At 48.8% G+C, this 71,166-nt stretch overlaps 1 protein-coding gene and 1 long non-coding RNA gene across 4 annotated transcripts; both read right to left on the bottom strand.

Annotated features, from left to right (window-relative positions):
- Positions 1 to 17,540: 17,540 nt before the first annotated feature.
- JAM3 (junctional adhesion molecule 3) lies at positions 17,541 to 49,870 on the bottom strand. 3 transcript variants are annotated; one of them, XM_068976141.1, is made up of 9 exons: positions 49,784 to 49,870; positions 24,258 to 24,323; positions 23,690 to 23,803; positions 22,656 to 22,808; positions 22,119 to 22,321; positions 21,619 to 21,718; positions 20,416 to 20,545; positions 20,278 to 20,332; positions 17,541 to 20,023 (listed from the first exon to the last, which is right to left on the bottom strand). In XM_068976141.1, exons 1-9 carry the CDS (start codon positions 49,833 to 49,835, stop codon positions 19,988 to 19,990), a joined length of 909 nt encoding a protein of 302 aa, XP_068832242.1. In that variant the 5' UTR covers positions 49,836 to 49,870; the 3' UTR covers positions 17,541 to 19,987. The 3 variants fall into 3 exon arrangements, with proteins under 3 accessions (XP_068832242.1, XP_068832244.1, XP_068832243.1); XM_068976143.1 differs by having other exon boundaries at positions 17,541 to 19,834; XM_068976142.1 differs by having other exon boundaries at positions 17,541 to 18,448.
- An 8,001-nt stretch (positions 49,871 to 57,871) lies between these two features.
- Positions 57,872 to 62,350, bottom strand: LOC138084190 (uncharacterized). Its single transcript, XR_011145200.1, has 3 exons — positions 62,252 to 62,350; positions 61,447 to 61,764; positions 57,872 to 58,493 (listed from the first exon to the last, which is right to left on the bottom strand). It is a non-coding gene; the product is annotated as an uncharacterized lncRNA (long non-coding RNA).
- Positions 62,351 to 71,166: the final 8,816 nt, after the last annotated feature.

Raw genomic sequence — 71,166 nt, 5'->3', positions numbered from 1 at the left:
CACATGAATGGGCAAACAAGACTGGGTACACAGAGCAGTATTACTCAGCCACTAAGAGGGTGACATCATGCCCTGTCAGCAACAAGGAAGGAAGTAGAGAGGGTCATAATAAGTGAAGTGAGACAAAGAAAGACAAGTATCATATGATATGACTAGAGGTGAATTCTAAAAATGGATACACAGGAACTTCTTTCCAAACAGAAACGGCCTCACAACACAGCAAAGCAACCTCATGGTTGCTGAAGGGGAAAGGTGATGGGCAGTGAGAAATGAGCAGGTGGAGATGAACATACAAGAATAATCAACAAGGACCCCTAATCAATACTGCATAATAAACTATATGGGAAGGGAACCCAAAAAAGGACACGTCCACATCTATGCAAAGGGAATCATGTCGCTGTAGAAAACACACCCTATGACATTATAAGTCACCTATTCACAAATACTAATTATGAAAAGTGAATGCCAACTCCATTCCCCTCAGGTCCTGGTGCCCTGGGCTGCTGGCACATCCCTGAAGCCTGGGCAGGCTTGGTTCCCAAGGATGGACTGTCATGGGGCTGACAGAGATGGGGAGGATATGCCAGCCAATGAGCCCATGGACCTGGTGTGCCTGCTCCCCTTTGCAGGGGCCCACAACCTCCAGATCCAGGAGGTCCTCCTGCAGTGAAACTATGCCTACTGCACCTGAAGGATGTGGGGCCTCTGGGCTGGAAGAGCTTTGAAAAGCCCCAAGGGCTCCATGTCTCCTGGTGTTGGGGTTCCCACCTCCAGCCTCCTTCCTTGGGGTCGCCCCACCTATGGATGAAACCACCCTCCACAGAGTGGGTGTTAAAGCAACTGGGATTTGTCTAGGGGATGGGGGAAGGAAGAATGAATGGATCACAGGCCTTGGGTGTTTCTCCTGGCACTTTCCCCTCCGACAATCCAGGAACAGGACTTTCCCCGAGGCTCTGGCTCCCCCAGTAAGCAGGGTTGGGCATCATGGCATGCTGCCCTGTGAGCTGTAAATAAAACACACCTGCCCTCAAGAACTGTCCTAGGGGAGGTCTTCAGAAAAATATTCAAAACAGGGCAGGTGTTCAAAAAGCCAATTTGAATAAGTACGTTAATTCACATTGTTTATAAAAACATCACCATGTAAAGATATCAACATCACTAAATGTGAGAGAAACATAAATCAAAACTTGAGTGAGGTATCATCTCACACCGTCAGAATGGCCATAGGCAGAAACTCTACAAACAACAAGTGTTGGAGAGGGTGTAGAGAAAAGGAACCTTCCTACACTGATGCTGTAAATGGAACTGAGGATAGCCACTATGGAGGACATCGGGCAGGTTTCTTAGCAATGAAAATGAGTGGAGTTAGAATACTTTCTAACACCATACTCAAAAAGAAACTCCAAATAGATTAAAGATCTAAATGAAAGGACAGCCACTATGAAACTCTTGAGGAAAAAAGCAGAACACGCTTTGACATAAAATCCAACATTTGCGATCCACCTCTTAGATTCATGAAAAGTAAAACAAACGTAAACAAATGGGATCTAACAAACATTAAAAGCATTTGCACAGCAAAGGAAACCATCACTGAAAGAAAAAGACAACCCTCAGAATGGGAAGTATTTTTGCAACCAAAGACACTCATAGGGAATTTATCTCCAACACATACAAAACACTCCTACAGCTCCACAGCAAAACAAAGCAAAACAAAAAAACACCTAATAAAAAATTGTCCAAATATCTAAATGCACATTTTCCCAAAGAAGTCATAGAGACGGCCATAAAGCACATGAAAAGATGCTCAGCATCACTACTTCTTAGAGAAAGGCAAATCAGGTATCCAATGAGGTATCACCTCACATTGATCAGAATGACCATCTCAGAAAACCTACAAGTATAAATTCTAAAGAGGGTGTGGAGAGAATTGAACCCTCCTACACTGTTGGTGGGAATGTAAACCGGTGCACCTACTGGGGAGAACATTATGGAAGTTTGAAAAAACAAGTAGAAGTACCATCTGACACAGCAATTTCATACCTGGGGTAGATCCAGAGAAAACCAAAATTTATAAACAACACCTGCACCCAAAGATCATGGCACCACTGGGTACAATAGTCAAGAAGTGGGAGCAACTTAAGTATTCATGGGTGGATGAATGGATACATAAGATGGGATATATACACACAATCAATATTACTCAGACATAAAGAAGGATGAAATAATGCCATTTCTAGTTACAGAGAGGAAACTAGAGGTGATCATAGTAAGTGAAGTTGAGACAGGGAATGACAGGTGTCATATGATGCCACTTCTGGTGGAATCTAAAAATGGATACCAATGAACTTCATTATAAACAGAAACAGATTCACAGACTTAGAAAAGAAACTTACGGTTACCCAAAAAGAAATACAGCAGAGGGCAGGGAGGAATTAGCTGGTTCTGATCAACATGTATACCTCAAAACAGGTGCTGCTGTTGTTCAGCCACTCAGTTGTGTCTGACTCTTGGCATCCCATGCGCTGTAGCCCCACCAGGCTCCTCTGTCCGTGGAATTTCCCAGGCAGGAATATTGGAGTGAGTTGCCATTTCCGTCTCTGGGTGATCTTCCCAACCCAAGGATCAAACCCGCATCTCCTGCAAGTCTCTTGCAAGGCAGGCAGTTTCTTTACCACTGAGCCAGCAGGGAGGCCATCAAACAGATGCTGAAGGGCTTCTAATAGTCACTAGTCCAACAGGGCTTTAAATGACACCTGCCCTCAAGAAATGTCCCCGAGTAAATCATTGCAAAAGAATTCCAAACAGGGCCAAGTTTCAAGAAGTAAATTGCACTCACAAGGTGAAAAAGAATAAAAGCACATGGAAACATGGAAAGACACTCCACATCAATAATTATTAAATCAACATCAATCAAAACTACAATAAGGTATACCTCACACTGGTTACAATGACCATCATCAAAAAGATCTACAGAGAATAAATACTGCAGAGGATGCACAGAAAAGGGAATCCCCCTGCAATCTTGGTGGGAATGCAAAAGGTGAAGCCACTGTGGAAAACAGCACGGAGGCTCCTTGAAACGCTAAGCATAGAGATAGCGTATGACCCTGCAATCCCGTTCCTGGGCTTGGATACAGAGAAAATCACCATTCAGAATGACATGTGCACCTCGAGTTTTAGGGCAGCACTATTTACAATAACCAAGACATAGAATCCACCAAAAAGTCCATTGACAGAAAAATGAAGACTAAGTGGTACGTCTGTACACTCGAATACTGTGCGTGCGTGCGCAGTGACTTCAGTCGTGTCCGACTCTTCGCAGCCCTACGGATTGCTGCCCACCAGGCTCCTCGGTCCACGGGATTCTCCAGGCAAGAATACTGAAGTGGGTTGCCGTGCCCTCCTCCAGGATCTTCCTGACCCAGGGATAGAACCCACGTTTCCTTCATTGTAGGCGGATTCTTACTGATAAGCCACAAGGGAAGCCTTACACTGGAATAATACTCAGCCATAAACCAAAACGAAATAATGATACTGGCAGCACCATTGATGGACTGAGACATTTTCATACTAAGTGAAGTAAGTCAGAGAGGAAAAGACAAATATCCTAAGATATCACATACTGGTGGAATCTATAAAGTCATACTAATGAACTAATTTACAAAACAAAAACAGGCTCACAGCCTGAGAAAACCAAATATGATTATCAAAAGAAAGTTAGCGGGAGGAATAAATTACGATTTCAGGATGAAAAATGCACACTAATATATATCAAATTGATCATGAAAAAGGACCTACTGAATAGAACAGGGAGCTCCATGGGAAAAAAAAGAAAAAACTGTAGCATCCTATATAAGGAAAAAAACAGAAGAATAGATATACTTCTGTGTATACCTGGATCAAGTTCATGTACACCTAAAACAGACAAAACATTGGAATTGGAAATCAACTCTATTCCAATATAAAATAACAATAAATTACAAATTAAATTACATGAACTCAGTCTAGAGGAAACCAGACCATGCCGACGCTATGAATTAGATATGTGATATGCTATGCTATGATATGAGGTTTTCACTCAGCAGAACAGAGCAGCAACTCACTCAAAAGTGCCTGACCTCAAATGAATGCGATAGGATGACGAGAAGAAAAAGGACCACAGGTCAATCAGGGCAACAGCCTCAATTCAGACGCTGGGAATCTCAGAGGGCATAAGACACACTGCAGGTAGAGAGCAGACGTGGGGTCTCCAGGTTCCTGACCCATGCAGCTGGGATGAGACCCACACAATCCCCAGACCTGGCACCTGGGGACACGTGTCCACAGTCTCCAAGGTGACACCTCCTCCCCAGGCCCTGCACCTAGGGTGGCATGACCCTTGGATAGGACACCAGTTTCTGCTGGTTGGGTCCTTAAGATAGAAATGAGTGGGTTGCAGTAACCTTCTGGGATGGTAGAAAGAAGTGCAGGGTCGGTCCCCTCTCCCCACACTTTTCCAGAGAAGTCCTCCTCTTTTCCCTTTGGTTCTGTGTGATATTAACTGCTTTTACAGCTGTCATGATAATGTTGAACACACTACTTACTTCTGGCAAGCTTGGTCCTCTCTTTTCCCACTGAAATGCTGAGAAAACACAACATATGCAAGGCAGGAAGACGAGGGGCAGGTCTAGTTTCTGCTGAGTAGAAATAGTCAGTCTGATGAAGGTCACAGCAGCAACCTCATCTGCTGCCCGTTGACTTCTTGCCCGATCCATGTGCCCTGCAATCAATTCATCAGGTGAACCTGCCTCCCTACTAAATGTGAAGGTGCTGGAGAATTGGAATAATTACCAGGTAGCCCATCTGAGGAGTCTCCTTGAGCCCCAGGGAGGGGGAAGCTAGCAGGGGGAGAGACTCAGAGCCCACCACAGCCCTGACCCTGGGAGGGCCACAGAGTCCCCTTGGAGAAGAGCACGCTGCCCAGAGCAGCCACCTCAGCTCCAGACCCCAGACATCTGAGCGCTGACATTCAGACGCAGGCGTGGAGTTTTCCAGGACAGAGGCAGGCCAGCGCACAAACAGGGGCAGGTGTAAATGTTCTCATTGTAGAAAGCCCATGGTCTCATCCACACATCGTCAGTGTAGACAGGACTTAGGGGTGTAAACCCACCATGTGGACTGAACTTGGTCAGGTTTTAACTAGCTTAAAGCTGCTCTCCCAGGAGGCACAGGTCACACACAGGCAGAATCACTCATTGTTGGAGGGGGTTCACCTTCATGTGGGAAATAGGATGTACATTTCTTGAAGAAGGAATCGTCACTGGGCTCCACACTTCACCTACACCAGGGAACTGAAAGAATCCGTGTCATTGCAACAGGCAAAAGAAAAATGTCACCAATTCCTCTGACCATGTGATGGTCAGGATCCAGGGGAGAGCCAGGAACGTCTTACACTGCAGCCCAATGTCCTGTAAAGACAGGAAGTGGCCTGATGCCAACATTCCAGGCTTCCAGCAAGAGGCAACCACACTGGAAGCCTTCTGGATATTCTTTATCAGAATTAAGATATATTGTTGAGATTACAGGTATACTAGCTATCATTTGCAAACCTAAAATATTCTTAAAAGCTTGCCACCCTGATCTTTGTGGTTCCCATTGGTTCCTTGGTATTCAGATTTTCTAGGTAGAAGCAAGCCATCATTTCAAATTAGTTTCTTCTATTTATGTTATTTCTTATCAATAGAAAGTCACACGTGAAAAAGAAATAAGAAAATTCCTGGAAACAATTAGTGATTCGAAGAGTCTGTAAGCTGTGTATACTTCATCTTCTAACAGTTTCATTTTTCTCCCGGAAGAAACCTGAAAAAATTGGCCCTCCTATTTTTTGTTTCTCTATTCAAACTGAGATAAAATGAAACATAGTCATATTAACAGGTAAGAGTTTCTGAGGTTTGAGATGTCATACCAGGGTAACAGTGCCTGGAGAAAAGGGAATGCTCCTACGCTATTGGTAGGCAAGCCACATCCTAAAAATAAAGCTTTTGGGTGCAATGTGATTCCTTTAGGATCTGTTATGGGCTGAACTATGTCCCCCTGCAACCCAAATTCTTATCTTGAAGCCCTCACCCTCAGCACTTCAAAATGTGACAATATGTGGAGATAGGGTCTGTAAAGAGGTAAGTTAAAATGAGGCCAATCTGACTGGTGTTCTTAAGAACACAAGGGATGATGTGTGTGCAGAGGAAATATCATGCAAAGACACAGTAAGAAGGTGGTCATATGCAAGCCACGGAGAAGCCTCAGAAGAAATCAACTCTGCCAACATCTTGGTCTTGAACAGCTACCCTCCACAACTGTGAGAAAAACATTTCTGTTGTTTAAGCCACTTAGCCTGATGCTGCAAGAACACTGGAGTGGGGTGCCATTGCCTTCTCCAATGCATGAAAGTGAAAAGTGAAAGTGAAGTTGCTCAGTCGTGTCCGACTCAGCCACCCCATGGACTGAAGCCTACCAGGCTCCTCTGTCCATGGGATTTTCCAGTAAGTGGGACTGACAAGTGTTTTCAACCCAGAAGAACTATGTGATCTGTCCAGGACAGAGGACTGGTCAGTCTTGGGCTTAAAAGTTTCATTTTCAAATCTCTTCCATATGCCAAAGCTATACACTAACAAGAAATCTGGGCACTATTTTTAATATTCCTACTGGGTCTCTGTGTGATTTTGTAGCCCTCACTTTTTCCAACTGTAAAATATTGTCAGAATATTTCACCAATTGTTATTACTGTTTAGTCACTAAATCATGTCTAACTCTTTTGCAACCCCATGGACTGTGCCCACCAGGCTCCACTGTCTATGGGATTTCCCAGACAAGAATACTGGAAGTGGGGGGCCATTTCCTTCTCCAAGGGATCTTCTCGACCCAGGGATTGAATCTGACTCTCCTGCTGGCAGGCAGATTTTTACTTCTGAGCCACCTGGAAAGCCCATCTCACCAATAATTGATGATAAATAATCACGTAGAAGAGGAGTCATTTATTATCATCGTTATCATTATATTTTCTTTATAGGGACAAACATCCTTTTAGTGGCCCAAGAACATTAAGTTTCCAATTTAATGGCTCTAACCCTGAGATCGGAAATTATATTAACCCTGGATACCATGAATGGAATAGTATGAATGAGAATCCTAAGAAAATTCAATGTCTGAGAAAGGAGGATGTGAGGCAGGCTAAAAAAGGAAAAGGAAGGGAAGAAGGGGAGCAAGAGGAACTGAAAAGGAGAGGTCTGAGAGGCAGCAAAAAAAAGAAAGCATCAAAGTGATGATTCCTGACTTTACACCAAATGCAGAAATTCTAAACTTTTGAGCATCAACATATGCTCACACTCAGCTGGCAAAGGCTGTTGGTCTTCTGGCTCAGTGGTGTTTACACCCAGCTGGAGGTCAGATCAGTTCTGAAGATGCACACACGGAGTCCACTCCTGGGTGGCCCGTCTCTGAAAGTGAGCAGAGACGACAAAGGATTTAGGAAACCCTACAGAATGGCATTTCCAACTATGTTAAGGAGAAAACCTGACCTCAAAGTGGTCTGTTCTCCAGCTGATAATAATTACAAAAATACATCAGCTTGGTGCTGAGCCAAAGCTAAAACCCAGGAGGGATATCTTTTTTTTTCCCCTTTCTTCTTTCTTTTCCTGTAAATAACACCCAAAAGGCTCTGATTTTATTTTTACAAGCAAAGAACACCACCACTTGGCTCACTGTGAGAGTCAATATGTGCCTTCTGCCTGGAGGAAGCTCATACTAACCTACCAGCCACGCTGCCCACACACCAAGGCGGGAGGGCCAGGTTAGGAGCTGAGGGCCCAGGCCAGCATCACAGGCCTACCTTCCTGTTCTTGTCCTCTGTGACCTTCTTCATATTATTCTAGGAGCAGCAGTGGTCATTCCATTCTCCACGGGGCCTAATTGCTCAAAAAATATTTAATTCATATCTCCAGAGGCATCATGCTTTGAATTGGCTTATTACAATGGCATTCTTTCTCATTCTTGAAACCAAGTCCATCAGAGGTGGCACAGGCCAGGGCTGGGGACAGAGGTGAGGATGACTCTGACCCCTTCCTCAGTTCACCCTTCAAGACGGTGATGGTGAGTGGTGTCTCCAGGCTATGGAGCAGCAGCGAGGGACTGGCCTTCGCGAGGATGAAGCTTGTCCTGAGACTGCGAGTCCAGCACTCTTTCCACCTCACTGTATTTCTACAGTTTCTTCTTGTCCCCACGACTCCGTCAAAGAATATTTAAAATGTGGCTGGTTTTATATGTGGTGCACGTGCGACAGGAAATGTGGCAGATGATGGAAAGTCTCAGAATTCTTCCTCTATAATCTAACCACTTATTTCCCTGCTGCTGCTGCTACTGCTGCTAAGTCACTTCAGTCGTGTCCGACTCTGTGCGACCCCATAGACGGCAGCCCACCAGGCTCCCCCGTCCCTGGGATTCTCCAGGCAAGAACACTGGAGTGGGGTGCCATTTCCTTCTCCAATGCATAAAAGTGAAAGTGAAGTTGCTCAGTCGTATCCGACTCTTAGCGACCCCATGGACGGCAGCCCACCAGGCTCCTCCATCCATGGGATTTTCCAGGCAAGAGTACTGGAGTGGGGTGCCATCCCCTTCTCCTTCCCTGATGCTAAAGGACACTAAAATGGTCCCCTAAAGGCAAGGCTATTCCATGACGTGTCAGGGGCAGGCTCCATGGTGCTGACCACAGCATGTTACTAGAGCACCACAGGCACCCACCTCTTCTCTGTAAGGCTGACAAAGTATAAGCAGCAGGACTTGGGGAGAAAGAGGCAAAGCCAAAACTCAGACAGGTGACACATGGACACGCCCAGCCACGAGCAGCGGTGTCTGGCACAGGTCTTCCCATAGGGAGAACTGACCAAGGCTGACTGAGCCACCTCCACCGCATGTCTCAGACCACGTGGCAGTGCCCTTGATGAGTCTGGGTGCAGAGTCAGGGAGTCAAGGTGCTACTGTGAGGGAGGGGGCCAGCTTGGGATCCCACCTGGAGAGTTCAGACAGGCCCCCAGCCAGGAGGTCTGCACGCAGACACAGAGGACAGAATCCTACACACAGGGATCTGTGGGGCCCGAGAGCCCAGCCTTAGCCGGAAGCCGACAGAGAGATGGCGGTGGGGCGAGCATGGAGGCATTTCACTGCAGGAGTCACCCCTTGGACACCCTCCTTTGCACCTTGGCTCGGGCGCCAGCTCAGCAGACGCAGAGTAGGAGCCAGAGGGCCAGGTCAGTGTCTAAGTCCCAGTGTCATCTGGCTAGGAGACCAAGCTCCAGAAGGACGAGGACCCCACCCATCTAGACAGTGGTCTGCAAGGGAAATGGGTACTCTTCCTAAGAGACTGGGGTGGGTGGCGGTAAGGCTGCCAGTTGGAGAATGCGTGTCAGGGTCAGCAAGGGGAGGAGCAAGGCCTGGACACGCACCAGCAGCAAGCGTGGGGTCGGGGCTGCTTGTGGCTCAACCATCCCCTGCTGAGGAGGAGAACTGAACTGCTGGCGTTTTTCTCAGAACATCACTGACGCCCAGCCTGCTGAGGAAAGAGCCAAGCAGAGGGGTGGGAAGGCCCGGGTGCTGCTGGGGTTTTACCCTGTGGGTTGGCTCCAGCACCTTCTGAACGCACTGCCCCCTCCCAGATCCCGTCGGGGGTGGGGTGACCATGCGCCCAGCTGGTTCACATCTACAGCTGTGTTTATGTCCAAGAGGTACAGCCCCTGGACTTGACAGGCCTCCTGGTTCCAGGAGAGGGTGCCGCCCACATGGGGGCCGGTGGGTAAGGGGAATTGGGGCTGCGCAGGCCCAAGTCCCTACCAGGCTGCCCCACAGGGCAAATCCCGATGCCCACACTTGAACCAGCATCACTGCGCACACAGGACTCAGAGCATTCTGAGGTTAATCTCATCAGTAGAAGGAAACAGCTGTACCTGGAATCCAAAACGAATACCTTAAAGGCAGTTTTGCTGACTTAGAAAGGCCTCACAGAATGTTTAAGTGGATTTAGCCCAGCTGAAGACTCAAGAGATCTAGGGCAAAGAGATGAAGTCTCAGGGGACGCAGAGCCCCCTGCCGACCCCCGGGGAGACAGCAAATCAACAGAAAACTAGAACACATGCAGAGTGCTCAACCAGAGGCAGCAATCCAGTGCTGCAGCAGAGAGGCCTTGAGGAAGAGCCGGCCTCAGAAGTAAAGCAACCGAGGAAGGAGAGGCCCCCAGTCTGAACCAGGACGGTGTCCGGCTGAGCCTAGGGGCCCGGGTCACGTGAGAAAGAGGCAGAGACACAGCCCTGAAGGGTGATGAGCCTCACCTGACCGCTGGCCAGCCCTGCGGTGAGGCCTCCCCAGCACCCCACAGGTCCCTTGACATAAGTCAGTGTGGCCTCTCACTAAGCTGGATGGTAGGCCTTCCTGGAGACTCGTGGCTCTATCCTCTGCCGCACTCTCTGCTCCCTGGCCGGCCTCCCTCCCTCATCTATGCAGCCCCACTAAGCTCAGGCCCTCAAGTCCCCACCTCCGTCTCCCCCACCCCTCCACCATGGACACATGACCTCAGGGCAGGTGTCGGAGGTGGAGGTCTCCAACAACCCTGGGCCTCCTCTGCTTCCTCCCAAGGCTCGAGTCTCCTGCTCCCGCATCTGGAGGCACACAGGACTCACCCCCGGCACAATCTGATGTGAAACTGCTCTAGAGAAAGACACGGGGACCTACATTTTTTATAATCCCCCCTGTCCCTGAGTGCCCATTGTCAATGAAGGGCAGTGGGTGCCCCCAGCCCCTGCAGCTGCTGGTGACCACTCTCCCACAGCTGTGTTCCCACCCGCGTCCTCTCCGGGGCTGGCCTCAGCACTGGGGGTGCCTCCTGCCCCTTCTGGTGCCGGCCCTTCTGGCCGCACGCCCCTTCCAGGACCACTTTGACAAGGCCGGCAACCCACCAGGTCTTTGAACCTTCAGTGGTTCCCCTTGGCTTCCGAAGAGTGGTGGTCTTTTCCAAAAGCTGAGCTCTGCAGTCACATGTGGGACCGGTGTCTCAGTTCACCACCGAGAGTCTAAGTATCATGGGCCAGTTGGTTAACCTTGTAAAGCCTCAGTTGCTTAGGTCAAATGGGGGTTCTAAACTCTCCTTCCCTGGCATTTGTGAAGATTAATTTAGTACCTGCATCAGCTGTTACCAAACCAAACTTGGGTCTGCTGGGGTAGGGGTGGGGGTGGGGGAATCAATAAAGCCATGTTGGGAGCTCAACTCGGTACTCTGTGACAACCTAGAGGGGTGGGATAGGGGTTCAAGAGGGATGGGACGTAGGTATACTTGTGGTTGATTTATGTTGCTGTATTGCAGAAACCAATACAACACTGTAAAGCAATTATTCTCTAATTTTAAAAAAAGCCAACCTATTGATGCCAGGTTGTTGGAAGAAAAGTTCAGCATTTATTGTAGGACCTGGCCAGAAGTTCAGGCAGCTTGTGCTTAAAGGACTCAGAGGCCCCAAAGCCTTTTTTTTTTTCTGATTTTTTTTTAATTGAAGGATAATTGCTTTACAGATTTTAGTTGTTTTCTGCCAAATGTTCCCCAAAGGCTTTTAGTTCAGTTCAGTCGCTCAGTCGTTTCTGGCTCGTTACCCGATGGACTGCAGCACACCAGGCTTCCCTGTCCATTACCAACTCCCAGAGCTTACTCAAACTCATGTCCATGGAGTCGGTGATGCCATCCAACCGTCTCATCCTCTGTCGTCCCCTTCTCCTCCTGCCCTCAATCTTTCCCAGCATCAGGGTTTTTTCAAATGAGTCAGTTCTTCACATCAGGTGGCCAAAGTATTGGAGTTTCAGCTTCAGCATCAGTCCTTCCAATGAATATTCTGGACTGATTTTCTTTAGGATGGACTGGTTGGATCTCCTTGCAGTCCAAGGGACTCTCAAGTCTTCTCCAACACCACAGTTCAAAAGTATCAATTCTTTGGTGCTCAGCTTTCTTTATAGTCCAGCTCTTACATTCATACATGACTACTGGAAAAGCCATAGCTTTGACTAGATGGCCCTGTGTTGGCAAAGTAATGTCTCTGCTTTTTAATATGCTGTCTAGGTTGGTCATAACTTTTCTTCCAGGGAACAAGTGTCTTTTAATTTCATGGCTGCAGTCACCATCTGCAGTGATTTTGGAGCCCCCCAAAATAAAATTATGTGCACAGTACATCAGGAGAAACACTGGGCTGGAGGAACCACAAGCTGGAATCAAGATTGTCAGGAGAAATATCAATAACCTCAGATATGCAGATGACACCACCCTTATGGCAGAAAGTGAAGAGGAACTTTCATCACTCTTGATGAAAGTGAAAGAGAAGAGTGAAAAAGTTGGCTTAAAGCTCACCATTCAGAAAACTAAGATCATAGCATCTGGACCCATCACTTCATGGCAAATAGATGAGGAAACAGTGGAAACAGTGGCTGACTTTATTTTTTGGGGCTCCAAAATCACAGCAGATGGTGATTGCAGCCATGAAATTAAAAGATGCTTACTCCTTGGAAGGAAAGTTATGACCAACCTAGATAGCCTATTAAAAAGCAGAGACATTACTTTGCCAACAAAGGTCCATCTAGTCAAGGTTATGGTTTTTCCAGTGGTCATGTATGGATGTGACAGTTGGGACTGTGAAGAAAGCTAAGCACTGAAGAATTGATGCTTTTGAACTGTGGTGTTGGAGAAGACTCTTGAGAGTCCCTTGGACTGCAAGGAGATCCAACCAGTCCATCCTAAAGGAGATCAGTCCTGGGTGTTCATTGGAAGGACTGATGCTAAAGCGGAAACTCCAGTACTTTGGCCACTTCATGCGAAGTGTTGGCTCACTGGAGAAGACTCTGATGCTGCGAGGGATTGGGGGCAGGAGGAAAAGAGGACAACAGAGGATGAGATGGCTGGATGGCATCACTGACTCGATGGACATGAGGTTCGGTAAACTCCAGGAGTTGGTGATGGACAGGGAGGCCTGGCGTGCTGCAGTTCACGGGGTTGCAAAGAGTCAGACACGACTGAGAGACTGAACAGAAATGAAAATAAAGTCTGTCACTGTTTCCCCATCTATATGCCATGAAGTGATGGGACCGGATGCCATGATCTTAGTTTTCTGAATGTTGAACTTTTAGCCAACTTTTTCACTTCTTTCCACCAAATATTCCCCAAAGGCTTTCAGGGGACATTTTAAAGACCAGGTGATGGAAGGGGGTCAAGAGGCATGTGGAACCAGGTTGCAGACATTCTTCTGACTGGTGAAGTAATCAGGAACCAATATCCTCAACCTGGTTCCAACCCACCCAGGTGCTTGTGAGCAGTATACAGTTAACTTCTTCCGCTTGGTGGGGGTTCGGTCTCTGAAAAACAGCTCAAAGGACATGGCTCAGGGTATTATCTGTAGCACCTGAGGAGGAGCTAAAGTCCTTGACTTTGTTTAATGGTTAAACTGTGATTTTGTTTTGGTTGACTTTCTGCATTTTCTCACCTCATTACATTTATCCTTTGACTAAAGTTTTCTACGGACGAAAGACAGGCGGAGGGTATGGAGCAGGGGTGCGTTCTGGGAAGGCCCTGTAGGGTCCTGATGTTACACTAACTGCTAGATAAACGCTAACGGCTCACCCTTCACTGGTGAGCTCAGTGCTGTCACTGTTGCGTTGGTTTCTAAGCAGACAACGCCCTGTTTTCTCCCTAGACCCCATCGGTCACAGTTCAGGGGGCGCATGGAGCCTGGCCGTCTGGTGGGCGTGGTGACAGAGGTAGTGGGACGAGGTGGGGGCATCCAGGGGCACTGGTACCCGCTCTCAGGTGGAGCCCAGGTGGAGCCCAGGTGGAGGGGCGAGCCCTCTGAGCACAAGTGGATTTGGACACAGATGCCTTTGGTGATGAGGGAGCCCCACCAGCACATGGCAGTCGTGGCTCTGCGTCCTCAGCACTCACCTTGTGCTGACCGAGCACCGAGTGAGGACTTAACCCAAATGATCTCATTTAAACCCTGCAACTCCCCTGACGGAGGTGCCTGTCTCCTTCCCAGAGACAAAGGTTCTCAGAGTAGCTTGCACAGCTGCTGGGGTGAAAAGCCCAAGTCGGACCACAGTGGGAGGGTGAGTGGCAGTGAAAGGAGCAGGCAGCAGGCAGGGCAGCATCTTCAGGGGTCGGGGGAGGGATGGCAGAGAGAGGGTGGGATTCGGGGGCTCTGAGCTGTGAGAGGGGGCCCTCGGGCACAACAGGTGGCTGGGGAGGAGCTGAGGCTGTGAGCGCTGGTGTTTGGAAGGCAGTCAGGGCAGCCGTTGGGTCCTACAGGGGAGCTCGAGGAGGGAGGCCAGGCTCTGGCACCGCCCTGGGCCTGGTGGACCTGCAGCTGGACATGCACCCACCGTTGCTCAGCTTCTCTACTTGAAGGCCTTTGCTAGTCTTCTGCAAACCATTCTCCTGACCAGGGACCAGCAGTAATACATCCAGAGAGGAGAGGAAGTCAGAAGCCAGTCCCTCCAGACCAGGACACACACCCCAGGGAAGTTGGATGGCATCGAAAGCCCCAGACCAGGGGAACAAAGTAGGCCCTGGTGGTTACCAGAGCTGTTCCCTCCTGGGCAGGGCGGGGCGGGGGGGGGGGGGTCCCACCTGAGGTCCCATTCCTAATATTTCCAGGCCCTCAAAGGATTTCCAACCCACACAGGTACTTCCCTGCAAGGGAATGCAACATCTCCCACATGAGGCAAGTGCCACAGGGCCCCTGGGATGTTCAGCTCCTAGAGCTGGAAAAGAAAACCAAACTGAGTCTGTTAAGTTCTCAGAGGGTGCATGGCCATCCACCCACACTTTAAATGCTCACCCATGGCAAGGGGCTATGATGAATAAAACTGTTGTATCCATTTGTGTGCAGACTTTTGTATGAACATCAGTTTCCTTTGCTCTGGGCCAAATGGCCAAGAGCACAAAATCTTGTTGTATGTTGTGGCACGGGGAGAAACTAGCTGTTTTCCAGAGTTGGGCTGGACCAAAAATTCATTGTAGGAAAGTTTTCTTTCTAAAGTTTTGTTTTTAGACTTAGTGGGGGTACCATGGACCACTCTGTATTACCTGTGCAACTTCCTGTGAATCTATAATTATTCCAACAATAAATTGGAGAACATGTCTCTATTTCTAAAATGATGATCCTCAAATCAGTATGGCATTTGGAATCTACTGGGGATGCAAGAAAGTGATGTAACAGTTTTAAAAGTGTTGATATTTACACCAGCATAGCAGACAGATTCTTTACCATTTGAGCCACCAGGGAAGCCCACACACCAGAAATCATATACCTAATAACTAAACTTACTTAACGATTTTTACTTAAGGCCTCCAGAATTCTTTCAGTGAATATGTCAGGTAAAACATCAACTGGTGTAACTGCATTCGTGACCACAGGGTATGAAGGCGATGCTTGTGTGGTCACAGATAAACCGCAGTGCATGTCACTCAGCAATCCTGTCTGAGGTCTGGTTTTTGGACTCTTGAACCATGAGCATCAGGGAGTCTGCTCTGCTACCTGACTGAAGGTTAGTGAAGACAGAAAGTCAGTCAGGGTGACGTCAAGATTTCCCCTTTACCAAATGTAGCATTTTTATCTCGGGAGATTCCTACAACTGAATATGACACGAGGGCCCTGCGTTTGTATTCCCACTGTTTTTCATTTTTCCCACATCCTCACCATCATCACTATTTAAAAATATTGCTTATCCTGGTACAACATATACAGCATAAAATTTGCCGTTTTAATTGCCTTCACATGTATAACCCCAGTGGCAATCCATTCACGTGTGCAGTCAACACCACCATCTATGTCCACAACTTGTTCACTGTCTCAGACAAATCTGTCCCCAGCAAACGGCAGCCTCTACTTCTCCAGAACCCGGCCCCCGGCAACCTCCAGGCCACTGTCTCTGGATTTGCCTACTCGAGGGACCTCACTAAGTGGGACCCTACAGTGTTCGTTCTTCTATGTCTGACATTTCTTGCGGGGGTGGGGGAGGGCGGGTGCGGTTTCCAAGGTACATCCATGTAACAAGCAGCATCATTCCACTTTTAAGGCTGAAAGATATTCCACTGAACATGTACAATCATCCCTTGGTGATGAACCAATGCCTTGGTGAACCTCAAGAGCAAAATCCATGGGTGCTTAAGTCCCTCATATAAAGTGGCCTAGTGTTTGCATATAACCCACACCACCTCTCAAGTACTTTAACTCGTCTCTAGGTTACTTATAATGCCTAATATAATGTCAGTGCTATGTAAAAAGTTGCTGAGGCTGTGAGCGCTGGTGCTCAGAAGGTGGTCAGGGGAGCCTTCCAGTCTTGCAGGGGAGCTGGAGGAGGGAGGCCAGGCTCTGGCACTGCTGTGGGATCCGTAGCTGGACACACACCTGCTCATGCTCCCCCCGCCCCAGCTTCTCTCCCTGAAGGCCTCTGCCAACCTTCTGCCAACCATTCCCCTCACCAAGGACCATCACATTCAGCTCGGAAATCAGCTACATGGTCTCACCTGGGCCGATGCTTCCCCTCACAGGCCAGTCCCTTCTGACCCAGTCCAGAGATCGTGCCGCCAAGCTTGTTAGAAGCCCAACTGACTGCCTCTCCCCGGGAGCTGCCACTGTGAGCAGTTCCTTATAGTCAGTACATAGCTTCCTATGTCTGATGTCAAAATCCTGACTATAATATTTTCTGTTATTTGTAAATTTCAAACTTTATAATAAAGATTCTTCAAATGCATAAAGGTTAAGCATGAGTACAGCCTCCCAGTACTTTTACCACAGGGCTTTTATCAGTAGTCATTTAACAGACAGAATGTCTGAGAAGAACACAACAAAATATTTTCCCTTAGAAAAAAGGGACCCAAGCTTTGTTTCAGGTCTTCATCTCCCCCACAGCAGATGTCTTAGCATAGACTGCGGTCCCTGCTTAGAGAAAACCCGTGTGATTTTACCAGAGCAACGGGAGCACTGCTTTATGTCTAACCCACTGAGGCTGTCCCTGCGGTGGAGGGGGCCTTAGGTCCCTCTGCACCACCAGTCTCCTTAAAACACTGGTGGGTGTGTGCTCTGTCCAAGAATGAGTAGAAAGAAACTGGGCTGGCTCAGGTTTCATGCCAGTTCTGTGGGAGCAAAAGCACAGGGTTTCTGTGTGTGTGTGCCGCACGTGGAGTGGCAGTAGCATGCGAGAGTGGATGCTGTCCTGACCCCCGGCTTCCCGTGTGTGAGTGGACATGTGTGCACATCTGCCCAGCACACTCCACACGTCTGCTCAGCACACTCCGCACGTCTGCTCAGCACACTCCGCATGTATGCACAGCGGGCTCAGAGGGTGGCCCCTAGGGAACGCCCTCACCTCCGTCTAGCACTTCGAACCCAGGGCATGCCTGACCCAACGCAGGAAGAAGGGAAATGAAGAAGCCGAGCTGCTGCCTTTTTTTTTTTTTAGAAGCTTTTATAAATGACGTTTAACAAACACCAACGTACAGGTGTGTTAGTAGCACAAGTCTGTGGCACCGGGCGCAGCTGCAGCCACGCCAAGGCCACAGCGGCAGGTACGGCCTCCAGGCTCCATGTTTACACCTTAAAATCTCCCGAGGCTCCTTTTCTGTCTGCATGTCTGCAGTGATGGGCAGCGACCTTCCAGACCCACACTCATACCCCTCTCCTCTGTCAGAGCCATGGCATGGGGCAGCGGGGTGGAGGTTTTAGGGTCCAAGAAGGCCACCCAGTCACCAGAGCTGCCCTCAGGACAGAGGGTGCCTCCCTCTCCAATGAGAGGAATTGAGAAGGAAGGATCCTCTCAGGTCTGTGCTTTCAAGTCACAAACTCAGAGAAGATGCTACCCCAGCAAGATGAGGGGCTGCCTTCTGCTGCTGCCAGTTCTCATGGCAGAGTGTCCACACCACTTAGAAAAGAAAGGTCAACACAGTCTTGAGTGTTCAATTAAAAAACCCAAAGTATAAAAAATTATGACACTAAACATTTAACCCCACGATGACTATGTTCTTCTACGTGAAAACCATCCGGTGACAGATGAGCGGGCACAACCTTCTGTGAAGCTCCTGCTCCAAAGGGCTTCACGTCGGGAGTGAATGCAGTGCGTGTCTGAGGCTAGGAACGCCAGTTCACAAGGAACAAAGGCCTCTGGGTGGTGTTCCTGACGCCCCCTGAAGCAGGCAGCGGGTCGGGTGGACAAAGACTTCATCACCATCAGGAAACTGTCTTGGATCCAGGCTCATGCTTTGCCCACTGTCAGCTGGGCCGTCGCCTGGCTACCCTTCCTGCCATCATCAGGGGCTGGCTTCACGACCCTGAACAACAGCCTCCTGGGAGATGAGATGGAACCTGCGCTGTCTTCATGGCAGAGGGACAGTGGGGGTCGCTGTCTTGAAACAAATGTAAATGTGGTTGACAGGTTTGATTTCAAAACTGCCTTTGGCCCTGGACCGTCCCATGAACTGCATGAGTAAGTTGTGTGTGTGTGTGAAAGTCGCTCAGTCGTGTCCAGCTTTTTGCAACCCCATGGACTATACAGTCCGTGGGATTTACCAGGCCAGAATACTGGAGTGGGTAGCATTTCCCTTCTTCAGGGGATCTTCCCAACCCAGGGAATCTTCCCAACCCAGGGATTGAACCCAGGTCTCCCACACTGCAAGCAGATTCTTACCAGCTGAGGCACAAGGGACGCCCGTATGAGTAAGTAGAAGGAATTTAAAGGCCTGACAGCAGGGCTGCTGGGTTTACTGAGCCACGCACAGCCACAGAACTTGGGCCCAGGGAAGCCAGGCTGGGGGGCCACGTGGAGGACCCCACCCTTCCAGCCCCCTTGGCGCTATCCTGGGTGGACCTACACGGCAGGTGAACGGTACTGTCAGAGCTGTTCCGCCCACGGCCTGTGTCGCGGCATCAGGTGGATGAGGGCAGGAGGGCTGGCCTGGAGACTCAGGAGCCAATACTGCTCCCAACAGGCGTGCGGCTGGCGCACCTGTGTCTTAGGGCCTGGGGTAGGGGTGGGGGTAGGCCCAGGGAAGGTCACCCAGGAGCCCTGCGTCTCTTCTGCACAGACACAAATAGACCATGAGGTTACTCAGCTGGAGTTTTCTCAAAGGTTTCCTAAGCCACCAGTGGTGTTTCCAATTGAACAGGAGCAGTTTGGGCTCCTAGTTTAAGTTGAACTTAAACAAAAAAGATACAGTATTTAACAGCATATGACAACTTATTTACAATTTAAATAGAAATTTTCAATAATCAAAATACATCTTTAGCAAAAATTTAGACTGTAAAATTTTATAAAATAAACACCCATAGAAAAGCAGAACATCATGTCAGTACCATTTCAGATTCAGCACAAGATGAAGGCTCTCCAATGCTGGGACCCTCTATAGATGAGCAGGGTTCCCACAGCTAAGAAGATCCCTCCTTCTAACAAGCTGTTTACTGTCCTGATTTGGGCTGCTGTTATAAAATGCTGACCCAAAAAGAATCCCCCGGATGGACACCAGGACTATCTTGGCAAAGCCTGGGGATGAAGTGGCCCTGGGGCCACCGTGAAGCCCCGTCACTGCAGCCAAGGCTCAGGTCATGACCCTGGCTGCCAGCCTTGGATGCTCATGCTGGCATGGCCCCACCATGGGACAGGTCACCATGCCTCCTGAGCCCAGGCGGCCCACCTCAAGGCCGGCAGACCCCACAGGGTTGGCTTCGTGAACCCGGCCACTTCCTCGCCTTCTGGTGACTTGCTCATCTCCAGGAAAACTTTTTTATTCATGTAGCTTGTTAAAAAGTAAGAAAGGAGTAGCGGTCAACTTTGGCCAAAACAAAAGCTTTTGTGCGCGTGTCTAGCCCCATCCGGCGCCCCTTGCAGGGCTGCTCCTGGCAGTGTTCCCCATGGAGGTATCTGCGTGTGCACACAGCTGTGCCACCATCTAGATCACAAACGAGGACTTGTGTCTGAAGTCGCCCTGGAAGGCCAACACAGCAGGTTAGAGGGTGGCCAGCAGGTGGGAAAGGAGCCTGACACCACTTCCCTCAATGCTCTCTTGGATGGGAATGGCCACAAGGCCTGCAGACCAAATGCCCCACGAGCACACCGCCTGGGGGCATGCTGAGGGGCTCATGTACTGGACATAACTCAAATCTCTCTCCCAGGGACCCGCCCGGTTTTTGGGGGGATGCCATCTTCCCTGCTGGAGTCACCGTCTCCAGGCTTCCTTACCTCCTCATCTGTCCTGATGTAGTTAACTCCATCTGGCTTCCCTGGGTTCTTGTAGCTGAAACAGAGCAGAGGAGCTGGGTGACGCCTGACAGGCCATAGCAATGCTCAGGGCACGCTGTTCACGCAGGACAGGCTCACCTTTCCCCGTTCCGGCTGTGGCTGATGAAGTAGCCACGTCTATAGGCACAGCAGATGCCCCCTGTGATGAGGGCCAGGACGGTCAGCACGACTAGGACCCCCCCGATGATGCCGCCGATGTTGAGGTCATCTGGAGAAGGCGAGGGGTGAGAAGATGCTGCCCCCACCTCCCAACACTGCCCCCGTTCTGGAGCAGCTCTGCCCACAGGCTGTGACACCCACCTGCTGCACCATAGCTGCTGCAGCCACGGAGCATGGCCTGCGCTATGGGGAGTAACAAGCCTCTGGGCACATCCTAGAGCTTTATTACTGAGAAACGGCTCCCCTACAGAGGAGAACTAGGAGCCAGAGTCCTGAGGAAGAAAAACCCCTAAATTTCTAGGGCTTCTCTTTGTTGAAGATTATTTAGTTTCAAGTGGTCATTAAAAGGGCAACTAGGAGGTAAGAACGTGGCCTTGCAGCCGCCAGCCGTCCCTCAAGGAGACCCTCAGCTGCACTCTCGAGCTTCAGTGGTGGGGCCTGAGGCTGCACGCTTTGTGCAGGTAAAAGCACAGTGGAAGCCACGCAGGGGTTTATCGACCAGTGCTGTCCAGGCTGGGGCTGCTGCAGTTCTCCCTTGTCTGGCACAGGGTTCTTGGACGTGAGCACATGGTTACTTAAAGATGCACTTGAATTCTGACTTCATAATGTCAGTTTCCAAGCTCCCTCTCTCAGGTCAGGAACTCTGGGGCACAGCCCAGGAATCTTCTTCCTGCCCAAGATCAGCTCCCCAAATCTGGCAGCAGCCGGGGAGTCCCCTGGGGACCGGTTCCACAGGTGGGGTGGGCCCTGGACCCTGCCTCCCTCCACTGAGCCCTGACAGCCCAGAGGAAGAATCACCCCAACAGCATAAATTACTGTGGTGAGCCCTAGTTTCCGCTTACTGCAAAAAGGTCAGACTGGGTAAATACCTAAAGACCTTACACAACCTTACATTTCCATGATTCTATCAGTTACCAAAGAAATGGAGTTCAGGATACTTCAGTGAAAGCTGTGGGTTGAGCAGAGAACCGGTGGGTCAGTCCTTCAGAGGGTCCTCCCACCAGACCCGGCAGACTCCAGGGAGCCCGTGCGCCCCGCAGAGAGCAGCTGGCACTGAGCTGAGGGCACCAGCGAGCATGACCGGCCCGCCAGCCCCCGGGTCGAGGCTCAGCAGACACTCACACACTTCCATGTCCTGCTCCTCACAGCGGGCCGAGCCTGCGTCGTTGGATGCAATGCAGTAGTACTGGCCCGAGTCCTCCTTGTGGACGGCGCTGAACACCTGCCGGGGGTCAGGAGTGAAGGGAGACCCAGTGCCATCCCACCTTCCCACCAGGGGCTGTCCCCAAACACGACAATGTGGCTCAGTCTTGCCCACGACACGAGCAGCCCGCACACACCAGCAGTGTCGCAACGTCATCGTGTGGCCAGTGAGCGAGGCCCACTGCCTCCCGACTCTGCTCCGGATGGCGCTGGGCGGGCTGCCCTGCACTCCCCTTGGCCACTGTCCCCTCAGCTCTGCCTGCCCTCCTGCACCCGCTTACAGGCTTTCCTGTCTATAAAGGGCGGGGGGTGGGGGTGGCTCCTGATATTAGGGTCTGCAGCTCTGGTCTCCTGTCTGCTCACAGGAGCTCTGCCCACAGCACAGATGCCCATACCGCACCTCTTCCCGGAGCTCTTACCAGAGTGCCCGTCTCAGGGTTTAAGACGAAAGAGGAGTTTCGGAAGCGCGGGTTGGCCCTGGAGTCTGTGGGCAGTGGCACGTCGTTGCGGTACCAGCTGTAGTGCGGCCGTGGGAAGCCCTCGCCCTCCTGGCAGGACAGGGTGGCTGCCTTGCCCACAGGCACGGCCCTTGGCACCCTGCACACCGGGGCCACCGGCTTCACTGTGAGAGGGGGAGGAGAGTGGGCAGGGATGAGAACCAGCAGCAAGGCCTGCTTTTACCCAAGCCCACTGAGAAAGCTGCTCCACAGCAGGAATCCCAGCCCCCGCGAAGACCCCCCAGCCTTTCCAATGCCTCTGGCTTGTGAGGGGTGAGGCAGAAGCTCCACTTCCCTCCCCGCAATCGACCTGGAGCTCTCAAAAGCCCTCCCTGCCCAGCCCCTATGGGTCCTGCCACACCCACAGGGACGTGGCTCTGGAAGAAAAGGAAGCTGGTCTTTTCCACCAGCAAACGCCGAGTGGACGGCAAGGGGCCTTCGCCCCGTGTGCACCCCCACCTTGCACGGTCAACTCGATGACGATCTCGTCGATCTCCTTGCGGTCGTTCCGGGCAACCACCTCGCAGCGGTAAAGGGCCGAGTCTGTCCTCGTCACGTTCCAGATCTTCAGAGACGTCTTCCCCAGCAGCTCTGCACGGTCGGTCAGGTCTCCTGTGGAGAGGAGAGGCACTGAGGGGCTCCCTACAGATGCCTGGCTCCCTCCAAGGCTTCCCCGTTAAAGGAGAAAACTAGTCACCCAGCACTAAAAGACAAGGAGTGTTCCACAGACAGTGCTGCGACCACAGGGTACCCCCGTGCAAGAGCGACCTAGACCCCGACCTCGCAGCCCACACCATACACAACACACACCTTACTGCATGAGCTACAGCTCAAACTCTTAGGAAGAAAGAGATGTGAACAACATGACCTTGGACCAGACAGTGATCTCTCAGATATGACGCCAAAAGCACAAGCCCTGCACAACCCCTAACACACACAGTTATATTGTTCCAAATTGGGAAAGGAGTACGTCAAGGCTGTATATTGTCACCCTGCTTATTTAACTTATATGCAGAGTGTGTTATGAAGCTCCCTATGCTTCCATGTCATTGTGCCCCACGTGCTCCTGGCCCAGCACCCCCTGCAGAGAGTCAGACACAACTCTGCACCCCTGCCTTGCTCTCCTGCGAGGTGCTATCGGCATCCGGGTATATGCAGTGGTCACTGCTGTCCCCCTGCTGCTGACGTCACTGAACTTGTAAGTCATGGCTCATGAGAAGGTGGTGGCCTCAGAGAACGTTCACTAGATACCTCGAAGAGATGCCTGCACGGGAACTAAGGTCCTCCTGAGGAGGTGATATTTACTGAAGCAGAGAGGCAGCTATAGGGAGGCTCCACCCCTATCCTCACCACTTCTGCATGCTTGAATTCTCCATAGGAAAACAGACAGAAAACCAATGCCGGCTACAGATGTAGGTCCACGCAGAGCCAAGCCTTGGCCGCAAGTGCACGCCTGGGCCTTCTGTACGAGGAGGAGGACCACAGGACCATACCCTGAATCTTGTTGTCGAAAAACACATAGGTGGTTTGTTCATCCTGGATCTTCTTCCATTCAATCCTGGGGTCATTCGTCTGTGAATCCGTAATGATACAGGATAGTTCCACACCTAATGAGAAAGGGGTTAAAAAAGAGAGAGAGAGAACTCTCTGTGAACGTGGAATAATTTCAGGTTCACCTGTATACCCAGACCCTATGAGCTATGTCTATTTAGGTCTGTCGTGTAGATTAAAAATCCAGCTAGTGCCAGACTCTGAGAGAATTTAATTTTAGCCAGAAAAATAATGAAGATGATTAGCAAAGAGAGCGCACGTCCCCCTCATCCTGTGCTTCTACGTCAGAATGCTCTTGGCCATGTAAATACAGACACGCCAGGGACCAGGTGGTGGCCAGCAGGGAGCCCGCCGAGTTGCCAAGAGCCGCCAAAGCTGTGCTGTGCTGACACGCGTGCACACCGGGGGTGCCGACGGGCCTCTCGGGCATGCACGTCTGTGTGTCTGTCCTGCGTCGGCCGCCAGACCGCCGAGTAATGCCCCTTTGCCTCAAGCCTCCCTTGTACTTACTTTCAAATTCCTGAACCACTGGGGTTCGGTTGCTGGATTTGAGATTCACAGCCCCGATCATGCAGCCTGAGAGGAGAAAGAAAAGTCAAGTCAGAGACGATGCAGCTCTGAAACAGCAGAGAGCTGGCACCTGAGGCCAGATTTTTCCTTCATGGAGGCTGCAGTCACTAGCCACAGGGGACGGAAGATGTCCTATTCCAAAACCAAGTCTCTTAAGATACGGCAGGGTGACGGCTTTCTCTCAGTCTGACCTTCGCCAGAAGGAACCCAGAGGAAAGAGGAGAATTTCCAGAGTGCGCTCTCTTTCTTCGCCCCAGAATAAAGACGCCAGGGCTTTCAGGACTTTCCTTCTAAGTATGCATTTGTAAGGGACTGCAAGAGAATATCAGGAAGAGCTACACACTGACAAACAGGACAACCTCGAGGAAATGGACAAATTCTTAAATTCGTACAACTTTCTAAGACTGAATCATGAAGAAAGAAAATCCAAACAGACCCATCACTAGTAAGGAGACTGAAATGGTAACCAAAGCCTCCCCTAACACAGAAGTCCAGGACCAGACAGCTTCCCTGGTAAATACTAACAAACATTCAATGATTTGATACCTGTCCTTCTCAAACTACGCCAAAACAGAAGAGGAGGGAAGATTTCCCAACTGATTTTTCAAGGCCAATATCACCCTGATACCAAAACCAGACAAAGGTGACACACAAAAAGAATATTACAGGCCACTATCTCTGAGGAACATAGACGCAATAAACCTCAGTAAAATATTAGCAAACTGAATGTAACAATACACTGAAGAGATCATACACCACGAACAAGTTGGATTTATCCAGGGATGCAAAAATGGTTCTACTCAATATTAGATATGACTGAGCAATTCCTCCACTCCTGGATATTTATCAGAAGAAAAACAAAACACTAACTATAAAAGATATATGCACACCAAAGTTCACTGCAGCATTATCTATAGTAGCCAAGATATGGAAGCAAACTAAGTGGCCATCAGTGGAAAAACAGATAAAACGTGTGTGTGGTGGGGTGGGGGTGGGGGTAATGTGTATGTATAAATCCGAGTGGGATGGAATATTACACAGCTATACAAAGGATGGAATCTTGCCATTTGCAACAACATGGATGAAACTTGAGTTGTTATTCCAGTGAAACGTCAGATGGAGAAAGACAAGTACCGTGTGAGTTCAATCTCTGGTGAAATAGGAAAGCAAGCAAAGGAAATGAGAAAATAAATGAACAAACCAAAGGATAATAGATCAAGGAGAGAGAGTAATGGTTGCAGAGGGGGTGGGGACGGGTGTAGGGGTGAGCGGTACAGTGACAGATGGAAACTAAACTTTTGGTGGTGAGCAGCTGTAGTGGAAACAGAAGTAGAAGTATAATGTTGTACATGTGAAGCTTATATAATGTTATAAATCAATGTTACCACAATAAAAATTTTTTTAAAAAAATTTTATCTTGCTTGGAGTCACTGTTAATCTTTCTGTCGTCTCCCAGACCCACATGGGCCTTCCTGTCATTCCTCCCTCTGGCCTGGTACCTTCCCAGTAGGATGGCATAGACATTCTGGGTACAGTTACCAGCCAGGCAAGGGTTCACTTTGCTGGATCGGCTGTTTATCTAACCTGTGGTTCCCAACATTAAAGGCTTTCTCCAATCTTGAGTGAAATAAGAAAAACAACAACATGGTGATTTTCATGAAGTTTAGCTAAAGGATAAAATCAAAATATGCTATTTGCATGGTGATGCCTTTCAAAACTAGCTCCTGACTCTCCATGAGTTTAAACAATGTTGTAATCAGTTATCATGGTCTCAAAATGTTTTAGCCGATTTTCTTGGGTGAAAAGATTAAGTAGGTACACTGACCACCTATGAAGAGTCCTTTGGCTACTTGGCCTCTAGGAAAACCTGCCATCCCCAGAGAAGGCCTTCCTATTAACCCTGGGCCTCAGCTGACAACACAGGTCAGAATACGTGAAGACCTGTACTCTGAGCTCCAGGTCACAACCATCCATTCAATAAGCCAGAGAGATGGTGGGGCGGGCATGGAGGTGTTTCACTGCACGAGTCACTGCTTGGACACCAGTCTTTGCTCCTTGGCTGGGGCGCCAGCTCAGCAGATGCAGAGTAGGAGCCAGAGGGCCAGGTCGGAGTCTAAGTCCCAGTGTCCCTCTGGTTAGGAGGCTGAGGTCTGGAAGGACAAGGACCCCACCCCTCCAGACAGTGGTCTGCAAGGGAAATGGGTGCTCTTCCTAAGAGACCAGGGTGGGCAGCGGCGAGGCTGCCAGATGGAGAATGCATGTCAGGGTCAGCAGGGGGAGGAGCAAGGCCTGGACACGCTCCAGCAGCAAGTGGGGTCGGGGCTGCTTGTGGCTCAACCATTCTCCTGCTGAGAAGGAGAACTGAACCGCTGGGGTTTTTCTCAGAACAGGACTGACGCCCAGCCTGCTGAGGAAAGAGCCAAGCAGAGGGGTGGGAAGGCCCGGGTGCTGCTGGGGTTTTACCGTGGGTTGGCTCCAGCACCTTCTGAACGCACTGCCCCCTCCCAAGTTCCGTCGGGGGCGGGGTGACCATGCGCCCAGCTGGTTCACATCTATGAGCACAGAACCAAAACCAGAAGCCAGGAGTTTCAACGCACAGTCCCTACTTCACTCCACAAACAGTCCCTTATTTACAGAGAGAGCAGCAACAGCAGGTGAGAAGAGGATCTGGGGCTGAAGGAAGCCTGAGTCAGACCCTGAAGTCCCGCTCACATTCCTCTGTTCTGCAGGACCTTTCTTAGCCAAGAGGCCAGGGAAACAGCCTTGAGGAAGCCTCTGGAAGGCATGGCAATGGTGTCCCATCTCCAGCGCTCCCTCTTCATTCTGGGAAGCCGGGACACCGAATCTGGGGAGCAGAGGAGTGGGCAGGCGGGGAGGAGGCCTTGCTGGATCCTGCAGCCTCCTGTCCCCGTCCCCCACCACCCAGACACCTGCGTCGCTCTCCTGGTCTGGAACAATGCCACAACTCTGAGCAGCAAGTACATATTTCTACTTCGTTTTGTGAGACCCCCAGGCCTGGGGGTCTGACGCCAGGCAGGCTGCGGGGGGATTATTTCAGGGCCCCATTTAAAAGCCCACTTCCCACTCCACCTCCTTGGCCCGAGAGCACATACCCCGAATTCTAACTCAGCAGGCTGGGAAGGGTCCGGGTCTATGTCTCTCCAAACCCCTCATGTCAAGTCAGGGCCACCCCAAGTGCAGAGCCCGGTCCCCAGAAGCACAGGCATGTTGCTGGGTGTGAGGACTCGGCTTGCTCCCCCTTTGCTTTCTCAAGAATCACTGGCTACCAAGTGCTTCCGGATCCCCAGGCCGAAAGAACTGATAACAATAAAAAACAGTCGCAGAAAGGCAGACTGTGAGCTGGAAGCAGCTGCTGAGGCAAGGCCATCTCGGCCGCAGGCAGCCAACTCCACAGAGCGTGCCCTGCTCTGGACACTTGCCCCGGAGCCCACACCAGTGCCTGTGTCCTGATGCAGTCTGAAACAGAGGGAAGATGAAACCCCAAAGGCACCACCCAACCCATATCCATACACATCAGGTGTCGAAGAGCAAACTGCCTGTCTTCTCCTCTGGTGGAAACAAAACCGATCTGAAGAGCAAGACAGGCCTGCTGGCTCCTGGGCCAGGCCAGGCAGGGGCCTTCCTTTTGCCTTCTGAGTGCCTGCAACCATCTTAACTGCAGACAGCTCTCAATGAAAAATTACACTGATCTGAGTTTACATTCATTACTGTAAACCGAGAGGGGAAAGCGACTCTGTTAGAAAATGTTTCCACTAAAGCCGGATGCTTGGCTCACTCGGGACTCGCCTGCCTGCGTGTGTCTGTAAAGAGTTATATTTAGCTGCTGACATTCCGTCCAGTCCAGCGAGCGGGCCTGGGGCCGCGCGGGCGCACAGCGGCTCCACTGCGAGCCGCCTCGCAGGTCCCAGGACTCCGGGTTAAATATAAACAGCAGTGCAGGCCCTCCAGTGAGAAGGCTGCACATCCGCCCTTCGAGACCACGCCTGTGTGCCTGCTGAGCAGGGCCTGTCCCGGGAAGAAGGCCTCCCATCACAGCACGTTTTCAACATTGCTTCAGTTCCTTAAGCAAGTTTTACAGGAATTTAGGAGCAGGGGGAGAAGGTCCATGTCAGTGATATTTTCCAGACACACTGCAGAGGGTTCTGATGAGAACACAGGCAGCTGAAGCTCTGGTTAAAGCTGGTCTGTTGTTACTCTGGCTCAACTAAATGGTTATCCAAAGAGACCCTTACAAATCAAGTATGAAGAGAACCAACCAAGCACCATGGAGTTCCAAATAAATCCGACTGTGATGGTCCAAGTGTCAACTTGAGAGTGTTTGTGTTTGTATGTGTGTGTGCTAAGTTGCTCCAGTTGTGTCTGACTCTTTGCGACCCTATGAACTACAGCCCCCGAGGTTCCTCTGTCCATGGGATTCTCCAAGCAAGAATACTGGATGGAGTGGGTTGCCATTCCCTTCTCCAGGGGATCTTCCCGACCCAGGGATAGAACCTGTATTCCTTAAGTCTCCTGCATTGGGAGGCGGGTTCTTTACCAATAGTGCCACCTGTGATTAGTATTAAATTGTGGACTTTAACTGCACTGTCCTCTGTAATGTGGGTGTGGGGTGGGCAGCGCTCATCCAATCAGTCAGGAGGCACCAGCAAATCAAAAATGCTAGTCTCCCAGGCAGGAGGGCACCCTCAACCCTTCTGGTCTCCAGCCTGCAGGCCTTCCCTGCAGAGTTTCAACTCACCAGCCTCCATAACCACATGAGCCAGTTCTTAACAGTAAATCTCTGTATGTGTATAGAACATACATACGTAAAGGAAATGCATTCTGTTCTAGCCACTCACACACACCCTGTTTGCTCCATTTCTCTGGGGGGCCCTGACTCACACCCTGGCCACAGAGCATCTTGTCTTGAATCCCAGATTTATTAGGAACAGCATGTATACCTCCGTGACTCTAGACAGAGCCTCAGCACTATCACATCCTGCTCCTGGGCTCCGCTAAGCAGTAAGACGTCAGCAAGGCACTGCTGACGCCAATTCAGATTGCTGTTTCCTTTAACTCATCTCCAGGCCAAAGCCATAGAGGATTCCTGACCACAGCTCCCACTAACCAGGCCAGGTCACAGCAGATGAAAAGTCCATCAAGCGGTAACCTGGACAGTGTCTGAAGAGCTAATGCCCTGGAGGGAGCCCTCCCCTCACCCTCCCTTCTCAGGCAGAGGGGTTCACACAGTCCAGGGAGCTCTTCCAGGGTCACAGTGGGAGGAGTCCCCTCACTAAAGGAAGCTGAGGGGGGCAACCTGGCGAAGGGGAGGAGGAATGGCTGGGTCCTGTATGTCCCTCAGCATTAAACCACCCAGTAAACCAGAGCCTGGGGGGTTGGCCTAGAAGGGTAGAGGAAGGGGGGCACAGCCAGGGTGGGGGTGGAGGTGCTGGGGTGGGGAGGGGGAGGGGTCTGTGCACACTGGTTTTAATGCTGCTGGACCTCAGGTGGAAGAACACATTCTATTCTGTAACACGAGTGTATGAAAACCATTTTCTACTGATGACGTCTGAGTTATACACATAATAAACAAATTATTGTGAAGCAATTTAATTTGCTTTTTCTTATCTTAACAAAGAGTGAAACATTCAATCTACTTATATTTTAAGTTCAGACCAGATTATACATTCAATAAATACAGCCAATGCAAAAAAAATAAATATTTTAAATTTTACATTAAAGCTAGTTGTAAGGAGACAGAAACAGGGAAGTATGAGAGAAAAATCTAGAGTTTAGAGACAGAGGCACAGTCAGGACAAAATACATAAACTTTACTATATAAATGTGCATAAAAATAAACATAGAAAAAGGGAAAAAGTGCAAAACTGAAAAAAAAAAAGTAGATAGAAGAGGAAATGGAATACAGGCCAACAGTCAGCAAGAGAGATTGCTGAAACATCTTCAGGGGTGGCCTCGGTCTGATTTTTTTAACTGGGCTTCACCTGCTCCACCAGGGACAGGAAAATCAGACATGCCTGTCTAGAGAGGAAATTCTTCCCTGGGAAGCTACATCAAAGACACTATCATTCTGGGACAAAAATCGAGTAAACCCATGGTCGTCTTCACTTGTTTTGCTAACAATTTCAACCTAACAAAACAAGGACTCCAGCCCCGGCTGACCTGCAGAGTATTTCATGTCAAAAGCCACTCTGAAGAAATGCTTTAGCATTACGTGTTTTATTTTGGTAGAAAAAAAGAAAAAAATACACTATAAGCACCCATGAAATCATTTATTCTAATAAATAACTTCACTTTTAAAAAAAAGAGGTAAGGGGCTGCCTGATAAGACGTAACAGGGTGTGGTGCTGTGATGGTGCATCCGTGGCCAAGTGTTCACCAAACCCTGCAGAACCAGATACCACGAAGAGTGAGCTTTATACTTCATGAACACTGAACAGTACAGGGACTTCCCTGGTTGCTCCAGTGGTCAAGAATCCACCTTGCAACGCCTGGGACGCGGGTTTGATCATGAGATCCCATGTGCCCCGTGCACTGCGTATGGAGAGTCCATGCGCTGCAATGAAAGAGCTGTGTGACACAGTGAAGACCCGGCGTGCTCCGACTCAGACCCAATGCCGACAAAAACATATATGCATAAACATATATATATATATATATATCATACAAGATGTCCTGGGAACCAGGATGGAATGCAGACTCTGGCAAATGAAACTAACTGTATTACGAGTAAAATAACCTCACTTAAGGGGGAGGGGAAGAAAGGAATTGACAAAAATAACTTTGGAAAATATGTTCTGACTGGATATAACAAGGCTAAGAGAAGAACGCTGCACAAACACTGCACTCTAGTTGATAAAGTTACATCACAGCAGTAAGGTGAGCAACTCTGAAAATACTTGACACATATAACTGGGTTGAACAAATAAAAACTATTAGGGCCACCATCAATAATGAGGGCCAAATTCCTCACTGTCAGAAAAAAAAAAAAAAAGAAGTTATGAATATGCAAGGGGGAAGCCAGAAATAGCTCTGTAGTGCTAGATCAGTCAGAGGCACTGATACAAACTAATGTTTATTTCATATACACAAGTACAGAAACAAATACAAACGTGTGTGCATATATGGGTCACTATAAACACACACACTTCCTGGCCCCGTCTACCAAGAGCCTAGAAGTCCTGACACCTCCACAACAAAGAACACACTCAGTACTCAGATCCTGATTTCTAAATACCATTCCCCGGTGAAGGGAACTAGAACTCCTTGGACAAATGGCTAATTCTGAGGCTGGGGTGGGGAAAATATTACAAGATAAGCCGGGAACATCTTGTAGTGCCACAAAGTGAGGAAGTGTGAAAACAAACAAACAAAAATATCAAAGGACCAGGAGCCAAATTGAAAGAGCTTCCAAAGACTGAAGCTGGAAGATCTGAGCACAAAAAATAAATGACAGACTGTGTTACAACACAAAGAATAAAATAAATATCCACGAGTCCATATGATATGCATAAGCTAATGAATGCGCAAATGGATGGGACAGAGAGCACTTTATTTATGGAAGAATCCCAATTAATAATGTAGAATGAAAGAGGGAAACAGAAAACCATCTTTAGAATAACAGAGTAATAGTTGCTTCAGGCAAGATCCATTGATGGTTGCCAAAATTAGTGGGAAAACTTTAAGGAGAAACAGAACATGGGGACAGTTTCAGAATATCTGATCCCCCAAATATTTAATAGCTATTGTGGTGGTTTTACATATGAACACAGATTATTTGATATTCTGCCCTGCAGGAGGGGAAGTCTAACACCCCTCTCCTTGAGGTAGGCTGGCTGAACCTCCAATGGTGTTAAGGAGAAAGAGTAACTTCACAGGGTAGGAACCCAGAAGCCATCACCGAAACCCAGAGACCCAGGCAGCATTATCAATGACATGTCATGGTGATATGATAAGAAGGGCGCTGTACCTCTGTGGCATTTGCCCAGCCACCCCCTTAAAATCTCTGACACAAGTCTAATCATTAGAAGACATCAGAGAACTCTGAGGAACAGTCTACGAAATATCCAACTGCTACTCTTTTTAATTTAAAAAAGTGATTACAGGTTTTTCTATTACATCCTAGTTTAGGGCTTCCCGGATAGCTCAGCTGGTGAAGAATCTGCCAGCAATGTAGGAGACTCCGGTTTGATTCCTGGGTCAGGAAGATCCCCTGGAGAAGGGATAGGCTACCCACTCCAGTATTCTTGGGCTTCCCTTGTGGCTCAGCTGGTAAAGATCCGCCTGCGATGTGGGAGACCTGGGTTCGATCCGTAGGTTGGGAAGATCCCCTGGAGAAGGGAAAGGCTACTCACTCCAGTATTCTGGCTTGGAGAATTCCAAGGACTGTATAATTCATGGGGTGCAAAGAGTTGGACACAACTGAACAACTTTCACTTTTGTTGATATAGAGTTCTATTATTTTTCTGTTGACCAATCAAGATAAAATGGTATTAAGTGAGTAATAGTTATATAATCACAATAAGTAAAAGATGTTTATCAGTTTTCACAATCAATAGCCAGACAAAAAATAAAAGATAATTACAACTGCAAGCCATGATGGGAATATGATTAACAATATAAGATAATTACATACAATTGAGGGAGGTGGCTCAAGCAGAGTGATCTGGTAAGTGGAAGTGTATAAATGCACATGTTTTCATCTACCCAGCCAGTCTATGTCTTTCGGTTGGTGCATTTAGTCTATTTACATTTAAGGTAATAATCGATATGTATGATCCCATTACCGTTTTCTTATTTGTTTGGGGTTTATTTTCTGTAGGTCTTCTCCTTCTCCTTCTGTTTCCTGCTTAGAGAAGTTACTTTAGCACTTGTTGTAAAGTTGGTTTGGTGGTGCTGGATTCTCTTAACTTTTGCGTGTCTGGAAAGCTTTTGACTGCTCCATCAAATCTGAAGGAGAGTCTTGCTGGGTAAAGTATTCTTGGTTGTAGGTTCTTCCCTTTCATCACTTTAAATATATCTCGCCATTCCCTTCTGGCTTTTAGAGTTTCTGTTGAGAAATCAGCTGATAGCCTGATAGGAGTTCCCTTGTATGTTATTTGTCATTTTTTTCTTGCTTTTAAAATATTTAATCTTTTTAAATTTTTGTCAGTTTGATTACCATGTGTCTCAGTGTGTTCCTCCTTGGGTTTATCCTTCTTGGGACTCTTGGTGCTTCCTAGACTTAGCTGATTATTTCCTTTCCCATGTTTGAGAAGTTTTCAGCTATTATCTCTTCAAATATTTTCTCAGGTCCATTCTCTCTTCTCCTTCTGGGACCGTTATAATGTGAATGTTGGTACATTCAATGTTGTTCCAGAGGTCTCTTAGGCTGTTTTTATTTCTTTTCATTCTTTTTTTTACATTCTGTTCTGCGGCAGCGATTTATACCATTTTGTCCTCCAGGTCATTTATCTGTTCTTCTGCCTTAGTTATTCCACTATTGATTCCTTCTAGCATATTATTCATCTCAGTTTGTTCTTTAGTTCTTCTAGGTCTTTGGTAAACATTTCTTACACCTTCTCAATCTTCGCCTCCATTCTTTTCCTGAGATCCTGGATCATCTTCACTGTCATTATTCTGAATTCTTTTTCTGGAAGGTTGCCTATCTCCACTTAATTTAGTTGTTTTTCTGGGGCTGTATCTTGTCCCTTCATCTGGGACATAAACTTTCTGCTTTTTCATTGTGATTAACTTTCTGTAATATGGTTGTTGTTTTAGCTGCTGTGAGACTGTGCTTCTTCTGTCTGCCCTCTGATGGACGAGGCTAAGAGGCTTGTGTAACCTTCTTGATGGGAGGGACTGGCATGGGAGTAACTGAGTCTTGCTCTGGTGGGGAGGGCCTTGCTCAATAAAGCTTTAATCCAATTATCCGCTGATGTGTGGGTTTGCAATCCATCCCTTGTAGTTGTTTGGCCTGAGGCGACCCAGCTCTGGGGTCTGTGATCACTTTTAAAAATCCAGATGCATATCAGAATTACCTTAAAATTTTTTGAAGAATACAAATGCTCAGGTATTGCTTTTTTTCTCCAGAGCTCCAGATTTCTAATGAGCAGTCATGTTTAAAAACAACTAGACTACATGACGATCTTTTACTTTTATCGTTTGTTTCACTTTTTCTATTTCATATTCAGGGCTATTTCATTTAGTTTATGTTCTCCAATTTCTCCATCTCTTCATTTTTTTTGATGTTCTTTCTCAACTTTTATCAAGTGTAGTATAAAAGCTTTTGTGTATATGTATATAAATACAAACATATATTTTAGAAAACCTATGAATTTTTGCATAACTTAAAAAATTGTATTTTGATTCTGCTTGTTTGACTTAGTATGAGTAGAATGCTAGGTTTCTAATTAATAAAATATATTCAATAAGCAACAAAGGTTTACTGTATGGCATAGGGAACTACAGTCAATATCTTCAAATAACCTATGATGGAAAATAATTTCAAAAATAATATATGTGTATTGTATAACTGAATCATCCTGCTGTGCATCTGAAACATTGTAAGTCAATTATACTTCAATAAAATATACATTTTTTTTAAAATCACAAATTAAAAGCAAACTGTATACAAAATAAACAACGATGTCCTACTGTATAGCACATGGAATTATATTCAATATTTTATAATAACCTACAAGGGAAAAGAATCTGAAAAAGAATAGAAATATGTAACTGAATCACTGTGCTGTACATGTGAAACTAACATTATAAACCAACTATATTAATTTTTAAAAAATAAATTACATGGCATATATACATGCTCTTTAAATACATTTGATTTTTGTCAAAAATAATTTGTAAAATGAAAAAATAAAGCAAACTGGAGCTTGGGAAAAAAGTGTTGTTCTCATTCTAGATAAACAATAAAGCAGGAATCTCTGTGTTCTTTTGAGATAATTCATCTCAATGGAGAAGGATGTCATTTTTTGCTTCTGTAGACCCACAAATTCAGAGAAGGAAATGGCAACCCACTCCAGTATTCTTGCCTGGAGAATCCCGTGGATGGAGGGGCCTGGTGAGCTGCTGTCCATGGGGTCACACAGAGTCGGACATGACTGAATCGACTTAGCATGCATGCATGCATTGGAGAAGGAAATGGCAACCCACTCCAGTATTCTTGCCTGGAGAATCCCATGGACAGAAGAGCCTGATGGGCTGCCATCTATGGGGTCGCACAGAGTCAGGCACGACTGAAGCGACTTAGCAGCAGCAGCAGACCCACAAACTACCAGGCCACCCGGACACCCACACACCCGATTTCCCTCTGTTGTGACGCAGGTCCAGTGTGCTCCCTGAGCCAAGCCACAGGGCAATGGGGGCCCAGCCTCTCCTCCCCCAAACCTCCTTATCACACGGCTGTGATTTCAGAACCCATAGAGGACAATAGGTCTCTAGAAACAGAAAAATAGCTTGTACGTGACAGGGCCCATTTCATGTGGCAAAATTTAACAGCGGAGAGCAGTTTAAAACGAGCGGTACACTCTGGATTAGAAATGATGTGCAGGTTCCAAGTCAAACTACAACCACAATCTAAACAAGAATGCCGTGTATACACATGACATGAAGTACACCTGTTCACACAGATACATAGGCTGTGCGCCATCTCACACACACACACGCCCACGTCCCCAGGAGCACTCTTACCTGCCGAGTGCTGGGCGCCCCAGGAGGCAGGACTGTGCTGACTCTCTCTCCCCCGACAGAGAGGCCACTGGGGGAGAGGGTCAGCCGTCGCCCTGGACATGTGCTCTCACCCAGGCTTGTGACTTGCTGAATCCCCAAGGGCTATTCTTCATTTTCTCCCTACTTTCCCGGGACCTGCCCCCAGCTAGCGCTCCCACGGTCACCCCCGCTCCCCGTCTCGGGATGTGGGATTCCTGGGGACACAAAGGCCTGTTTACTCACATGACATTCTCCTGAACTCATCCATTCTTCATACTTATTCATCTAAAAAGATGCTTATTTTTAATGTAAACACACGGATTTATATTGGCAGCTTCTTCACTTAAAGATATGCTGGAATTTCCACTGAAACTTTTTATTATTGAAAGTTTGCTAGCGCAGGCATAAGAATGTCCCCAGGCAAAAGAGGTCTAATCTCTACAAACATCGTGGAACCACTTTTTAAATACAAGAAAGTCAGATAATTTCTTCTTCTTTACTCTTGAAACTTAAAACTAGACTTCTGGGTTTTTTTTTTTTTAAAAGAAAAAATCAGGACACCAATCTGTACTTTAGATGAAATGTCTTTCCTATATAGAAAAAGTAAATGTGAAAACTTGCTGTCTCATCAAAATAAGCCATCAAGGATGCTTCGATATGAGAAAGTTCCTCTAAATTAGGACTGTAGCCTAAAGAACCAGAAGATTAATGAAACTCTAGGACTCACAGGGAACAAAGCCAAGAATGGTACTGTTTACATCTGCACAGCATCTTATAATGTACAGACCACTTGCACACACAGTCTCCGCTGAACTCTGGTAAAAACCCTGAAAAGTGGATATTATCTCTTCCCCACAGAGAGAGGGCTCAGATACACTGCTGCTGTTGTTCAGGCACTAAGATATACTAGCAGACAGGTGTAGCTTCAAAAGTTGAACATATCAGAGACCAAAGTGGAAACCAGGTCTTCTGACTCAAAATTATTTTAAAATCACAGTTAAGAAACACACAGGAGGCATTGCAAAGGGCACAGCAGGGATGGGAGTAAAGTAGCCGAAGGTAACCAGTTGGCTGACTCTCAAGCCAGAAAAGCAGCGCTTTACGAAACCCCTTAAAAAAAAAAAAAAAAAAGAAACGAAACACACAGGATTTCCCTGATGGTCCAGTGGCTAGAACTCCACACTCCCAATGCAGGGGTCCCAGGTTCCATCCCTGATCAGGGAACTAGATCCCACATGCTACAACTGAGAGCTCACAGGCCACAGCTAAAAGAGGTCGTAACAAAGATCCTCCAAGCCAGAATGAAGACCCAGCACAGCCATGTAAATAAATAATATTAGAAAGGGAGGAAAGGAACACACGAATGAGGCCATGGTTTCTCATCTGTCCGGGCTATTATACGTTTGAACAGAAATCTCTGTCAGCCCCTTTCTAAAATGGCCAGTGAAACCCCTGCCTCTTTCCCAAACAAACACTAAGGACAGACGCTCGTCTCCCGGTGCCGCGCCAGTGCAAGGCCACCCAACGGAAGGAGAACAGCAGAGGGAAGAGGAGGACACTCTTGCCTGATTGTTGCTAAGGCGGCTAAGCTCTGCAAATCTGAGGATACTGCCAGGATCAAACTCGGGGTGTGAAAGGGGCCTCTTTGTAATAGTGGAGTCCAAAAGCCTAAGCCTGATGAGGTTCACTTTCAATTTGCCTCTGAATAACTGAGGATCAAACGCACTGCAGTAACACAGTTATGGGCTTCCCCAGTTGCTCAGTGTTAAAGAACCTGCCTGCCAAAGCAGAAGATGGGGGTTCATCCGTTGGTCGGGAAGATCCCCTGGAGAAAGGCATGGCTACCTCCTCCAGTATTCTTGCCGGGGAAATTCCATGGACAGAGGAACTTGGCGGGCTATAGTCCAAAGAGTCACAAAGAGTAGGACAGGTCTTAGCAACTAAACAACAACATAGTAATAGTGTCATCATCAGCAGCAACAGTTAGCACTGACAGTAAATCTCTACAACCGAATGCTGAGAGCTTAGCATCTGCCTGACCTCTGCTAAGCACTTATGCAATTACACTAGTAATAGTAATTTTATTATATTAATTGGTGTAATTTTTGTTACCACTCATGCAGACACTTTGATAGGAGCAGTATACATAGTCAGTTCAGTTTAGTTCAGTCGCTCAGTCGTATCCGACTCTCTGCAACCCCATGAATCGCAGCACGCCAGGCCTCCCTGTCCATCACCAACTCCCGGAGTTCACTCAAACTCACATTCACCGAGTTGATGATGCCATCCAACCAACTCATCCTCTGCTGTCCCCTTCTCCTCCTGCCCCCAATCCCTCCCAGCATTAGGGTCTTTTCCAATGAGTCAACTCTTCGCATGAGGTGGCCAAAGTACTGGAGTTTCAGCTTTAGCATCATTCCTTCCAAAGAACACCCAGGACTGATCTTTAGAACGGACTGGTTGTATCTCCTTGCAGTCCAAGGGACTCTCAAGAGTCTTCTCCAACACCACAGTTCAAAAGCATCAATTCTTTGGCACTCAGCTTTCTTCACAGTCCAGTTCTCACATACATACATGACTACAGGAAAAACCATAGCCTTGACTAAACGGACCTTTGTTGACAAAGTTATGTCTCTGCTTTTTAATATGCTATCTAGGTTGGTCATAATTTTCCTTCCAAGGAGTAAGCGTCTTTTAATTTCATGGCTACAATCACCATCTACAGTGATTTTGGAGCCCAAAAAAACAAAGTCTGACACTGTTTCCACTGTTTCCCCATCCATTTCCCATGAAGTCATGGGACCAGATGCCATGATCTTCGTTTTCTGAATGTTGAGCTTTAAGCCAACTTTTTCACTCTCCTCTTTCACTTTCATCAAGAGGCTTTTTAGTTCCTCTTCACTTTCTGATATAAGGGTGGTGTCATCTGCATATCTGAGATGATTGATATTTCTCCCGGCAATCTTGATTCCAGCTTGTGCCTCTTTCAGCCCAGCGTTTCTCATGATGTACTCTGCATAAAAGTTAAATAAGCAGAGTAACAATATACAGCCTTGACGTACTCCTTTTCCTATTTGGGACCAGTCTGTTGTTCCATGTCCAGTTCTAACTGTTGCTTCCTGACCTGCATATAGGTTTCTCAAGAGGCAGGTCAGGTGGTCTGGTATTCCCATCTCCTGAAGAATTTTCCACAGTTTATTGTGATCCACACAGTCAAAGGCTTTGGCATAGTCAATAAAGCAGAAATAGATGTTTTTCTGGAACTCTCTTGTTTTTTCCATGATCCAGTGGATGTTGGCAATTTGATCTCTGGTTCCTCTGCCTTCAGTATACATAGTCACTGGGCTGCAAAACAATCCTACAAAGTTATATGTTTTTCTACTCTTTTATGGATAAGGATGTTGACTTGGACAGGTCGTACAGTAGAGCTGAGATTCAAACTTCATTCTAGCTTATGTTCTTCCTGCTGAACGTGAATTCAGAAAGGAAGAGACTGCTCCAGGCTAGAGAGCTAAGAAAGGCTTTATGGAGAAGTACGCTGAGCTGGATACTAGGAAATGAACAGGATTGAACAGGAAGAGGGTGACCCGCATTGGGGTGGATGGGCCGTGATGATAAAGCAGAAACACAGCATATAAGGTGACTCAGAAGCCGGTGATGAAATGCCTTACAGAGCCCAAGATCATGTTCCAGATTGTATGATTCCCTGATAAAACTGAATTAAGTAAATACACTGTAATGATCAATTTTTCTCTTTATGACATAACCATAATCTTATAAAAGAAAAGGAAAATGCTACGTTTCTCTAGACTCCCAACTCCTCTATGGAAAGGGCAGGTGTGGAGACCCAAGTGCCTTGACTTCATCACCCCAAGCCCAAACCCCGTGAGTTCCCACAAAGGCGGTGTTCCCCACTGGAGCCCAGGGCTACAGAGCCCAGCCCCCACAGAGGTGGGGCAGGCAGGAGGACCGGGGCAGGCAGGAGGACCAGGACAGGGCACCCCAAGTCAAAGCCTCCAAGTGCCAGTAAAGCATCTTCCTCAAGGGTTCATGAGAAGAAGTGTCAAAACTGAGCTGCTCATGAGGACAGAAGCACCAAATCCTAACAGGTTTTATTTACTCTGTGTTACTCTGCACGTAGAAAGCGTTCCTGATGAGGACAGCACAGAAAGCAAAATCTGTGAGCTGAAGGGAGAACATCACACATACAAACACAGTCCTCCTGGGGAAAGCGACCAGCCTGAGGGTGCTGTGAGGGTAGGGGTAGGGGGTTAGCCACATGGCCGTCAGGAAGGTGTGTGTTCTGGCTTCTGTGAAGGCCAGATCCCTCACCCGATGTCATGAGAGGTCCTTTAGGCCTCTTCCCTCATCCCCATTGCTTATGGCAGAGACAGACAGACAAGGACACTGAGGGAAATGGAAGGGCAGGTACAGCGAGGGTTTCACTCTTTTTCCTATGGCCTCATCCTGCACGCCTCCTGGAGCTCTGCTAACATGATGAAGCACTGCAGAAACCACAGACTGAAATGTCCCTGCTGCTGCTGCTGCTGCTGCTGCTAAGTTGCTTCAGTCGTGTCCGACTCTGTGCGACCCCATAGACGGCAGCCCACCAGGCTCCCCCGTCCCTGGGATTCTCCAAGCAAGAACGCTGGAGTGGGTTGCCCTTAGTCTTCTCCAACGCATGAAAGTGAAAAGTGAAAGTGAAGTCGCTCAGTCGTGTCCAACTCTTCGAGACCTCATGGACTGCAGCCTACCAGGCTCCTCCGCCCATGGGATTTTCCAGGCAAGAGTACTGGAGTGGGTTGCCATTACAGCCATCTAAATCAAGTCTTCCCTCTGACCTAACCACAGAGTGAGGTAAACTGGCAACGTACGGAGATTATGACCAGATGTTTCACACCAACAGTCACCATCTGTAACACAGCCTAAGAGAAAATTTGGGCTGGAACAGAGTTAAGGGGAAGAAGAAACAGCAGAATAATAAAATAACCCTCCTGGATGTATGCTGGTCCCAAACCCTGCAAACAGTCGGCATCGACTCAGAAGACAGGCCCTGTGCCCTTGAGCAGGCCGCTCCACCTGAGGTGACCTTCTGGGGGTTGTAACCCACCCCCCCAAGACAGCATATAAAATGTCCATATATGTACATGAAAGTACCATGTGCAGGGAAGGGCCATGAGTCCCATCACCTCCTACAGTGTTCACGACTCTGCAACATAAACGACTCTAAAACAGCACCCGGTAAATTACAGACACCAACACTTGTTCTTACTCAACCGCTGCTTCAGGGATTCATGGCAAAGGGATTCCACCAGCAGTGGACTTGAAAGCGAGACCGAATTTGGTCAGAGCGAAAACTCCACAATCTGATGCGAGATATCAAACAGTAATCACCAGCCCAACCAAACAGTGGTCCACTGTTTCCTTCCTGGCAAACAAACATAGGAACTCTCAAAACACTAGATCTAGTAAGTACGGTCACAGCAGATTAAAAAAAACAAAACAGAACACCTGAGGTTCTGAAAGTCGAACTGTCCTAACCTCTTGGAGTAGAAGAGGGCTTGAAACCAAGGTTGTGTGTGTGTGCCAAGTCACTTCAGTCATGTCGACTCTTTGCAACACCATGACTGTAGCCTGCCAGACTCCTCTGTCCATGGGATTCTCCAGGTAAGAATACCGGAGTGGGTTGCCATGCCTTCCTCCAGGAAACCTTCCTGACCCAGGGATCAAACTGGTGTCTTTTGAATCCTGCATTGGTTTCCTGGCTCTAAAAGCTTCTAAACTTTCAGAAGAGGAAGACATTTCTATGAATTAGGCTTTCAAAACTTTCACTTACCCTTGTAATTAAACTAATTCAACGAATCCGTGAACAGAAATGTGAATGTGTTGGTGGGAGGGGAAGAGGAATGCTGCTTAAATTACTTTCAAGTGACTTGGATTAAAACCAATATAATTAATATTTCCCCAAGGTCCCCAAATGAATCACATGCAAAGCTGGGAAGCGGGTCCAGAATGCCTGACTCCCACTCGGGCTCCCTCTTCCACCCAGAAAAGGATCTGGGAGGCAGTGCACAGCATAGCCTGGGGTGGGCTATCCCTCTCGCCTCATCCAGCAAGAATCTGGGAAGCTCCTTCCCTGTGGAGAGGGGAGAGCTCCTCCACCAAACACTTGTCCAGTGTGGAACAGCAGTAATTCTCTAAATTTCAAGTTGCTGGGTCTCGAATCATTGATGCTCACTGCTCTTCAGACAAACCCACCCGTGGACGGGGATGACAGCTGTGCAGTAGGCTGCGTGTGTGTCTACAGGACAGTACAGCCCCATCCTGGCAGCACTGATGCTCAGCAAGGCTCCTTCAACCCCTTCCCCTAAACCTATCAGGACCTCCGTGGGGGCATATGTGCTCCCCCTGCTAAAAAAGCCAGTATTTTAACTTCATCTTATACTTAAAAAATGAAAACAGAAGCATTACTTTCATAATATAAAAGTTTGAGGATGTGTGTGACTTAAATTTTTCAGGAGGAGGCCAGGGTTCCTGTTTACAGCAGTGGTTTAACTACACTCCAGTGAGACCTCATGCAGACAAACTGTAGTTTTTACTGTACCTCTGGGCTCATGGGAAACAAGTAAAATAGCTGTAGGCTGAACCCAGGAAGTAATAGGATGGGTGGGCCATGACCCTGAGGGTTATCATGGAGACTGCGCAGCTGGGCCAACAGGAAGGCAGAGCTGAGAGCACATTCTCTCACAAAACGCATCCCAGAGCTGCATAGATTGCGATCAACCAGATGTCAGTTTACGTTTACAAGGAAAGAGAAACAAGCTGCTACAGTAACGGTCACGAGAAACAACAGCATTAGGTTTAGACTCCAGAGAACTTCAGATATTTGAAGTCTCACATGTAGAATATAAAACAGCTTTGTGTGAAATGTTTAAAAATAAAAAAAGAAATGAAAAAATGAGCAAGCAAAATAAACTAGATTATAGAAAGAACCAGGCAAATTTTTTGAAATGAATATAATGGGTTAAAAAAATAAACCACTTCATACACTGGTTAAACAGATTACAGACATGGTTGGCAAGAGAAACAGTTGTAAAACAAAATTTAATAAATAACCCAGAACAGCAACAAGAAAGAAGAACATGAAATTATGACAGGAAGGTTAACAGTCTTGGAAGATGAAAGACTGAATATATCCAATCAGAGTTCTAAAAGGAAGGAATTAAAAAAATAGAAGCTAGGCAGTGTTTGAACTGACCCTCCCTGAGAATTCTCCAGAAAGATATAAACTCAGAGATACACAACTTATAACAAATTAACAAGGAGAATAATTAAAAAGAAATGCCTTTCAGACACATGTAGTAACACTGCAGGATGCCAAAGAAAAGACGAGAACCCTAAAGCAGGTGGAGCAGCTTCACAACAGGAGCAAAGGAAGCCAGACAGCATCAGCATCGGGGAGCCCAGGCTCCACGTCAAAGCAGCTGTCAACCTAAATTTATGCACCCAATAAATCTATATCTCAGGAACAAAGGTAAAAATACACTTTCAGATATGAACAAGACTGAATTCAAGAGACTTCCCCTAAGGGGAACGGGCATGAACTACTCTGGAAGCTTCCTAACTCTCCCTCTCCAGCCTTCTTGAATGCAGTATCAGGCCAACACACCTAAAAATATTCGATCAGATCACTTCCTGCTCCAAACTGCCATATGAATTTCTAGAACCTACATGACAAGGTCCACATTTTTCAGCCCGGCATCGAAAGCATTTTTCAGTCTCACAGTCTAATTACTCTGCGACATTCTCTTCCATTGGCGATCTGACTCCTTGACTTACCAGCTGTGACCGGGGCCAGGTGACCAACCTGCCCAAGTGTCAGGTTCAGCACCGCAAAGTGAGGCCTATAGGGACTGACCGCTGAGATGGACTAAGATTCCTGTGAGGTGGTGCCATCAGCAGTGCCTGGCGCAGCCTTCTAATAACTGGCAGCTGTCCTTAGTTATCATTACGATAACTCACTGGTCCCAGAATACAACACATGCATTTCCAACGCCTCTGCTCGTGGCATTTTCTCCACTTTCCTGGCCCCTAACACCTCCACTCCCCCAAATCTGCACTAAGTCAACCAAATTACCCCAAAAGGTGCTGCTTCTTGAAATGTCCCTCTACCAGGTCAGTCCAGAGTTAAGAGCTCTCACTTCCAAAGGGCTGCTCTGTTTGTTAACCATCTAAACCATGTACTGCTCCTGGTCTGGGCAAAAACTTATGTTAGATGTCCCTGTTTTGCTGATGTGAAAATGCGAGATTGTAAAATAATTATGGATTGGCTGATTAAGCTCTAGCACCCTCGTAGAGATGCTCCAGAGGAGAATCAAGGGACCAAATCTTAAAAAAGAAAGAAAAGGCAGTTGTCTTAGATTGTGCGGCATTATTTGTAATCCTCCAGACAGCTGCACTTCATTCTAAAAGACGTCAAAAGTTTCCCTTAGAGAAAGACATCCAAGGAGGAAGTTGTGGCAGGCAGGAAGATGTGATAAGGGAGCTTCAGCTCTCGGCTGACTCCAGGAAACATCTTTCGGAGTCAGTTTCCCAAGGAAGTCAACTTGACCTGGTATTCCTATCACCCAAGACAAAGAAAACTGGCCCCCCAGGAGCTGCCCGGCTGGCACAGAGGAGGGGATCCTCTAAACACGGGCTTGTGCCGAACAGGCAGACCAAAGTGGCTACTTGGATGATTTCACTTGTTTGTTCAAAAGCAGGGAGAGGCAGGTATTCTCATCAGCGCTCTCTGTCTTCCCACCAAGCACTTGCTGAGGACACCACAGCTGGCACCCCGACCCAGAAGTGGTGACAGCAAGTCTCTCAGATGAGTCACAAAGGATGCCTGATCAAACCAAGCTCCAAGGCTGCCCCTCCTCCTCACTCTGCAGCTGGCATGAACTCCAGAGCCAGAAGGAGCCACAGTCACAGGCTAACACATTAAACTGTTTTCCCATTTTAAAAGAAAATCCTTACCAACTGTCAAACTTAAAAGTCCACTATGTTATTGGAGGACCCCCCCCAAATGAAATTTTTTCCATTATATATAAAAAAATTCCTTATAAAATAATCAGCCAGGTAAATAAGGGAAAAGTAGAAAACAATCAGCCATAAGACCTGCCACTGTAAAACAGAACCCCCATCAACATTTTGATTACCTTTCAGTTTTGATTATCTTTTCAGTTCCTCCAAACATCCCCCCCAAGATGTTTTGTGTTGTTGGAATCCTAAGATATATGACTGTGTCACTTAAATGACTTCACAAGCACTTCCCCATGTTTTCCTTCTTAACGTCATATAACCGCATAGAGTGGGTGGGAGAAGATGTTTAAAGTAAACCAAGTCGAGAAATACCATCCTCATTCTTCCACAAAAACTACAGTAGTAAAAATCAAGAATCTCCAAAAGTTTCTGGGGTCACTGGAGATAAGATACATAAAAAAAAGCCTGGATGCACTGGAAGTGTTTAAGAAATGTTAACTGACTTTTAAGTGACAAAGACAATACTTACTATAGCCATCCCTGGAAAGATACAAAAGAAATTCAATTCAGCCTCTGTTCCCAAAGAATTTTTAATAACATTGAGAAGATAAAATGCATTTACACCCAACAACAAAAGTGCAATGTAATTCGGTGGGCAGTCATCCTGGCTTGAGGAGCTTTATTCCTGTCTGCACCCCTAGCACAAAGGACATATTACAGATACACAGTCAATGTCTGTTGTACTAGTACAGACTACAAGCTATGCTGTTTAGAAACAGGAAGGATCACTGTGAGCTGAGTGAAGCTGGGCAAAGCAGACAATATGCACATGGCAGAACCTGATGTGGGCAATATTTTACAGAAAGAACGCTGAATCACAGAAGCCTTGGGATACTCGGAAAATGAAAGATGGTCTAAGAAAAAGAATGGACTTCCTCGTAGCTCAGTCTGTAAAGAATCTGCCTGCTATGCAGGAGACCCGGGTTCAATTCCTGGGTTGGGAAGATCCCCTAAAGAAGGAAATGGCAATCCACTCCACTATTCTTGCCTGGAGAATCCCATGGAGAGTGGAGCCTGGCAGGCTACAGTCCATGGGGTCGCAAGAGTTGGACATGACTTAGCGACTAAACTGCTACCAATCTATTAACAAGTTTTATGTTTCTACATAACTAGCTTTGAAACCTCAGCTGTTCATATTAACTACTCATAGGAATATAATACATAACATATAGTTCTTGTTTTGTCCCTAAACTGTGTCCAACCCTTTTGCAACCCCTTGGATTGTAGCCTGCTGGAGTCCTCTGTCCAAGGGATTTCCCCAGCAAGAATACTGGAGTGGGTTGTCATTTCCTTCTCCAGGGTATCTTCCAGATCCAGGGATTCTTTACCCCCTGAGCCACCAGGGAAGCCCTGCAACACATAGTAATACTCCTTAAAGACAAACACACCAACACAAAGTACAACAGTATTCCTATACATCAGAAACAAGGGTTAGTTCTCAGAAGGCTTTCTGTGTGTCAGGACAGGTTGGAAAGATGCAGTAAATTAAGGCTTTAGAACTCCATATAGAGAATCACAGTGGATACTGTCCTTGCCAAACTGGGTGTAAAAGAATGTGCTTACCACCAAAACTTTCTTTCAGGAATGCTTTAGAATCCACTGAAGCTATTTGTATATATTGTGAGGATCCAGAAAGTAGATACAAGAGACGTGAAATCTGGGCTCGGCCCTGTCAGCATCACATTCACCACCTGATCACAAACACGTCTTGAGAAGGATCCAACTTCACGACGAGGGTATCATTCAGCAGACTCCATACCTCCTGACTTCATCCACACACAAACTTCTCTTTGTTTTACCACACTTGTGCTTGTGAAAAAAATGCAGAGAATTTGTGGGGAAGGAATTTGCTAATGTTACATCTCTAACAGCTGCTGGCTGGATTGTACTAAATCCACAGCCTCTACAGTCACATTATATGGCCATCTCAAAAAGTGGGTGTTAAGACACATCAGGTTTCTTTCAGAAGAAATGATTTAAGCCTACCCTGTGAGGCTGCTTAAGAGAAAGTTTCCCAGAGCTTGGGGTGGCATGTGTGATCTGTCTAGAGGTAACGCTGCAATTACTTATGGTTAAGTATCTCTAATAGCTTCCCACTCAGTTTCCCCAGACTGAAGCACTCAGAACAAATGCCTTCAACAGGCCCTCTGGGAATGAGCAGCTGGTCTGAAGCAGTGCATGCTTCAGGGCAGGTGGTCCTTGTTTTTCTGCACACACACATGCACACACATGTCTGATAACAATTACACCAGATATAATTAATTCAAGAGACTGAAGACAACAGGAAAGAAGAGGTCATTTTCAAATGTTTCAGAAGTCCAAGCAAATGCAAATGGAAAATTTAGAACTTATTTCAAAGATTTCCTGAAATCATGTTTTTCAGATTTTGCTAAACTTTAACAAACTGTCTTACCCCAGGAATACAAACTGTAACTCCCTACCTCTAATGAAGCATCTCTCTAAGACATTAGAAGATTTGGAAACCCAATGGCAAACACCACATAATCATTCAAAAAAGACGTGTGGCATAACATTTGCAAAGAGGAATTGCACCTGTCACCAACTCAACAAAAGAATACTTTATCTACAAACCACACAGCATTGAAGATTTAAAAATTTGGTTAAAATGATCCATAATAAGAACTCCACTGTCAAATGGAACAATTTAAGTAACAACAACAAAAAGGATTAACACAAATGGTTGACGATTTCCAAACTGACATGCGAAGGGTGTCACTCTGAGCAAATTACTAAATCTCTCTGTACTCAAAATGATACGAACAACCTCTTAGAGTTGTTATCTATTAAATTTTTATAACAGAGCTTGGCAAAGGGTAATAAAAAATGTATTATATCAGGGACCAGATTTTTTTTTAATGAGATCACTCAAAAATAATAGCAATTAAGAAGAGTACATAAAAATAAAAGAGATGCAGTTGTGACGCCCTGTGAATGAATAATTTTCAAGGTATTATTGTATAGTTACAGCATAAACAAAATAATAGAAAAGAGCTCCCTATTAAAATGACAGCCACATCCCTTCAGAGCATATTAATACATCCTACCACTTCTACTCTCTGTCATTAATCCTACTATGCAAAATCTGATTAGTCCTCCTATGCTCCACAGGGCAATTCCAATCTTTAACATCAAGGAAATCACAAAAGTAGCATTTCCAGGAAACCAAAATAAGAAGTTAGTAAAAATAAGTTTACTGGGATTTCCCTGGTGGTCCAGTGGTTAAAGAGTCCTCACTCCCAATGCAGAGGGTACAGGTTCCATCCCTGGTCTGGGGACTAAGATTCTCCCATGAGGCATGGCTTGGCCAGAAAAAAAAATTGTTTAATTAAAATAAAAAAAAGAAAAAAAACAACGAAGCTGATGTGAAGGCCTTAGTATCCACTAGTTTTACTAACAAACCACCAACTTGAAACTCATTCCTGAACTAAACTGCCAAACGTTTCTGCAGTAAAAACTGCAAACTTTCATGTGAACAGATCTTTTCAACAATGGCGAGTTGTTCCAGTCTGTGAATAGGACAGTGTCCGTGTGACCAACAAAGCGGGGAGGGGACATTCCTGACACCCTTGTCCCCTGGCTAGCCTTTGATCATTTATCTCTCCCAAATACACGCTTAAGGAAACCGCCTTCAGGCGCAGTATAGGGACACGTATTCCCTGAACTCAGCCCTCACCAGAGAGTCCTGCTCCCCGGCTTCTGCCGGGACCCTCACTGTTCTCACCACCCCTGAGGACCACTCCCCTCACTGAGCCTTCAACACAGCAGCCTTTGTTTTCCTGGTGCGCCCACTCCACCCCCGAACAATCACTTGGGGCCTCGCTGTGTACACTCTGAAAACACCATGGGATGACAATGGCAAGTAAGCAGACAAGAAAGTGACTCGGAGAACTGGGAAGTCCTGCGGATGCCCCAGGCAAGCCGGCGCGGCGCCCGGGACCGGGTCTGAGTGTCCATCCCCTGCTCCTCAGTATGCTTTCCGGACACTGCGTTGAAGACTCCGTTGGGACCGCGGTCTCGAGCGCCCAGCGCACGCCCACGGCCCCCAGCGTGTGGTCCCGCTGTTGCGCTGCCCAGGGCCTCCAGCCGGGGCGGGGGTCGGGGGACAGACCAACGCCCGGCTCGGGCGGCCCCGGCGCCACTCCTGGGCGGGCTGCAGGGCTCGGGGCCGGCGGGACAAAGCGGGCCGGGGACCAGTCGGCTTTGTTCGCAGAGGGACGGAGCTCGCGGCCACGGGACCCGACCCGGACCCCGCACCCCGGGACGCCCTACACTCAAACCTCCAGATCAGATCCCTTGGACTCCCGACTCCGGGCCCCCCGGCCCCCGGGACTCCCCTAAACTCCCGACCTCCACACCCCTCGACCGCTTCCCCGACCCGTAGCGCCTATCCCAACCCCAGACCCGCACCCCCAGCCCGGGACCCGCATCCCTGGGAGCCGGCATCTCCAGGACCGCTCCCCGCTCAGCCTGAATGCCGGGACCCCCGTATCCCTGACCCCCGACCTGAGCCGGAACCCCTCACCCCCGAGACCCCTCCCTGACGCCCCCCGAAGCCCTGAGCCCCAGGCCCCCGCGCCACCAGACCCGCTCCCCGCGCCTGGTTCCCTCGGGCCGCGTCTGGCGGAGCCCCGCGGACTCACCCCGCACAAGCAACAGCAGCAGGACCAACGAGGGCCTTCGCCTCAGCGCCATGTCGAGCGCAGCTGAGGGGCCGCGGGCCCGCTCCCCGCGCACGCGCCCTTCCCGCGGTCCTGCGCCCGCCCCGGTCACCATAGCGACCACGGCGGCGAGCCGTCGCCATGGTGCATGGGAAGCCCGAGTCTGGTTGCTATGGAGGCAGGGATGCTCTAGACCGGGCCCCTGGGGTCTCTTTCAAAGAATTTGGTGCGAGGAGGTGACGGAGCGCGTTCAAGAGTGGGCGGGGTTAATTCCCACATTTATAAAACGAATCCGTCACTACAGATCCGGAAAGGAATGCGCCATTAAAATTTGAGAAATGAAGTTCTTCTTATTTCACAAATAAGACTGGAGCCCAGTTGTCCTAGAAGTACTTTTGCCTGTGCCTTTTTTGGAAAGAAAAGTTAAAGTGTTAGTCGCTCAGTCGTGTCCACTCTTTGTGACCTTTCCTCCTCTGTCCACGGACTTCTCCAGGCAAAAATGTTGGAGTGAGTAGCCATTCCCCTCTCCAGGGGATCTTTCTTACACAGGGATCGAACCCTGGTCTCCTTCATGCAAGCAGATTCTTTGCCATCTGAGCCCCTTGGGGCCTGAATCTAAATGTGATGAGAGGGGAAAGTGCTGAAATCTATATAAAACACAAGGAAGACATGCATTATATAGTACATAAAAGTGATATATTTCTAAAATAAAAGTTTGTTAGATCAAAAGCATGGCAGTATATTTATTGATCTGTTAGTTCAATAAGCACGACAGTTTATTGTGCAGAAAAGCAAGATAATTCTTTGCTCTTATTTCTGAATACTGAGAAATGGTAAGGTTAGGGAGAAAAAACAGAGAAGAATTTTATAAGGAGAAGCACACAAGATGAAGAGAAGGATTACAGGTACTGAAAATTGGACCCAAGGATGTAGGAGATGTTGAGTGTCATTTAATACTGTGGGAAATGATTGAAATAACTTATTTTACATCCAACATAGTACATCTCTAGTGCTCCAGGAGACAACAAACTCAAAACAAAATTCTTAGTATGGTTATTAGTAAAATAATGCAGAGTTTCCAACAACTAATATTTTTTAAATGTTTAACTTAGGAATGTCACTTTTCACACAGTCATCCTAGTTTTTAAAGTATTAATATTTCAGTTTTTACAAAGTAGAACAATGTGTCTATAAGTATGCACATACATGTATAATTTACATATATACTAAATTATGGATGTCAAGAAACATGAAATAGATTGAAGTTGTTGTCAAGAATATGCTTCAACTGCCATCACTATGTGATTTTCTTTATAAGTCTTTGTTCACACTTTTGTTAAATGTGAATTAATTATATTCCTTCAACTCCTATAAAGACAGAATAAAAATTTAAAAATAACTCAATCACCTGTTATGATTCTATTGTCTTTCCTTTCCTAAATCTTCTTTCTGCTCCAGATCACCGTGTTCTAAAATCACAAGTAAAAATATGTAAAAATTATTTTATAGTGGCAGCCTCTGTCCCATAAATAAACTCAACAGAGAAATTTAAAAGAGTAAAATTCTACTTAGGCCCCTGACTTTTTTTCCTTCTGCTCTTTCTCTGTTCTACCATTCCCTTTAGTCCTAATTATACACTCAGGCATATTTGCCATTTTGGTGACCTAGGAACTATGACAAAATATCTGATTGTGAAAACAGCAGTTTTCAGAATCAATGCTTCTTCTCTACTGCTGAATTTCCTATGTTTGCACTGTGAGATTGTTCTGTCTGTTAAACAGTCTTAGGGAAATCTTTTGAAACTCAGAACAAGATCACAGAGAAAGGCTCAATGAATATTCTACATGGAGCAGAGATTCCTATGAGAGTGAATGCAGGTCCTCATTGTAAAACATTGATTTTCCTCTACAGATGGAGTCTGCATGTCGGGACCAGTGGCTGAGACAGAATCCTGAAATGGAGACTAACTAGTGACATGGTAGGGTGCACTTGGCTGTCAAATGATCTCCTCTGATGACTTCACTGTTCTTGGGAGAGTTCTGACCCTGTGCAGAAGGGTGTCAGAGCTCTGGAGCATTCAGTGAATAGGGCTGTGGAGTCCATGCTTCTATCACCACATTATCCAACTGACTATGCTTGTTTCTAATGGTGGCTTACTAAGGAGAGACACAGGTCTTAAAAGAGCTCAGGGAGGGGCTTCTCTGGTGGTCCAGTGGTTAAGAATCTACCTGACAATATACCTGAACACAGGTTTGATCACTGGTCCAGGAATACCCCACATGCCATGAGGCAACTAGACCCATGTACCACAACTACTGAATCTGTGCACCCTATAGCCTGTGCTCTGCAACAAGAGAAGTCACTGCAATGAGAAGCCTGTGCAATGCAACTAGAGAAAGCCTTCACACAGCAGCAAAGGCCTGCTGCTGCTGCTGCTGTGTCGCTTCAGTCGTGTCCGACTCTGTGCGATCCCATAGACGGCAGCCCACCAGGCTCCCCCGTCCCTGGGATTCTCCAGGCAAGAACACGAGTGGGTTGCCATTTCCTTCTCCAATGCATGAAAGTGAAAAGTGAAAGTGAAGTCACTCAGTCGTGTCCGACTCTTAGCGACCCCATGGACTGCAGCCCACCAGGCTCCTCCGTCCATGGGCTTCTCCAGGCAAGAGTGCTGGAGTGGGGTGCCATTGCCTTCTCCGCAGCAAAGGCCTAACGCAGCCCCAAATAAAAACAAATAAATAACTTTTTTAAAAAAGAACTCAGGGAATGAAATATACTTGTGCTAAATTTGAACAACAGCCTTTGCAATACTTTTCAAACCAACACAAAGTGCAAATCAAGTAGTGAATGGGGAGTGGAATTTTCCTTCAAGACTTGAGACCAAGCAGGATGCTATGGGGTTTCCTCAGGTACCAAAGCCTTTCCATGTCCCTGGTTTGTTGTCAGTCGTGTTGACTGGGAAAAAAAAAAAGCACAACTTTAAAGTTCAGAGTTAGGTTTCATTTGGTGGACTTGCTCAGGACTTAAGCCTGGGAGGCAGCCTCTGATGACTCTGAGGGACCTTTCCAAAGAGGGCAGGGAGGAGCCAGGGCAGATATTTTTGGCAGGCCATTTCTACAACAAAGACCAGATAGTCAGAACATCATGAGATTAGTTAATTAAAGAAAAGCCAGATACCTCAAGTTAATGAATTTTGGGCTTTTCTACATATGGGAAGAGTCCCGACTTATTCCTTTGATATGTCTCTTAACTATCTAGGGCCAGTATCCTGTTTTTCTCCCTTCTGAATCCCCTCAGAGTCGGGGAGGCTACATGGGCTAAAGGCTTGATGGCTGAAACGTCCTTTGTTTACTGATATGGCAGAGAAATTCTTCATCCAAAGCAGGAAAAAGGCCTTCTAGACCTTCCCTGAATTCCAAAGGGCATGTTCAAACAGTTCCTAACTAGGAAAGAGAGAGGATGCAGAAACAGAGGAGGAGGAGTCAAGAAACAATAGTACCTCGATAAAGCAGGGTCCTGGTTCCTCCTTACGGGTAGTGCACAACATACCTTTGAGTCCTTCAGCAAGAACCAGGGTCCTTGTCCAGGTAGAGGATGGTAATTTCAGGCTGAGCACAAGGTTCCTGGGCATCACCCTGTTATCTCCCCACCAACCAAACAGAAGGAAGTCATACACACTGCAGCACTCACTCGGAACTTTGCCTTTAAAAACTCTTCCTGCAAAATGATTGGGGAGCATAGCGTTTTTTAGAGCATGAACCCCTTGTTTCCTGTGTGTCCCTGCAATAAACCTTTCTCTGTTCCAAACTTCAATGTTCCAGTTGGATTGGTCTCATTGTGAGTCAAGCATGTGAACTTATGTTAAAAATCAGATTCACCTTCAAACAGACTGAAGAGATGCTGGAAGCAGCATGTCCAAGGGAGGAACATGGGCTCTGACATCTGGTGGATAATGATTCAAAACCTTGGATTTTGTAAACTTGGGAAAGTTGCTTCTCTAAGTCATGGATTCCTTGTCTATAAAATAGGGATAACCATATCCACCTCAAATGGTCACTTTGAAGATCATGTGAGAAAAGATTTTGAGCATACTAGGTGCTCATGTATGAACAGATAAGAGAGTTGGACCATAAAGAAGGCTGAGCGCCAAAGAATTGATGCTTTTGAATTGTGGTGCTGGAGAAGACCCTTGAGAATCCCTTGGACTGGAGGGAAATCAAACCAGTCAGTCCTAAAGAAAATCAACCCTGAATATGCATTGGAAGGACTGATGCTGAAGCTGAAGCTCCAATTCTTTGGCCACTTGATGCGAAGAAATGACTCATTAGAAAAGACCGTGAAGCCTGGAAAGATTGAAGGCAGGAGGAGAAGGGAATGACAGAGGGTGACATGGTTGGATGGTATCACCAACTTGATGGACGTGAGTTTGAGCAAACTCCAGGAGTTGGTGATGGACAGGGAAGCCTGACATGCTACAGTCCGTGGGGTCACAAAGAGTCGGACACGACTGAGCGACTGAACTAAACTGAATCAGATGTCAACATCATCCACCTAGATCCAACCTGTCAGGGATCTGAGTGCATGTGGGCAGCATACAGTTAACTTCTCCCACCTGGCTGGGGTTCCAGTAGCTGTAAAACACCTTCCCCTTGAGAAGGAAATGGGACCTGACCTAAGGCTGCACTATTGTTCCTTGACTTCTCCTCCCTCCTCTCTGCAGCTCTTCCCTTTTCTATTAGCAACTGTTTGAACCTGCCCACTAGAAATGAGGGAAGCTTCCTGGAAGCTGATTGAAGCTATTTTCTGCAAACAAGAGAATGGAGGACACAGAAAGGCTTTTGTACCCCAGAGCCCCACAGTGTCCAGCTCGGTTCCAGTGTGACTGAATTCTGAAAAAGTAACAGTAACTGGCTCCAGGTCTGCTTTCTTTAAGCCCTACCCTCTTGCAATATTTCCAACTCTGTTTTCTCACATTTTATCTTAAGTATCATCTTCTCTTTCTCTTCAATGTCTTTCCTTAGTTTTATTTGAGTAGGAGGACACCTCCCCATAATCTCAGCAAACAGTATATAGACTGAAAAAAAAAAAAAAGCATACAACCTAAAAATTGCAAATTGTGGTGGTTTTTTTTTTTTCCCAAGAGGATGGATTTACTGAGGATACAACCAGGGAAACAGCCTCTCATAGTCTGAGGGACTGCTTCAGAGAGCTAAGGGGAGTCAGAATGTATAAAAGTTTTTACTGAAAAAATCACATGTAATCAAATGTTAAGAGATGAGTGCTAATCTCACACATACACATATACACACACAAACCGGACATCTCAAATTAATGACTGCTGCTTTTCTATTTGTGGGATGAACCAAGGGTCTGGGCTCATTGAACTCATTCCTTTGATATGCATCTTAAATATCTAGGGCCTGAGAACTGTTTTCCTCTCTCCTCTCAGGGCTCACTGCCGGTGGGCTGCACTGGCTGATGGCTTCCTGGTGGGCAACGCTCTCTGTTTATTGAAATGACAGGCAACATTTTTTTTGTCAGCAAGTAGCAGACATTTCCTCTAACAACGTAAGCAGATAGGGTAGGTGGTCCCTGGAGAAAGAAATCCAGGCATTGTTGTTGTTATTGTTCAGTTACTGTCGTGTCCAACTCTGTAAGTCCATGAACGGCTGCACGCCTGGCTCCCCTGTCCTTCACTATCTTCCAGAGTTTGCTCAAACTCATGTTCATTGAGACATTGATGCCATCCGGCCATCTGATCCTCTGTCGCCCCCTTCTCCTCTAGACATAAAAGCAGCCGTGTTTGGCTTGAGCCTTTCTGTGATCTAATCTTGGCCACAACGCCTGCCCTTGAACAGGTCTCAGTAATCAATGCTCTTAAGGGAAGAGACAGAATGCAGAAACAAAGAAGGAGCCAAGAAAAAACAGCGCAGGGAACTTCCGCAGTGGTCCAGTGGCTAAAACTTCACCTTCCAATACACGAGGAGTGGGTTCAGTCCCTGGTTAGAGAACTAGGTCCCACATGCCTCGCAACCAAACACCAAAACATAAAATACAAACAATATTGTAACAAATTCAAGAAAAACTTTAAAAATGGTCCACATCAAAAAAAAAAAAAATCTTAAAAAAATTCTACAAAAAGCAAAACAAACAAAAACTCAACAGTTTAGCGACAAAACAGAGTCCCAGTCCCTCTTCAAGGGAAATATGTAACCATCTCACACAGCCTCTGAGTTCTGCAGGAACTCAGGCACCCACCAGGGAGAAGGACAGAGTGATGATGCCAACTCTCGGGGCTGCCATCAACTCAAGCTTGGACTCTGCTGACTTTTGCCCCAATTCTACGCTGAGTTCACCTCTGCTCAAGCCCCTTCATGAAGATGCATGTAACCTTCAGTGCAAAACTTCCCCAATTTTGCTCTTTGGGGAGGAGCTGCTTGGGGAAGGATCCCTCATGTTCTCCTTACTTCCTGAAAGTAATACATTCTTCCTCCTCCCACTCTCTGGCTTGATTGTATCTTTTGGTTCCACACCCACCTAGAGACAAACACAGTTTTGGGGGCTAAAAATCAGACATGGTGCTTGTGTTGGATTAGAAAGCAAAGTTGTACACCTTGATTTATTTGCACATTCCTCTCCACTGCAGTGGTTCACTTGAAGAAGGTCATATGAATATCCAACTTTGGGCTTAAAGGGGCTTCCTAGAGAGAAACTTTGTAACAAGCTATTTGGCAGGTCTTTCACGTCTCATCCAAAGGAGTCTGAGTGTCAGAAGCCAGAGTGGTGGGGTGTGTGTTTAAGCAAAGGAATCACATGTGCCGTGGGTGAGAGAGGAAGCCTCTCCCCTCTGCCTGGGGTCAGCATCACCCAGGGCCTCTTTGTTCACTGGCGCACAGGGAGCCTTGACACCACCACCACCAAGGACAAACTGTGACATGCCCACATGAAACCTGACATGGGATTGGCTTCTCCCAGGATGAGGGCCTTAAGGATGATGGATGCCAGCTCCCGGTCAGGGCTCAGGGTGTCAGCCACAGCGCCTTCTCTGGGTGAGTGGAGAAGCAGGGCTTGGGTGAGAAGAGGGATGGCGGGGGCGGGGGGGCTGATAAACAACACTCCCCATCGCCTCCCAGAAGGACACCACCAAGAAATAAAACAGATCAGCTCTCTTTCTCTCCCCCTGGCCTCAAGAATATTTCCACTCTCCTGGGGAAAGCAAGAAACTTTTCCCAATCTATGTTTCGAGACTGGAGACGTGTGATCTGAGTTAGGGCCACGCCAGGGTGAGAAGACCAGGGCAGATGGGACCTGTTGCCTGGACGCTCCTTCCCAGATACCTGTCCTGCTGCTGTGTTTACAGACTGGAGGTATTTTTATCCCAACCCTCCCAATGAGAGCTAGTTTTCTCTTCACTCGAGTTGTATTCCCAGTGTTCACTTCCTGGAGGCACTGAAGAGAGACCAGGGCCTCACCATTGCTGCCAGGCACCTGTGTGCCTCGCACCCCCTCCCGGGCACACCCCTACCTACTTAGAGGTTTGGGAAAGGGGACTCAGCTCCCCCTGCCTTGTCATTCTCTTTATCTTGGAGTCTTTGTCCACAGGTGGGAGAAGGAAATGGCAACCCACTCCAGTATTCTTGCCTAGAGAATCCTATGGACAGAACAGCCTGGTGGGCTGTTGTCCATAGGGTCATACAGAGTTGGACATGACTGAAGCGACTTAGCACCAGCAGCAGCTGTTCACAGGTGACAAATTCCAGGGGTCCATCTGTCTCCTGCCTCAGTTGGGTGCAAGGTTGTGGATTGTTGTTGTTGTTTAGTTCCTATGTGGTGTCTGACTCTTTGTGGCCCCGTGCACTGCAGCCCACCACACTCCTCTGTCCATGGGATTCTCCAGGCAAGAATACTGGAGTGGGTTGCTATTTCCTCCTCCAGGGGATCTTCCAGGCCCAGGGATCAAACCTGCGTCTCCTGCACTGCAGGTGGGTTCTGGACCACTGAGCCACCTGGGAATCCCTTTTAAGGTTTTGAATATTCACACAATTAAATTTATTTATTGTGCCACTTACACATCAATATTTTTACTTTTTAAAAAAAATTTAGCTATTCATATCTGGGAAAGTTTGGTTAAATATCACACGGTGATTATGGATTTCTCATCATTTTGTTTCTGTGTCTGTGTTTCTGTCTCCTGCCTCGGCTGCCTTGGCAGCCTCTTCCCCTCAAGTCCCTGTAGCCCGAGCTGCTCTCCCAGGTAGGCCTGCTGAACGTTCTCCACCAAACACACACAGTGCTCTCTGTGAGTGAAATCACGGCAAACCACCTCCACGCCACGGCCTTCAGCTGGAGGGCCACGGGTCAGTGCTGGCCTTGTGTCGCGTCTTCTGAGGGCCTGCGGCATGCTGATTGCTTGATGGCCACGTTAAGAGTGTTGAGGCACATCGATGTCACAATCATAACATATGCTACAGAATCACCTGTAAAGATTTTTCAGAATAAAATAATACCCGTGTGTTTGGAATGATTGAAGAACTCTTCCTGGAGATGTGAAAAGACCTGCATAACCTTTGATGATCACCTTCCATCATTTAAGTATCCGTCCAGTCCAGCAAACGTCACTCTCATACTGTGTTTGTCCCCAGAACTGAGCGAAGGACCGGAGATAATTCAGGCACAGTTTCCTTCTTCCAGGAGTCTGTAGTCCCATAGGAGAGACAGAAGGAAAAATAATTGTGCCTTAGGTGTCTAGCAACTCACAGAATGAGCCAGTGTGGATCTCCACTGCTCCGCTGCATCACACAGGGAGATTCTGAATAAAATATAACATGAAAATTAACATGTACATTGAGCTTGAAATAAAGCGTCAAGCGACAGAAAAAGGAAGGAATTTAAAGCCAAAATAGGAAGTCTGCAAATTGGAGCCAATGCACAGTGAACAGGAGGAGGGTTTGCAAAGCCAGGGGAGTAGCTCATGACCTACGAGCACGGGGACAGGCCTAGGACCGTCTGAAGCAGGACCCTGGACCTGGAATTCTGGCTCTGATGGGGAGATGGCTAGGAAAAATCTCCATCCATCATTGTCTGCTATAGGCTCTGGAAGAGGGAAAAAAAAGTTTCCCGTGAAAAACTCAAATTTCCAGGTGTGGGGTGTGAACTTTCACTCTCTCTCAGCGTGTGGGAATCCCCAAGCCCCCAAATTAATGTAAAAATTGTTCTCACACTGGGGCAACCTGTGGGCAGTCAGTTGAAGCAAACCCACAACTGTTCCTGGTGTGTCCTGAGAGCACAAAGGCCCCCATGAAGGGAACAATCCCACAAAGATGCAAACCATAATTTGCAAGTCCTGGGAGGAGATGGCCCGCCTCATACAGAAGCAGCATGTGACCAGCAGAGGAATCAGCCTTGAACCCTGAGATAATGAAATAATCCAAAAGGGACAATAAAATAAGTTGCCTTACAAAGTGCACAGAGATAAGAGGGCTAGAAAACACAGAGAAACACAAGGGCACTGGAAAGATGAGGGAGACAAGAAAGAGCTACATAGGGAGTTAGTAGGGGCTTCCGAGGTGGCTCAGTGGTGAAGACTCCACCTGCAATGCAGAAGAACTAAGAAACCTGGGTTCAATCCCTGGGTTGGGAAGATCCCCTGAAGGAGGGAATGGCTACCCACTCCAGCAGTCTTGCCTGGACAGAGGAGCCTGGGGCTACTGTCCATGGGGTTGCAAAGAGTCAGACACGACTGAAGCGACTTAGCACATATGCACTTGCAGAATTAGTAGGAATGAAACATTTAGGAGGAAAAAAAAAAAAAAGAACTCCATGGAATTGACTGGGGACTTCCCTGGTGGTCCAGTGGCTAAGACTCTGCACTCTCAATGCAAGAGGCCTGGGTTCCATCCTTGATCTGGGAACTAGGTCCCACTTGCCACAGCTGAGAGTTCACACACCATAGCTAAATATCCCACATGCCAAACCGAAGACCCCAGGGCAGCCAAAAAAAATAAAATATAATTTAAAAAAATTGTCTAACGAAGTGAGAGATCTTAGATTATGCAGGATCAGACACAGAGAGGTAAAGACATGAAAATTTGAAAAAGATGTTAAGACTTGTAACAGAGGATAAAAACTGCAGAGGAATAAAATAAGAACAAGGAAAAAGCAGTAAGTGAGGAGACAATGACTCAGAAAGGCCCAGAATGGATGAAAGACACAGATCCTTAGTTTGAGGAGGCATCCTGCCTGAGTGCCCAGGAGAGAGAAATGTCTCCTTCCGTTTAGTTGCCCAGCCTGACAGGCCATCTCTAGACATAACATGGTGAAGTATCAGAACCTCAAACCAGAAGAAACACTGGTTAGTTACACTGAAAAGACAGGACATCTACAAGGGAACAACAGCAGTAAGAGAGGCTGGAACAAAAGAAAATAACTGTTCCAAAGAGCTGAGGAAATGAGAGAACAGTCGAGGACTGCATCGCCCGCTAAACGAGGGCTCAGGAATAAGGGTAAAAACAGGTGACAGCTGATCAGCTGTTTCTGTGTTGAAAGAAATACTCGAGCATGATCTAAAAGAAAAGGAGAAAACGATCCAGAAGGAAGCCATGGGGTGAAAGAAGCAAAGAGGAGCAAAAACGTTGGTGAGCAGGTAGGCAATCTGCAGGTAAGCACTGGCTCTAAAAACAGATGATAATAACAGTAACCTACGCATGAGTTTTTAAAAATAAACCTAAAATACTAGGCACTAGTAACATCAAAACTTATGGTTAGAAGAAACTTAGAGCATAGGGAGGACAGCAAATGTTTAAATTTAGACTTTTGGAATTAAGAGTGTGGAGTTGGAACATTCAAGGTGCTCCTTAAAAGAAAAGAAGTGCATGGCTTCCAGATCAGTTGAGCAGGTGAAGGGGTCCCTGCAAAGAACCCCAGGTGCCAGGCAGAGAGCTTCCTAATGCATCTGGAAGGAGATGAGGTTAGGAAGGCTTTCTAACAGGAGAGCGAGTCCTACCTTTATCCTCCCCACCACCCTGGGCAGAATTAACCATTTACTCCTGTGTTCCAAAGCATGTATCTCTGGGCAGGGGATTCTCTAGGAAAGAATACTGGAGTGAGTTGCCATTTCCTCCTCTAGGTAATCTCTCTGACCCAGGGATTGAAACTGAGTCTCCTGTGTCTCTTGCATTGCAGGCAGATTCTTTACCCACTGAGCCATCGGGAAGCTCTAAATAGTGTCTATCATAGCTTACTATTATTTACATAGGTGTGAACGGTATGCAATTGTCTTTCTTATGGACTGTGAACCCCGACGGGGAAGAAACATTTCAGTCTGATGCCAGGCGCTTTCTGTGAGTAGTAGGGGGTGCCGGCTCTGTCCTCCTCCTCTTCGTTTCCTCCCTCCAGTGGTGGCTGCCTGGAGCCCCCAGGCCACTCTCCACCTGCTCAGGGAACCCAGTGCCTGGGAGTCAGCCTGTCCTGGTGGGGAGGGGCTTCTGTTGCAGGAGGATGAAGCCGCAGCCGCTAAGGCTAGGGGTGGGGCTTTGCCTGAAAGGCACACTTTCCCTCCCTTCCCTGACGGCTCACCACCCTCTGACTATCCCGGGGAGCACATTCCTCCACACAAATCTTTATCACCCCAGGGTCTGATTCCTACTCACCTGGGACGAGGCTGGGGTCCTCAGTTATCCTGGCTCTGCCCCAGCCAAGGTCAGAAGTTCAAATCTTTCCAGCTCTTTTCTTTTGTCCCCTCCCCACCTTCCTCTTCCCATCCCCCTCCTCTTTCCTTTCCTCTAGTAGACGAGCCACCATCTTCCAGGGCTGCTCTGGGCTGGACTGGGCTGGGCGCAAGGACCCCAGAGTCATCCACCGAGTCGTCAGTCCTGGGTTAAATCCTCTCAGTTCCCTGGGTTTGTTTTCCTAGTTCTTTCATGAGAATAAGTTGGGTCTTCGGTCTCTCAGAGGTGTTCTGTGATGATCTATATAAAACAACAGACAGGACTGAATTTTGGAAGAAGGAAAGGCAAAGGGCACAGGTACAGAGGATGGGTATTCTGGGCAGGGAGGTAGAGAAAGTTTCCAGCCTCCTCCTCCTCCTCCCCTTGGCTGGGGGCCCTGGTGTGTGAATGCCGGGGCCTGGCTGAGGAGGGCCGCCGGTCCCTCTGCAGGGCTGGGAGCACTAATAGCAAGCGGGAGGATTAGCCATATGCCACTTAATTCCTGTTAATCAGGATTGAGAAGAGCTTGTGCTTGTAAGTAACAGCTGAGCCGCCATAGCGGCACTCAGGCTCCCCGCCCCCACATTCTCAAAACCCTCCTCCTCCACCCCCACCCCCGCCCCGCCCTGGATTGGTCCTCCTCCGGCCCCTCTCGGCTTCCATCCGCTCCCTCCTCATCTGAGATTTCAACGCGGTCTTTGTTCCCAAGTTCTCCGACGGGCTTTTTGTCCCCCTCCGCTGCTCCCACCTCTGTGGTTTGGTCCTTTCCTCCTCTTGCGGGTCCTTCCCTTTTCTGAACACCCACAGCTTCAGCTCGACGTTAGTGTAACTTTCGTTCTTGCATCAACAAACTCCCTGACCGTTGGCTGACCTGCGAAGGCAAAGTTCAAAGGCAACCGTTCCTGGCTCCTGTTGGCACAGGAGCGTCTCCCTCATCCCTGACCTCACAGAAGATTCCAAACTCTGACTCCCTCTCCTTAGGGCTGAGGACAGCCCGTCCTGTTTCTGCTCCACGTCCAGGTCCAGCTCCCTGTGCTGAGCTCTGAGCCAGCCTGTGTGAGATGGAAACAAATCTCCCACCCAAGGCCAAAGGGTGTGCAGCTCACCTTGGGTGGGGGTCAGCATCACCCTGTGTCTGCTGTCTCAGGGTGTGTGTGTGAGTGCGCGTGTCCACGTGTGTGTTCACGTGCGCACACTGGCACACATCTGCCGTCCCACGAAGAGCGATGCCTATAAGATAATGTGCACGAACTGTGTGAGAAGCGTGGGGCAGTGATGTGTGTGTGGGGGGGGGGACTCGGGGCTGGCAGGAGGACGGACCTGTGTGCACAGATGTGTGTCTGAGCTGTGTTTTGCAGAAAGCTGTTGAGAGGGGGTCTGGAAAATGACATTTATAGAAATGCATATTTAACCACAGAAACAAACTGAGGTGGGTGAAGCGTGGACTTTGGGAAGGCTGGGTTCTGGGTGAAAAAACAAGAGAAGGAAGCTTATTAGACGCATCCAAACCCTCACAGGATAGCCCCTTGAAATGTCCGATTCTGGGGCAGCAGCAGATATCCAGGGTTTGGCGTTTGTTTCCAAGAAGCTTATCAGGCTAAGAAAAAAGGCATCTTTGACCTTGCCCCACCCCCACTCTCAAACTCCAAGGACACACACATATCCCTCCTCCAGCACACCGCACCACCCCACACACTGTTCTCCCACTGAGCAAGATCCAGTCACGTGGTCCTAGATGGCTGACAAAAGAAAGGAGGGGGCTGAGAGCAGCCCTGGTCTGGTTCTCCCCGGCCAACCCGCCGTGGCGGCCTCGGGACAGCCGCCCCGCCGCCGTCCGGACAGCAGGTGTCGGCCGCTAGCGGGCCAGCCGGGCGCCAGGCTCATGGCTCCACCTCGTGGCCGCTCTCACCATCACAGCCCTAACGCCAGAGTGGGGGCTTCCAACCCAGGCGTTTATTCTAGCCCCACTGTTCAGAGGGAGTTCTGGGGACCCACATGCATGCGGCACAGAACCAGACAGGGTTAACACTGAAACCCATGGGTCCGCAATCTGGATGGGGTGAGGAAGAGGCTCTGGGCCAGCTGGGAGAATTCCAGTTATTTCAGACTGGACTGCGCTGGGCTGGTCCTTCACCCAGGCCTTGAGACGACTTTTGTCCCCTCTTTAAGAGCATTTCCATACCCATCTAAAAATGCAGGACTAAGAGCAGGGCAGCCTGCATTGACAGTCTGGGGTCTACCAGCCAGGAGCGGGGAGCCCCCCTCTGGCAGGGGAGAGGGAAGTGGGCCATGGGGAGGGGCCCAAAGCCTGGGAGGGGGCACCTCCCAGCCTAGGGCCTGCAGAAGGAGTGCTGAAGTTGAACTCAAATTGATTTTCTACTAATTCGGTGACACCGAAAGAATTCCTTAGCCCCTCTGGGCCTCGCCTTAAATTTCTGAACCGCCTGTTACAAGGCCTCCCTCGATTTGTGTTCAAGCCACACCCACCACCATCAGGTCCTCTTCCGTACTGACAAGTCACACAGGTCTATTCTTGTCCCCCAGACATCACTGGCTCTTAAACGTTGCTGGTGTCATTAGGTTGGCTTGCAATGTGCCCCCCTCATCTGTACCTCTAAATTCCATCCACCCCCACCACGAACCCAAATTCCACTCCTTCCCTGGAGCTTTTCCTGGTCTTCCCACCTGCACATCCCTCCTTTCGTCCTCTCCTGGGCCCGCCCTGGGCCTCACTGACCTTTCCCTTGGGTGATGCCTCACACATGCCTCCTTTCAACTTACGTCCCCCGCCAGGTGACCAGCTCCAGTGGTGGCCATGATGCTGACTTGTCTTCATGAAGCCCGCCTGGCCCTACTCTGGCCACACTATGTGCTGAGCAGACCCTTAGTGAATGAAACGGGATGTCCCTCTTTTGTCTATGTCAGCTTAGATATCATTTCTCCCAGTAAGTATCCATGAACCCACCCCCACCCCTGTCCCACCCCATGTCTGCTGCTTCTTGGAACCTGCCTTCCGCCCCCACCTCCCTACTTAGTGTTTGCCCGCAGCTGCCTCCTGGCCTGTCTCACCAATGTGGCGATGAGCTCCTTGAGCAAAGACTGGTCTTCAGGTCACCATTGCCCGGACTGTTCATGGCACATGGCAGGAGCCTGGTGACGACTGGTGATGGAACAGATGGATCCAGCTGGGGATGGGTGGTGGTTGTTGCTAAGTCGCTAAGTTGTGTCCGGCTCTTCTGTGACCCCATGGGCTGCAGCGTGGATGGGTAACTCTCTGTAAACAAGGAGGGCGGGGAAGGGGAAGGGTGGTCTTGAAGACCTCTTTACAAGCCAATATGAACTTCTTGGAAGGAGAGTTGCCCCGGCTACTTGAGAAACCACACAGCCAACTTGGTCGCGTTCGGAGGTGGCCGTCCCTTGAATGGACGTTGTTGGCTTCCATGGGCATCTGGCCTCCTACTCCACGGGGAATTTCATGTTCCCTGGGCTCAGCCTGGCCCAGAACTTGGCAAGATCTCTGGGGCGTTCGTTTTGTCACCAGCCCCGGTGGGAGGGTGGACGGGTGGGTGGGAACCGTTTTGGGAAAGAGTGTTGGGGAGTGTTTGTGTGTGTGATGAGTCAGGGCCAGGGAGCTAGTGAGGAGCCCTAATCTCTGCCCCCTCTCTGTGGGGGGAGTTCTCACCCCTTGGAGGGGGTGGAGGGCCACCAACTGTCTTTGGAAAGTTTTCTTAGTCATAGCTTCTACCAAGTCAGCTGGCACTTATGTAACGGGGCCTCTGTTCTACAGACAACAGGGTCCGATGGGCCGGAATGGATGCTGCCCACCTTCCTCCCAGTGGCTCCAGTCCCTCCTACCTGCTGGCCAGGCAGCGGCGCCCTGAGGAAATAGCACTGGAACATCTGTTCCCACTGGAAAGGGCTCTAGGTCTCTTCACAGGCCCCGTGGGGAGGCCTTCCTTTCCTTCCTGTTAGTCCAGCACCAGGCGGGGCTGGGGGGAGGAAGGGCCTGCCGCCCGTGCCCTCTGACCCTGTGTCTGCCCAGGCCCCAGGTGAGGTCGCAGCCGGCTGCCAGATCCCTGGCTGCTGTCTTATCGCCTCAGTCTCCAGGCTGAGGGATACAGATTTGAGTTTCCTGTCTCTGACACCAGAGCCTATTTGGTTATCACAACACAGTGATAAGGGGCCCAGATAAGGCCTGAATCGATTGTGTGAACAGAGTGGGGAGGGTTGGGTGCTGGTGGCTTGGCCCGGGGCGGGACTCGTGCCCTGGGAGAAAGCAGTGCTCGGGGACCCTGGGGGTGCTGGGGGAGTCAAGGGCCTTGCCCTGGCTTCTGTGGGGGCAGCTGGGGGCCCCGGGAGGGCCCAGGGTGGCTGTCCTTTGCTCCTTACTGGAGGAAAGTGGTCTTTCTTGTGCCTCAGGTGCGGGGGTTCGACGCTCTGGAAAAGGTGGGCAAGTGAGGAGGGGTGTTTTTTGGAGGCGACTCCCCAGGAGAGGAAGGGACAGGGGACAGGGATGGGGAGCTGAGGACGACTGTTCCAACTGTGAAAGTGGCCACTCTTGCCCTGTGGCCTGTGCGGGTGCCGGATTTGCTGTGGACAAGAGACTTGGGGGGTGGGGAGAGCTGGGGAGGAAAGCTGGGGGTGGCAGGGAGCATGATGGGGGAGAGCTGGTTGGGGGTTTGCAGGAGCCTCCTTGCTATCTTGGGCCCCTTCCTCCATGCGAGGAAACTTCATGGGGGCCAGAGCCCGCTTTGAGCTCAGGCGGCAAAGCCAGAAGGAAGGACCTCGAGGGACCCTGAGATGAGCAGGACCCACTGAGAAAGAGCCAGGTGGGGATCAGAAAGGCAGGCTGTGAGAAGGATGAGAGTTCCCATGCTGCTCTGAGCCAGGCCGGCAGACCCAGGTGGAGAGGGACACGCCCCAGAGGAGAAGACACCATCCTCTCTTCTGCCTGGGTGCCTAGTGGTGAGAGACACACGACAGAACTTTCTGGGTCCTGTTGAGCAAAAGCTGGGGAGACCCGGGAGGGGAGGCAGGGATAGGAGAGGTGGAGAAGGAGGAGGAAAGACAGAAGTGCCCACCAAACAGCAGGGCCAGGATCTGTTCCACCATCATACAGAGTCCCCAGGCCCTCCTGCCTTCTCTGCAGCCTGGGGACATAATCCAACAGGCTAGATAGGGTTTGGGGGAAGCAGGCAGGAGCCGGGACCCTGGCCCTCAGTGCTCATGCGGGCATCCCTGGCTGAAAGCCGTTGTGCGGTCCTTCTCCTCCAGCAAGTCTTCCTTCCTGGGATGCAGCTGTCCCTGCCCTCCTCCTGGACCTCAGAGAATCTCCACTGCCCTGCAAAGAGCGGGGGCAGGCGGGGTGTGAGCGGGGCAGGGTGCACAGAGCAGAGGTCCCATCTGCACGTTAGAAGCTGAGCCTGGCTGAACCCCCAGCTCTCCCTGTCACCCTGGCCCTGATGTGTGTCCCCTTCTTCAGAGGCGGGGCTCACCTGGGGGTGTGGGCGAGGCCCCTGGGATAACGGTGCTGGAACATCTGGTTCTGAGGCTTCCCACGGAGTCAGTTCTGGTTTTCAGGCACCACCACGACCTCACACGTCTGATCCCGTTTGTCCAAGACAGAGACAGCGTGTTCCAGCGATGCTGGCCTCCTCCTCCCTGTACTGTGAACAGCCTCTGCTCAGCCCCATTTTCTTGCCCATAAATGTCCTCCCACCTCCTGCACAACAAGCACGCGGCACCCGCACGGCCTCGTGGAATGCCGCCTCCTCCCCAAAGCCTTCCCTGAGGTTCTAACCCACTCACATCTCTTCTTCCTCTGACTTCCGGTGCTTCCAGCCAGTGCCTGGAAATTTTAACTTCGAAATCATAGACTGGTAGGATTTGTGAGCTGGAAGAACCCTGACAAATGACCCCTGTCTGTTGTTCTTCATCAGGATGGTAGAGAAGTAACAAGACATTGACAAGCAACCTCTGGCTCTCCCCACGGGCATCACGAATTAACTACAGCCTCAGAATCCTTCTCAACACAGCGTTCCAGGCAGAAGTGCTACCGTCGTCCTTAACCCGGACAGTCAGGGGTCATTTCATCTGCAGCGCAGATGAGGAAACTGCTTCAGGCCCCAGGTGCATGGGCTGGAGCTCTGGTCTGGTCCTTACCCAGTGCTCCTTGGACCAACTGGGCATCTGCTGGTCTCCTGCTTGTCCTCTGCCCTCGGGATGAAGTGACATCTTAAACTGCCCTGGCATCTGGTCAGGACTCCACCCGCTCACCTGCTGATGGGGTGGCCACCTGGGGTTTCTTCTCATGTCCTGTAACTTGTCTTCAGAGCCTGCAAAGGGGCAGGGAAACGGGCTAAAGGAGGCTCAGTCTGCGTGCTGATCAAGCCCACCCAGGCTCCGTGTCCGCCCTCTGTCTCTAGCAGGCATGGGCTCCGGTCCCTGAGAAACTGCAGAGGGCACTGGCCTCCGGGCCCAGAGCTGTACTCCTCTTCTGTCTGTGGAGGGGCTCTGTCTCCATCCACTCAAGGGGCTGTAGCGAGAAGGGGAAGAAATCAGATGCCCACTTCTCGGGCGCCGGGGTGTCGAGGGGAGGGGGTCTCTGTCCTGGGGGAGGAGTCAGGGCACTGGTGTGGAAGGGACACAGCTGACGTCTAGGTTGCTGAAGGGACTTTCGCCCCAACTAGGACTCCTGGAGGCTAAATAGTCTTTCCCCGCCCAGTCCTACAAACTAGAAGCTTCAGCACTCCCTGACTCCACCAGGCCCTCCCTCCCAGCCCCGGCCAGTTCTCTAGGTACCCACCCCGGCCTCCCCACCACCCCAGACTACCCTTACAGCACCTTGCTGATCTGCAGGTCTGCAGGCCCCTAACTGAGCTCTGTGATCATGATGCAACTTTCCCGGAATTTTCTCTCTAGAACTTAGATTTCCTTATGTCATCCTCTGCTTCAGCTCATCATCACCTCATTGTCGTCAAGAGGAAGGTGAGCTCCTGGCCCGGGGTTCCCAGCCTCTGTAGAATTTGCCTCTCAAACTGTATGCTCGCTGCACAGGGGAGTCCTGTGCTCTGTACAGTGTTAGCAACACTCCTGTCTCAATCAGCTAGAGGCCAGTCTCCCCCTCCCCTGCAGGTTTCACCAACCAAAATGTGTCGACACTGCAAGACGTCCCCTGGGGCACAATTGATTGAGAACCATCTTCGCCGACAGATCAGGCTGGTAATAATGACTAATAAGTGTGTGCTTCACCCTTCCCCAGAATTAATCTTCAGAACCTCCCTGTGGGGCAGCCCTATTAACATCCCCATTTTATAGATGCGTAGAAGGCATCCGTTTGGAAGGGATTCAGATCTTTCAAGAAAGGCGAAGATTTTCCCTTCTGTGTGGGGTGAGAAGAGAGGAAGATAATCCAAAACATCTCCTCCTGGAGGCCAGGCTGCTGAGCCAGAATTAAGGCAGGATTTGAACCCAGGCCACCTGCTGGAAGGGCTTCACCAGAAGCGACTCTAGCCTCTGTGCAGGGTAGGGAGAGGGGTTTCCCAAGGCAGAGCAATCAGGAGCCCCCTACCCCTCCTCTCCCTCTCTTGGCCGGCTCGGCCAGGCCCACAAGACTGGGCACAAGCTGACCCAGGACATCTGGACCACTGTTAGGGTGGGGAGGGGGCTCTACGGTGGTGGGTGGGCTGGGCTGCGTGCATCTCTGGAGAAGCCCAGCTTTTTCTCCCTATTGACAGGACAGAGGAAAGGCAGAGGAAGGCCTTCCTGAGAAGACATCAGTGTTTGGGGTGAGGCTGTCTGGGCAGAGAAGAGAGAAGATGCGAGGACCAGGGCCACTCCCAAGACAGGGGCCCAGGACTGTGCCTGTGGCCACATATTCATGTGAATGTGCCCACTGGTGGGTGTGAGGGGCTGCAGCCTGGGAGGGGGCAGAGGTCAAGGTGAAAATGCAGAGTTACACCCCAAGCCCATCAGACTTCTGCGGTGGAGCGGGAGGGGGTGGTGGTACACGGGGGTGGACGGTCAGGGACCTCTCTGGCCTGCGCACACTTGTTCCTATGCATGCACCAGAGCTGAGTGGCCGCTGTGCACCCACGGACTCCCATGGGCACTGTCTCTGCACCCCCAGGGGTGCCCTCTAGGCCCAGTCTTCTCACACGAGCACACACAGCTTTCACTGCCCCCAAATTCCTCCACTTCTGAAAAAGACAAGGGGAGAAAAGGGCCAGGATACAAGAAGAGATAAAAATAGCTGAAAATAAGCTCTTTGGATCAGAAAGCTCCCTTTTTCAGTGAGTCACCAGTTTTCCAGACTGAGCACACACACACACACACACACACATACACACACATTCCACACAAAACACAAGCATGCAATCCCGCCTTTAAGTCGTGTAGGAATCCTCGCACAGACCCTCGGCCTCATGTTCTGTCCTCAGAGGTAAAATCACCCTGGGGGGGCTTCCTGTGGGGTTCGGGGAGCTTGGCAGGTAAAGCCCCACCCCGACCCCTGCCCCTCGTCCTGTGCGCAGCTTCTTTTGACTCCCCCGCATTTGCTAGTCCTCCCTGCAATGAGGGTCCCTGAACGGGTGGTCAGGCAGGAGCCTCCGAAGCTGGAGCGGGCAGACGGCCCCCCACCCAGGTCCCCGGAACTGGCCCATTGGGCGGAGGAGCCGGCTGGGACCAGGCAGGGTCTGCAAGCGGCTCTGGTAACCAACCGCATTAGTGGCTCTGCTGGGGGCCCGTGGCATGGCCTCCACAAGGCTGGGCGTGTGTGGCCTCCTGCTGACAAGAGGTCTCCCCCGCGCAGCTGCCGTCGTCAGCTGGGCAGGACGAGGCTCCTTCCTGGGTTCCTCCAGGCTCCTCAGGTGCAGACAGCGGCCCAGATGGACAGCAGGCCCATCTTCCAGACTCACAGCCTCTGTCACTATTTCTCTCCCCCTGCCCACCCCCACCTGCCTTCCCTTCCTCTCTCTCTCTCCCCTGAAGTCCTTCCCTCCCACTCTGTCCGCTTCCTCCCCCTGTGTGTGAAGCCTGAAGCAGCTTCGTTCCAGGCATTGAAAGGAATCCGGTCCACAGGCATGACCCCTCCTCCCTCTGAGCTTCTGGGGTCCCAGCACCCCAGGACTTGGCTGGGCATCATGACTCCGGGCCTTTTGAGGTGGCGGCCAGAGAGGATTTACCTGAAAATTTGGAGCAAATCTGAGGAAACAGCTCTGAGCCTCGTGACGTGCACTGTGTCCAGGATGAGCCCGTAGAGGTCAGGGCTGGGCCCCCAACGCTGGTCTCCTGGGGGCAGCTCTGGGATCCTGTGTCCTCCTCCCCAGACCTTGGTGCCCTACCTGGCTTGGACCTCGCTCTGCTTAGGTGGGATCTGCATTTGGGCTGCTGGCTCTGTGGGTTTGGTGAGTTTTGTCTCCGGGCCTTTGTTTCTTTGACTGTCAAAGAAAACACCACCACCACCACCTGCATCATCAGGTCCTTTTATGTCTCTGGTGCTTCAAATAGTGAAGCAGGCACCTGGCAAGCACGTCAATGCCAGGTCAGCTGGCTGGGCCTTTCCACGCCTCCTTCCCCTCAAGAAGCATGGCCCAAGGAACCCAACCCCTCCCTTCAGGAGTTTCTGGGGCATCAGAGTCAAGATGCAGGACCTGAGTTTCCTGT

This window comes from Capricornis sumatraensis, chromosome 8 (genome assembly GCF_032405125.1).
Source record: "Capricornis sumatraensis isolate serow.1 chromosome 8, serow.2, whole genome shotgun sequence".
Classification (NCBI taxonomy): Eukaryota; Metazoa; Chordata; class Mammalia; order Artiodactyla; family Bovidae; genus Capricornis; species Capricornis sumatraensis.
This window is presented reverse-complemented; position numbering and strand designations above follow the sequence as displayed.

Bases quoted from the DNA above. Each gene is read 5' to 3' on its own strand.
- JAM3 (XM_068976141.1), bottom strand. From the start codon at position 49,835: ATGGCGCTGAGGCGAAGGCCCTCGTTGGTCCTGCTGCTGTTGCTTGTG. The intron at 22,322-22,655 runs GTGGGGGTGCAC...CCCCTCTCACAG, and splicing joins CATCGAGTTGACCGTGCAAG to TGAAGCCGGTGGCCCCGGTG. The intron at 20,333-20,415 runs GTGAGCCTGTCC...GCTCTGTTTCAG, and splicing joins CACAGCCGGAACGGGGAAAG to CTACAAGAACCCAGGGAAGC.